The following is a 62,482-nucleotide window of genomic DNA, read 5'->3' as shown; positions in this document are numbered from 1 at the left end:
TCATTCTCCTTGTACTTTTTTCAAAAGTCTCTATGTAAATCTTTCTTTTGTTCATATTTTGCCCAACGTTTTGATAACGATTCTGTAGATTTGTTGGTATTTTATTGATGTTTTTCAATCCTTACCCAGGACAAGTTTGTATTTCTCAGAGAGATGAAATAACTGATAGCGTTGTGTTGTCGTAGTTGTGTCCTGTTGTAACACGATTTACCACAATTACTTCCGAATGATTAAGTACAAGATAGCTACCACCTTCTACAAGTTGATTCTCAAAATGACTTTTAACACGGGCGATAAACCCAGAAAAAACAAATACCACCCCCTCCCCCCAATTAAAAAAAGAAGTTTATCATATGAATTAAATGCTTTATATAGACATCTGAATAAATATGTATGTACAGTATTACTAAAGCAATGATTTAATAAACTGACATCTTGTGAATGTTGACAGTCGCGGATACTTAAAAAAATATACCAAATGTCGTGCGTGTACATGTAAATATACCTGAGTTGTATTGTTTTAAAGGTCTTTAGATCTAAATGTTCTTTAAGTAGAGAGGTAAGTGGAGAGAGCAAAGAGAGATAACTCTTTCATCTACTGTCGGGGTTGTGAAACCATACACGTACTGACAAAACATAATGTTTACATATTGATGTGACGCCTTCGTCACCATCAGGAGACATAATTTTTTTCTCACTATTTTCTTCATGCTTATGAAATATTTGCAGCAAGGAGCCTCTCTTATTGCGAAATATTTAGGAATTGGCATTGCTTTGTTTTCACTTGAAACAGACAGGTTTGCAAACCTCCCCTTGCCAAGGGTTACCATCCCCCCCAAATAATTAAAAAAACAACAAACAAACAAAAAACAAAAGGAGATGGCCGTTGTCGTGCACGCACAATGTCCCTCGTTGTCACTTAAAGTGATTTGACCTCTTAGGTAATAGAAACTTGCATACCGTTTGCGCATTCCAGCGTGCTGACGCGGGAGCTTTCGCTGTGAATCTTCAATCTTCTATACTATCAATATTTAATACATTTGAAATGTCACAGAGCTTGTTCTGTACAAATTGTCGGAAGTCTAATATGAACTTTGCTGATTTTAAATACTTACGTAGCTTCACTCTTAATAAATAGCAAGTGCCATTTTAAAATTTCATAGATATTTTCATGAAATAATAGTTTTAATTTATTTCTTTGACCTTAGAAACCATATTGGTTACAACATTAAATACAGGATAACATACATTATTTGGTCGCCCTATTCTTTGTGTTTTCTGTTCTGTTGATCTGCGGGCATCTTTGAGGTCTGTTCTATCCTTGAATATTGAATCTGTGTCTTCCTTCTCACGTGTAATTTTCTCTCTACATGCAAAGTAAAATCAATGTTAGGTATCATTTGAGGAACCAGATTCTTGTGTCTATCCAGTACTGTTTTTTGATTAGTAGGCCCCGCTTGTCACTCGGACACACCCATAATATGGAAATATGAATAACGGGATAGTATTTTGGACAACATGTTTCGATATTTCCGCCCTAAACCATCATTATACACCGTGGTAAACATTACAATATCACACTAACGCATCTTTACACGATGGTAGATGCCTGGTTTGGTTGTGGGCGGGTCCCATCTTACTTGCAAATGTGTTATGTGAATATGAAATGTAAAATTCACGCACAATCTAACCCTCTCCCTAAAATACAATATACATATCTTTGTTTAAAAACGATTTCTGTACCAATCGATGCAAGTATCGATTCCAGTGAATTAATGGGATATATGTCGAGCATATAGCAATTACGTCAAGTGTATATCATAAGTAAATACTGACGAATTACATTGTTTAATGATAAACCAAAGCATAGCCACAAAACCCAATTAATATATCTCCAGCTCAGTTTGGTAGCTGTCTATTGTATTTTACACATTCAATCAATGAATATTTCTATGATAACTGTTATTTTAGATATGTAAAATCTCTATGATTAACTTCAAACTACTAACGCTTCGTCCTGATGTTGAATATAATGTGTTTGGAGTTGAATTCTACCAGCCATTTTATGTTGTCTAAAATTATAAAGCCACCAAAACGGTTAGTAGATATAATCCTTATATTCTGAACGTCAAACTCTGTCTCTCTCTTCCAGTAAAACATAATCAGCAGTCTGCATTTATGAATCCATCATGTACGGATGACTGACAGTAAGTACCTGTTTTACCTGTTTCTAAAATGCTCCACCGCCGGCCATTGTGAGATTATACAACGGTCGGAACCAGCCTGGCTAGGTCATTCCGGTCAAAATCTGAATGCACGTGGCATCCTGTTGGATTTATTGATTATGTAAATGTGATATATAACGCTTTCACTCTTATGGATGATATTCAAATACTCTTTTCAATTCAAAATTGTCTTTTGATCCCAAATACAGGACATGTCTTCAAATCTGAGTTCTTTTAATTTGTATCAATGTACATGTATTTGTTTTAGAATATGTTTAGTATTTCAAAATTTATTGGCAATACGTAACATAACGAAAAGATAGTCGAATTGATCCCGTGTAATTTCAAATTTTTGAGAGTGAATGGAATAAAAAGTAGTTTTTTAAAACCTCATAATTCATGTACGAATGTTAATGATGAGAAGTCAATATAACCTTGTAGGTAAACATGCTGTCATGTTAGACACGCCGTTTTAAACGATATAAAGTCATAAACAAGGAAGGGGGGTAGGGTGATTACAGATTGTTGGCTGCCTGTAAATAAAATCTAAATACATATACATCCCAGAATTTTGTTACACCATAAGATCAATTGTCAGAAAACAATGTTAACTTAGATCCGAAATATCTGGAAGGTTTGTACGACGATTGGAACATTTCCTTTATTTGTCAGACCGGTATCCCAGGTCTCAATCACTCTCTGAAATCACTCATGTTTACCCCAATTTCGATTTTAACATAAGCATCAAATAGCAAAATCAATTAAGCTAAAATGATACCATTGTATGATACGGTCCTGATACTGTTTCCCCATTTAGATCACCGCTATTACAATTTTTTTTACAAGGTTTGATTTCATGTAGGGACTCTAAACGCAGGAAACACGTGCTGATTGGATGATTAATTTCGTGAGAACTGCTGTTGCTTACATAATATATTTATCACTAATCACTGATGCAATTCATGGGACATGAACGCTGAGCCACGGAAGTTCATTGCCGAATGACAAACAGAAAACTGCCGTTAAATCCTAGCATAAACACATTTTACTACACATTAATTACATGTGGTATTAAGTCTACCTCCCATTTAATGATTACTTTTTCAGTCGACAAAAGGAAACTTATGGTCGGTTAAAGCGTGTTTATTTCATTTCGATAAAAGCTTTTGTCCTCGTTATTTAATGTATTATCGCTGGTTTGGTGTTTCGCGTCTGTCTATATCACTGTAAAACTGTAATATGGTACCATGCAGTTCACAAAACTGCCAGCGCCATAGATCGCCCTTTAAAATGACTTGGTTTACATGCCAATATAATTTATATGTGTAAAACTGTTTCATAGCATGGTAAATGTCTCTGGTACAGAGAGACAAACAATGGCAGCCAATTGCTATATAGATCCCACAATGGTGTGACGTCATGACAGGAAAACTTTAACTGATTCAAAATATTATCATGGACTTATTACTAAAGGCATTGTCAGCTTTAGATAAAATGTAACCAGGACATATACATATTTATATTACATTGTATACCCAGTTATATCGATATACCATGTTTTTAAACAAGAGCGAACTTTTCGAATTTTCACAAATACTTACTATGATTAATAAATTCTGACGGGTATACACTATTTTCCTTCATATGAAGTTACTTTTGTTAAACTTGACTAGGGGCAAATGTGTTTCCGATGAATTAGCCAAAACTACCATGTTTAAATAGTATATGTATATTTGTTTAAATTATAACCAAGTCTCTATAAGTGTCCCAGATATTTAAGGACTGACAAGGTCAGCTATTCTGCTGCACTGTTCAATATTTTAACGTTAGTAATTACTTGTGAAATGAACGCAATGGCGTTGTAGATAGCTCTGTACACAATAGTATTGAATATACGGAGTCTTTTGTACCCATTCATCGGAATGTCTTTGACAAGCCTTATGTAGCCGTCACAAAGTTGAAGTCTACAAGACGTTTGTAAGCTCCGTGTCTTCAGAGGTTAGCGTGTATTGACTACACACAAGGTAAGTTAGTTTTCGTTCTAAATTTCATTGTATTATCGAACTTCTTCTTTTTTTTCTTTTTTTTTTACAAAAAAATTTAAAATGTATATGGGACATGTGATTGTAGACTTTATTTCAAATGTGAATTTGTACCTAATGAAAGCAAAGTTAAATTAAATATTCCTCAATCTTTCCGGTGTTGGTATAGCAAGTCCAATTTAAAGAAAATAAAAATAGAATTTTGCCCCTTTTCTTCGGCATTGTTGTTAAATTATCATACAGTTATAAAAATGCGCCATACGTTATACTGAAATATTTGTTGCATAATAAATCTAAAACTCAAGTTATATCATTACATTATTTTTATCCTTACGAAACCACTACAATATAGTGTTATAAACAGATAGAATACCAGATATGACGGCATGAGTTAAGCTATTCATGATATTAAGCATATTGTAATGCCATGATATTAAGCATATTGTAATGCCATGATATTAAACATATTGTAATGCCATGATATTAAACATATTGCAATGCCATGATATTAAACATATTGTAATGCTCACAAATATACAAATACGACAATATATACTTAATTATTATATAGATGTAAATAACAAAACCTGAAAAACAGCGAGAAAACATTATACATGTATGAAATAAAATATAAAAAAGTATAAATGATATATAGTTATACATGCTAACATACTGTCACATGTGACATTATACTAACAAATAGATGATAAAAATACATGAAAAGGATATCGGGACACTGACAGTATTACTGATATACTGCAGTAACATTACCTAACCTATTCAGTATTATCATTATCATGTGTGATTTCAAACACAGACAGTGATTAATGTACTAAAAATATCATATCTGATGGTTTGATTCAAAATAATGAATCTTATCCCGAACATGAATGCTACAAAATATTTTATTTAAATTTTAATCATTTTACAAATAATTTGCGAAACAAACATGATATAAATCTCCCTTGTTGGACCGGAAGGAAGCGCGCGATGGGTCTAAAATCGTAGTGGCCGGAGAAAAACCTTGTGACTCCGGACGTCTTGATAAAAAGGTGGGTGTGTTACCACTAAGCAACCTGACCACCATAGAAAATATAAAGTAAAACAGTGTTAAATACTTATTACTTTTTACAATAATACCTATTGTACATGTTGCCATACCTACTGATGTACTACCAAACAGTAAGTAATGTTGTCTTATATCCTGATACAGTGTTCATATCAAATAGCATGCAAAAACCTTCAACTATTAGTCAATAACACTACTGAAATAGCGTTCCAACATACAATAATTTATAATTTTCAAAAGTTGTAATATTTCAAGTCAGAAATACTTTAAAACAATTTTGAGGTTTTCAAACAAATACATTATGTAAATACTCGGTGTGTGTTTCTCTATCTATCCCCAAACACAAACGAATTAGATTAGTTAATTAATTACAATTATCTACGTTCTGTTATGTATCCTAAATATTCGTTTTTAAACACACCTTCCAACATGTTACTACACAACAGAGACTGTATATATGTCACAAATTGTACATGCTGACTTGGTATACATTGTCGTTGTTGTCAGACATCCTAGTATATTTTGCCCTCGTTAGATGATGTTACGGTATACATACGTTTTAATACTTTGTCCATGGGCGGAGAAAACATTGTACTTTGTCTAATGTTAGGTGATACTATGTATATTGTATTCCATACACATTGACTCCTTGTGAAATTGAGTTCCTGTACAATGTATATAGAGATGTTTTATGTTTTGTCCCTTAATATTGACACTGTGGCACATTTTGATGACATTTTGATATATTGTGTCCATTGTGTCATTTTGTGTTCTTGTTTGTTGACAGTGTGGCATATTGTGCCCTTGTGTGTTGACGCTGTGGCATATTGTGTCCTTGTTGTGTGCACACATTGTGGTAGATTGTGTCCTTGTTTGTTGACATGGTTGCATATTGTATCATTGACGTGTCTGTGGCATATTGTGCCCTTGTGTGTTGACGCTGTGGCATATTGTGTCCTTGTGTGTTGATGCTGTGGCATATTGTGTCCTTGTGTGTTGACGCTGTGGTAGATTGTGTCCTTGTGTTGACGCTGTGGTATATTGTATCCTTGTTTGTTGACATTGTGGTAGATTGTGTCCTTGTTTGTTGACATGGTTGCATATTGTATCATTGTTTGTTGACATTTTGGCATATTGTGTCCTTGTTTGTTGACGCTGTGGCATATTGTGTCCTTGTGTGTTGACGCTGTGGCATATTGTGTCCTTGTTTGTTGACATTGTGGCATATTGTGTCTTTGTTTGTTGACATTGTGGTAGATGGTGTCCTTGTTTGTTGACGCTGTGGCATATTGTGTCCTTGTTTGTTGACATTGTGGCATATTGTGTCTTTGTTTGTTGACATTTTGGCATATTGTGTCCTTGTTTGTTGACGCTGTGGCATATTGTGTCCTTGTTTGTTGACGCTGTGGCATATTGTGTCCTTGTGTGTTGACGCTGTGGCATATTGTGTCCTTGTTTGTTGACGCTGTGGCATATTGTGTCCTTGTTTGTTGACATTTTGGCATATTGTGTCCTTGTTTGTTGACGCTGTGGCATATTGTGTCCTTGTGTGTTGAAGCTTTGGTAGATGGTTTCCTTGTGTGTTGACGCTGTGGTAGATTGTGTCCTCGTTTGATGACAGTAGTTTATTGTGTTGTAACTTGATGTTGTATCAAACCTTTATGTTGACGCCGCCCTATTATATCCGACACTACGGAAATAATCTATTCCATCTACTTTATTAACCTTCGCCTTAAAAAGCATTTAATGGAAAAGGAATACATCAAATATTCCAACCTATTTTACGTATAAATCGTGATCCGCTCCAACTATTAGTCCTATGTAAACATCTAATACCGTACAATTGTCCAACCCTACTGATCGACGGTAGATATAAGACTGTCATTATTTCCACACCAGAGTATGGTTTCTGTCCAAATGTAAACCATAGACTCATACAGGACACACTTCACTACTACAAATAATTTAGATAAATATGTAGTGAACATTCATACCTGCAACATAGCGATAACGCTAAATCCGTCTGTCAATATATTTCAAGGCTTTGGAAATCGATCGTTCTACATAAATAAGTTGTTTGTTCCATTCTCTTTTGAATTGTTATACATGGCTTGAAGTGTTTGACCTAGACTTGTTTGGTGAAATTAAAAACCTATGTTGATCAATTACTCGATATTGGAACAGATGAAAACAGAACTTTGTACATTTATCGGAGAGAAAGAACATATTGAGTTATATCCGATATGTTAATATGGGTCTTAATGAGAAATGGTTATGCCCAATTATTTCTAATTGGTTTTGTTAATTACACGCTGTAAATACATCTTACACGAATGATACGTAAACACTATTTGTCCTGTTACTAGTAAACAGTAGCCGTATATGGATAACAAGTGTTTTAATGTTGAATATAGAGAGAATACTGAGTGAGTTCCCGTTTGAATTCATTCGAGTTTGACAGACTCTCTATATTTTTCACTCATTCTTCGCACTAGTGAAAATATGAAATATATTCTGTCCTTGGAGTGAATATTTATGATATTTAACGAGAAATTATAAAATTGTCTTTTTTTAGATTTTGATTTAAAAGGAAAAACAAATGAAAAAAGTTATCCAAACAAAAAAAAGCGGTGCTCGAAATTAAAAAAAATATATATTGACGGTTGCTTGGCCGTGAATAATACAACGTTACATTCAGTGGGCTGGTTATTTCTTTTTAATTCAACTGCCATAATGTAGAAAATGTTATATCACAACTAAATGGTGTTACAAAATTATGTGTGACCTTTTTCAGACATGTATTATAGTATACAGTGCACAACTTGGCAATTCATCTGTTCATCTGTGGTGAAATTTTATGTACACCAAGATAGAAAGTATTATGAGAAGATAACGATAAGGTTGAAGTAGACTCAGATTTATAGATATCATCTCATATTAAGATATTGTCTTTACCCGACACTTTTAAAAATGTCCAATACAAAAAAAAAAAAAATAAAAAAAAAAAAAAATCATCAATTGTTTTGAATTAAGATTTACTGCTCCATTTATTTATTTATTTATTTATTTTTGTTTGTTTGTTTGTTTGTTTTTTTTTTTTTTTTGCTTTTTTTTTTCCTAGAGCCCGACTTCTAAATCCCAACACTTCATGCCCTTAAGCATCACGTTTAAATCACAGAAGGACGAAATAACGGTATGATGCAGAGTAATTCATTATTTGGCATATACCGACATTAAACTTGTACTGGAATGTGTTATTCTCTAGCGTGTCTTTTGTACAATCCTGTGCCAGTACAATAAAAAGATATCGCATGTCAGAATAGTTCCTACTAGATACACACAAGTATCGTGTTTAGACGCTAAAAAAACACCTGGACCCGCACAGCAGAATTCATTATTGTCAAAAGTCAGACGCATACCTATTTTCTGAGAGCGTGATTTGACAAATTTAATTACAATGGCATCGTTTATCGAATAACATTTTTGTTTTTGTCATATTTTAAATTAGATTCTTTTCACACCTTGAAATGGGACCATGCCAAGCTTTTTGGTGACTAGATAAGTGTCATTCCATAACTGGATTTATAATCGACGTAAAGCTTTTGATTGATCAGATTTTTTTTAATTTTTGTGTGATCTGTCATGTTTATAAGAACTACAGTGTGTAGACGATAGATCGTGTTGAGATAGTGTCCTTTGTAGCCTAGTCAAATTACTGCTTCTTATATCGACTTGCTTAAGGAAATGATTTTATGAAGAGACAATAATATTACTTGAATACTCAAAAAAATACCACAAGCGATTTGTAGGTATTGTAAGCAAAAGGAGGCAATGCGTAATTTTGTTTTCAAATTTCCGAAGGTTCTTTTCTAATTACATTTTTGTGGCGTGTACATTTATATCAATACAAAGAAAAAAAACCAATTTGATATTTTCGCCAATTACTATTATCCCCCTGAGATTAACAAACAAATAAAAGCAACGATTCTATTAATAAGTTACACTACCACCGAATTGTGAAAAAAAAATTAATTAAAAAAACTCACAAGTGAGTAATATTCCAACAATACTTATCATAATTTTAATTCTTCCTTATCGTCTATACACATTTTATACGTTGTACAATGTACGTGGTATTGTATTAAATCGTTTTGCTATCAAGGGACATCACGTTAAAAACATTAGTGTTGCTAATGATTGTGTCTAAATATCTAGACATTCAATCGATTTCCGATGTCCAGTTTGACCACTTCTATGGTGCTGGAAACCTCTCACAAATTTAGCGTTGATAACGTCACGCGATAGCTTTGAAATTGAAAGTTCATTTTATAAACACGCACAAATGGTGGAGGGCAGAAATACCGGACAGTAGTGACACAGTAAGTAATAATCTGTTTTCCATCACTGGATGTTGTTATTGGTTTGACAAATGTTATTTGATAACTCAAAGTCAATTCAGAACTGCGAAATAAGTCAAATAAATCGCCGACCGATTCAGGCGGGAAGCCATTTTTGTTTACAGGCGACGGTATTTTGTGCGCATGCGTCATTATATATGACGCAAAAATTCAACTGTCATTTTTAAGAAGGTGATACACTTAATAAATACATGAAATAATAAAAAAAAATCAGAAAAAATCTTTTTACCGTGATGTCGATTTAAAATTTATACCATGATTTCGAAGCAGATATTTACTGACTATTTCATATGTAAATAAAATCTGAAGTATAAAAAAGGCATTTTCGAACATTTGACCCTTACTTTGCTAATGGCAAATACAGGAAAATTAAACTCTAAATCTATTAACGATACAGATAGGGTATAGAAACAGGAGATAACGTATGTCACATGACAATAACTGGTTAATGATGTAGACAATTCTATTGACTAGTATGCCTTCCCTATTGCTGTATGGACTTTCGGTTCCGGATTTTTTTAAAATATCGGTTTAATTTTGTCTTCTCGGTCTTAGTTACAGCTGCAGTTAAATCAGTCCTATTGTTAAAATGTAAATTGACTTCCATGCGTTAATTTGAAACGGTATTTGTTTGAGCAAATAAAAAAAAGATTAAAAACGTTACGCAGACGTCTTAATGATGACCGCACCTATGTCCTATTCAACAACACAACAGTAATGTAAAGAATCTATAAGGCGCGGAGGACAGTCTCTGGGGCGAAAGGAAGGTGTAAAATGTCTTACTTCCGGGACGCACATTCCTACAAAATTACGTGGTTCGGTAAAACGTTGGCAAAGACACAACTTAATCACGATAAAATAATCGTTATATGTTTTGAAATGCGTCGCCGACCGTATCAATTTAAACGTCGTAAACTTTTTACAACTACTGTAGAACATGTATGCCCGTTTGTCTCAAGTGCCCATTTCTGATGCTTTAAGCACAAATAGAACGATTACGTCAAGTGCCTATTTTGCTTTAAAATTCACGGAAATGTTACCTCTTTATACAAATTGCGATGTAATACTGCACTACAGATCAAGGAACATATAGAATTGGAAATGTTTTGAACTCTCTGGAATATCGACCAGAATACGGAGCATTACAATTAGCTTTTATGTAAATTTCATCATAAGATTGTACTTTGGAATTTGTAACTGGCAGTGTATTGCCGTTTTTTTCCCTTTCCTTCCATTGTTTAAAACGTACCAGTATCAGTATGGTATCATTATCAGCACCACAACGTTGGATATCAAACCGCTCCACAAACGAATCGGAAAGTCCTTTCCAATCACAGAGTATATTTGTTAGACGACAACATACAGAACATTTTATACAGATCCAGTCTTTGATGTCGAACAAACTGATCTCGTGTTCGTCTTTATTGCAAGTTTTCACTGAATCTTAATGAACTATCAGTTAATAGCCTTGAAATATTATTAAATGCGATATCATACATTCATTATTGCGTTAAAATTTTGCGAGAAATTCACATTATTTTATCAACGGTCAATTCCCGAGGTCAAAATTTCGCACGTAAATCATATTAATTTTGACCGATTGATTGACAACATGCACTTGTTCACATGTCCCTTTACAATTTTTCCATATTACACTTAACTTAATTAAGACTATTCTTAATTTATCTAATTGCTCGTCAAAGGATCGCTAATATGAAAAAAAAATCATAGATTCGCTTCACAAATTCACATATCTAATGGGAATTCATGTATAGTTGTATGCATTGATCAGGTTGGATCCTAATGAGTGTATTAGTACCTATGTTCTAAGCGCCATGACGTATGTATCGATTCGCCAATGTTCTATTGATTGGCGATATCAATGCGTGTGTGTTTGTGTGTTCGCGATTGTGCTATCTGATGAAACATATTCACACATCAATCATTGCCACATTTATTGGCAATAGACGGGAATCCTATCGTGCCAGGAAGTCCAAAAATACCACAGAGGTCTAAAATATTAATGACCTCGTGATATTGTCCTTAGATGTGCTTGTCACAGTATAAGGGGTTCGAGGGGAACTACAATGTTAATACATAACTATAAACTTTATCTAATCAGCTTATTTAATTCACTCTTATTGGCCTCGATGAAGTGCGCGAGGGAGGAAACAGGAAGGACCCGGCGAAAACCAACGTGATCGAACAGGCGACTCCATACCTTTTCACATCTGTTCCGGAAATCGAACCCCAGACGTCTAAGTGAAAGTCGAGTGCGTTACCACTGCGCCACACACCCATTCTCCCATCAGTGATAGTGTCCTTGTGTTTGTCACTGTATGAAGGGTTCCAGGGAAATCAAAGTGTTTAGTTTTGAGGAGGAAGGGAAGGGTAAAGACTGCATTAAGGCCCAAGTGGTAAATCATTTTAGTGCATAGTTTTTATGCCCCCAGATTGAAAGATCGGGGACATATTGTTTTTGTGCTGTCCGGTTGTTTTTGTTGTCAACTTTAGCCTGGCACATAACTATTGCACTGTCAGAGGCGGGGCTTTCTTATTTGGCACGTGTTTTCTTTGTGATAAGACCTTCTAGGTGGTACAAAAAAGTTTGACCATGTTGCCTTGACTGTCAAGTTTGACCTACATTTGAAAACAAAAAAAATATGTATATGATTACCACAATGAAGACATAAGTGTTTCACAAACTGTGCATGCAATTAGCACAGTACACAGTACAGTTTTAATGTCTTACTTCAGAATTTTGTTGCAGCCGTGGGATGAGGGTGTTGTTTAGATATGTTTTGAGATACATGTACGAAACAAATATCCTAACGTTGTACATGCAGCGTGATGAAATGTATAAAATATTTACTAAGAATATACTGAAATGGTAACAGAATCTTAATTTAGACTAAGATAGATTCCATTGATTTAGACAAATATCCCTGAAAAAGTACAAGGAGAGTAATGGGAGGTGTTCTAAAACCAGCTTTGTGGAGGATATGCCTCTAATACAAGCCATGTAGATGGTGTGGCACCAAAGATTAACCTCTATAGAGGACGTGTCACTGAATCTGGCCATTAAAACAAGTCATGTAAAGGATGTGCCACTAAAACAAGCCATGTAGAGGACTTGCCATTAAAACAAGCTCTGTAAAGGATGTGCCACTAAAACAAGCCATGTAGAGGACTTGCCACTAAAACAGGTATAGAAGAGGATGTGCTTCTAAAAAATCTCTTTAGAGGATGTGCCATTGTAGCAAGCTCTGAAAAGGATGTGCCGCTAAAACAAGCCATGTAGAGGACATGCCATTAAAACAAGCTCTGTAAAGCTTGGCACAGAGCTTGTGCCTCTAAAACAAGTTCTAAGCTCGTAGAACTTGTGCCACTGAAACAAGCTCTGTAGAGCTTGTGCCACTGAAACAAGATATGTAGAGCTTGTGCCACTGAAACAAGCTCTGTAGAGCTTGTGCCACTGAAACAAGATCTGTAGAGCTTGTGCCACCAAAGCAAGATCTGTAGAGGACGTGACACGAAAACAAGATGTGAAAATTACATTAACACATCTGTAGATAGCAGAAGAGATCTTCCCTGTTTAGATTTTTCAATTTGTCTGTGTCTACGTATTTGTCAACAAGATAATGGGTACCATTTCTATTCATGTATATATATATAATCACGGAATAAAGTACTTTCAGACGTTGTGCCGGTCGTGTATGTGTATAAACAGCATATTGAAAACATATATGGATGTAGTTTAAAACATTCACGCCAAAGAGACATTGAACTCCAGTCTTGGAAAAGACAATTAACCATTACATGCGATAACTGGAATATGATACAAACCGCTACTGCCCAGTACAGTAGCTTAATCGACCTTAACGTTATCTATTACGGGCCCAAAACACACACTAATTACATTATTTAATATACAAATACGTCACGGCCACTAAGACAAGGAAACAATTAACCTATGTTTTTCCTCTGAATTTAACCGGAACAAAACAAAACAGTCCCACCAATCAATGGTAGCTAGACATACACATCGTTTCTTAAATATTAAAAACCCAAGAGATAAACTGCAAGATAATTCCATTATCTGCAGGTTGTAACGATCGGCTTTCGTTAATGTTTATATACCACTCAGAGTTCCGAAATATATCAACATTTTAACATTGGCATATGTCTGAGTATATGACGTCATCAAAAGACATAAGGGGATTTAAGATATTTATCGGTCTAAAGGTTTCTATATATAACATACTTGGTGTTGTTTATAAATACATCTGTTGATTATATTTAGTAATAAACACATAAAATAGATGTTTTAATGAGATACACATAACAGTATCAGTATTCCGGATTAAAAAAAAAGTTCAGCAGGCATACGCGGTATTTGGATTGGGAGTGGAGCGATATTAAGATAAAACTCCTGTACATTCATAGATCGACCTGGGAAACTCCAGATTTAATTAATGGATTGACAGAGAAGGAATAAGGCGATAACGCTTGTTTTGTATCAATACATACGGTGTGGGATTCATAAAAATTTGATCAGCATTGGTGTAGCGTGTATGTTATGACCACAGGTCGGCGGTGAACTCCACACACAAACAACACGGGTCTTGTACGACCGAAGTATCACAGGTTAGTTGTTATAATTGTCTATTTCCATTGTTTATTTTTAAGATTTGGTATTTGTTTATTTTGTTCTCGATAACTAGAAATTGCTTTGGTAATTTTCTGATCTCTAAGTTAAACAGAAAACTCATAGCGGCAAAGACTATTGATAATGCGTTTTAAATTAATATTCGGGTTTCAGTTGTGTTATTGAAAGAAAAATATCTCCTGTTGAGAATAACATTTCCTATGTTAAGATATACTTTCCTGATACACAGCTGATATAAATGGCACGTTGATAATATTGTTAACGGAGCCAGAAAGTCACTTGTTAAATCAATCAGTGAAATTCAATGGAAGAATGGAGGCAGTTAGGCTGTAGAATTAACTTGGCCTGGGAATATTAACAAAAGTATAAATATCAATTTTTACATAGAAAAAAACATTTATCGAGATGGTTTGAAAGTTAGTTAGATCTAGCCACAAATCACTTAGTACCTAGATGACATGGTTTGACGGTGTTTTCAATGATTAAATATAAAGAAAGGATGTGAACGTATAACGTTGTTACAACACCAGCTGTATGTCGAGGCAGACATTTTTCTCAATATTTAAATCAATTTATGGTTTTTCACGCTACTGGTCCGTATCAGTGAAAGATGAAAGAGATGTTTAGGAGGATGCAAATGTCCCCCTATATTCGGCAGACATTGTAATTAGTTCTAAATCATTAATTAAAGAGATGCTATTTACTAGTATGACATGATTGGACAGTTAGCACAATTGTACTATAGGGCTTTCTACACTAACAATTAGGAACGTTTGATGGAGAGACCCACTAAGTAATTTGAATCAGGCCAGGTCACCCTATTTCAGCGTAATAATAGATGGGATTTAATTGACCAAAAGTTCATGTCTTGAAAGATTGTTCTACAACAACGAATATCGGTCTTAATGTTATATATTACTTTATGTGTTGTATCAGTGAAAACTGTCTGCCATCTTTATGTGTATGTATTACATTGTTCACATACCATCAATAAATTCCAATTCTATCGCATCAATTATTTAAAATAGGTACAATTTCAAACTATAGACGATGTATAATCAATAATGAATACATGTATATTTTAAAACTGAGGCACGCACATGTTTCCGAATTTAAAGTAAAAATATTATACCATACTAGGGAAACGGGTGGTTGGGTGACGCAGTGGTAACGCACTCGTCATTCACCAACGAGATGTCCGTGGTTAGATTCCCCGAACCGACGTGGAAAAAGCAAGGAGCCAACGGGAGTCACTTCAAACCGGGCCAACAAAGCGTGATAGGTGTAAGATGGAAAATCTTGTATCGGAATTGTTGTAAAATAAATGAGTATCTGAGCTGTTTTAATGAAACAATAAGGACAAAAAATATTCATTCGATAGAAAAAGTCTATTTCCGCTTGAAATATATACATGTCATCTATCCCCTTAATCACTCGTAATAAAACTCTGGTGACGTCATGAAAAAATGACGTCACATAATGGTTTAGTGATGGACCGTCCAAGATAACATTAAGTTGCCTTGTATGGAAATAAACTGGAAGGTTTCCAAATGGAAAAAAATCCGATAGTCCATCCAAGTCCTATTGATTTTATCAAACTCGTTTAATATCATATGGACGTTCATGTAAGGTCATCTCTGTTTACCTATGTACCTACAGATAGCACTGAAGAATCGTTCAGGTTCCGAGATCGATAACTGTTGAATGCGTATTGAAAAGATAAGTCGGTTTTCCTCAAAATCCATCGCTTTCCAGATCTCTAAGATAATTCATTGCCTCATAGCAAAAACAATTTAACATATCTTATATTGGAAACCACCGTCTTAATGTGTTTTAATCTGTGCTCGTAAAATGTCTGCACCTGATTCCAAACGTCAGCAATTCCTTCAAAGCTCCATTGACCACCCAATAAAAGTCTGGGATACACGGAATACGAGTGAAATATCTATAGCTCCTCGCGACTGAGGAGTTCGGCTCTTCCACCGCTAGGAACCAGTTCCACTTAATGTTTGATACGTGCTTGAGGCAGTTGTATCTTCAAATTTATGAGGTTGTAAAACTATTGACCAAAACATATTTCCAAATCGGCTTGTTATCCACGATAAGAATCTAGTAAATCATCGGAAGTTATGATACGATAATGATTTTGATATTGCGCCTTGTCTTATTGGCCGTTATTGTCGTCGTGTTTATTATTGAAATATATACTTTTTATCACATCAGAACACCTTCATTTTTGTCACGAGGGAAGACGTATATTTTCAAATGTTCATGTTGTAAAAAAATTACTTCATACTTTAAATTAATGAAAATAGTGCACAATTTTAAAGACAAATGATATACATGGAGATTCTTGAAAAAAGTAAAAGGAGAATACGACCAGGTGTTCCGGAAGACATCCGCCACGTAAATGTAAAAAGTCAACACCAGCAAAGCAACACTACATTCTCAAACGAGCGCAAAGTTAACTAAAACGGAACCAGTAGTTGAACTAACGAGCATCAAATACGTCCCACTTCATACCGTACAAGGAAATAAAATATACATATAATCTATGGCGGTTTGTGTTCAACAGGAAGCTAAGAAACGGGTCAGTCTGGGCTGATGTGATTGTGTCCTTGGGGAAACGCTTTGCTTTAATTGCTCTGGTTCCCATGAGACGGATCTCCCGTATTTTGTTTAATGATGTATTCACCAGTTACCACTTAAATGGAGACCCCGCCTCAACATACCGCGACTGTTGATTTGGCGATAAATCAAGTAGTAAGGCAATATGTTCCATTTCGAATATCTATTAGTTTATTAACAATTGGCACGTGTGAGTTTTTTTTTCAATATACAAGAGACTATACGAATGGAAATTACTTTCAATGAATAATTGTAATTTACCAGTATGATTTATAGGAATAGTAAATAGATAAATAAATGAATAAATAAGACGTTGAGATATGCGTAGGGGACAGGTTCGTTTCAAAACCAATCTACGATAGCAATTTCCTCTTATCTATCACAACGGTAAGCCAAATTTACTCACTACGCAATGAAATTTAAAGGGGGATGACGAACAACGGGATAAGATGTTCTTTGTTGACTCAGTGGGAACTTGACATTGGATTTACTTGGCCGTCAATGTAGCAGAAGACGCTTACCATTCCGTAACGACTAGTATTTTTCTCCTGGTGCTGTGTATGAGGCCTCTCTATAAATCTTCCTTCTGTTCATTTTCCTTTTTAGTCTCAATAGATTCAAATTTTGTAGACATGTTGGTATGTTGTTTGTTGTCTGACGCAGCTTTCGTCCATTGGGTTTACATAAACATTCACCGGTACTTCAGTATCGACCTCATCTTAAATCACAACATTTCTATATATACACACATATATATATATATATATGTAAATTTGTAATGAAGATTTATGTTGCTGATTAGCTGCAGACTAGTAAATCTTTAGATTATAATTTTCCCGTAATTTCACACTTGCATGCTATCTTTATTGGGCCTGATTAACAGTAGACCAGTATACGGGGACTGCCTAATTCATCAAGAGACTTGCATCTTTTCGTTAATAGTTGTCAGAGAACACCAATAAGTTTAGGTCACGACATCGAACTAGGAACTGCATACATATGCTCCCAGTACGGAACCATCAGACCGGGATAGCCTGACTTTGATTTCCCAACGGTCTCACTATCAGGAGTCGGCAAAAACCATGAAAATGAATGTGTCATTTTCGTTCTAATGCCCGCCATATCTTCATTAAGATTGCTATGATTATTTTAATGCTTTGTCGTCTAGAGTCTACCAAGTCTTAAAGACGCTTCAGCGACAGATCAATCTTTTTCTCATAGAGACGCTTGATAATTTCATAATAGTAAACACTCCACATCTTGCTATGTTTTTAAAAGTCTTTCGTATTGCTTTATGCTTAGACAAAAGTTGAAATAGACAACTGATTGTCTCCCAGACAAATTGTATTAAATCAAAATGTGATTATTGTTTACAGTCAATAAGTGTAAACCGGAAGTTATTTCGACCTTGCAGGACGCATTTTCTCCATGTATTGTTTTCTGAAATTAACCATATGAATGCACTCTCTTTCCACTGTCATAACATTGGCCAGACCAGTAATGTACTTTATCCCTTTCGATAATTCCTATTATTTCTTATAACAATTGAAAACAGGAATAGTTTGTTTTACTACATTACAAATAAGATTTCCTCAAATTGATATAATTTTTGTTCAATGTTGCGCTGTTGTAATCTATCTCCTTGTACGGTACGATACGCCTAGCGGTTCCGTTGTTGTTTACCTTGTTCTCATGGCAACATGACATTACTTACTTGGATAGGCCTTACATGACGGGTGTCGTCAATGAAGCAGAAAACGGTGACCCTTCCGACACAACTGGTCTTATTTTCTTATTACTCTTTAAGGAGTCCCCGAATAAATCTTTCTTATGACAATAGTTTCCCATTTTCATTGAATTTTTGTTTGAGTACAGATTTGTTTACAAGTTGGTATTTCCTTCGTTGTCCTTCATCCATTTAATAAAAAGTTAGCCTATCTGTTTGTGTTTTGTGATAAACATATTGCTTATGAAAAACTAGACTTATAAGTGTGTTATCTGTCATTGAATGAATACTGTTTACTGGGATACTACCGCCGCAGTATATTTTCGCCATTACACATGAATTCATTTCGCCCTCTGAGGATTATATGAAAGGGTTATATAAATGTGGAAAAATTTCGCCCATTCTTAAATTCGCCCTCTTTGTTCATGGTTGAAAATTAAACGAGGCCGAAAATTTCCCGGCATGCAGTAATTGATTTTCATATTCAAATCGGTATTTCCTATCTAAATAGTATCAGAATTATTTGGGTTTTATTATGTATAGAGCAGGTTATGTTGTTATAAAGCTGTAGGTGACTGTACAAAAACATACACAACTTGATATATAACCTTGTTACACAAATTTAGAATAAGATACAGTATTCTCAAAGTATGAATTGAATAAATCACTCCGTGTTTCATAAAAGAAGCCTTTCCATTAGTGTCCCCAGAAGGTTAGGAAATTGGTTTATTCCTATATCATCCGTTTATAGGCGATTCTAACTTCCAAAATGGGATTAAATTTCAGCCACGGAAAGAACGCACAGTATAACATTTATCTCAAGGACTCTTCCTGGTTAAACATAATTTTTATGTAAATGGCTTACGATACGTACATTTGTCTTACCTATATAGGTAACATCATTTACGTGTAGGTTGAGATCACCTTTTTAACAGAACGTGATTTTCAACAATATAAAGCTCTTTTTACATGGAGTAATTCTTATTGTAGTATTTTGACGCTAATATCTTTTTCTAATATTGCTTATTTCTTGTACTGTTATATTTGACCTCAACCTCAATTGATTAACTATGAATCTTTGAATTACCAGACTATGAAAATAAAGCATATAAATCCACAACATAATTTAAATGAACATCTGATAAGATATCTATTTTTTACACGTTTATCGTTCAATGTATAATCAGACCTCTCATAGCATCAATCCGCCCCCGTATATCAATTTTCCCGATATCACTGGTAGTATCCAGCTCATGCTATGGGCTCGGCTTCAGGCCAGCTAGCTATTCAGATTCCTGAAAACAAACGACAATTAGTGACGTGCTTTATTTTCCTGTTGAACAGAAACTTAATCTTTCTTTCTCATTAACGATAATTTGATTGTTATTTGACCTTGAAGGACGTTTTCTTTGACCTTCGTCATTGGTATGGTGGTCTTTTAATAGCTGTTCTCTAAAAACTTGACTGTCGATGCTCCGGGACAACCCGGATGACTTTTCCAATGGGATCACTGATAGCAACAGCGAGTGGCATGCCGATCATTTCCATTGGAACTCTCCGGGGAAAGGAAATGTAGTCAGGGGATAATTGGATCCGATTTCAACATTGCAGGATATTTACGAATTTGTCGAGCTGTTAATTTCACAGACCATTGCCCATACGCATGCGCATGAAACTAACAACATACAGACATCATCGATTTGGATGATAAAATCTCCAATATCCTTCAGTAAATCATTAGAACAATGAAAATGGAAGATATTTTGTGTTCTTTCTAAATAACGTTTAAATACTGCAGGGTGTTCTACAGTTTCATGGTCGATTTGCGTTCTTATCTGTAGATATGACGCCAACTGGAGCTGCAGGCGGCACTTGTTGGGTTGATGTTGTGTATGCACGGGACCAATAACCAGCTGTGACAGGAATGGTGAGTTTGTTACCCGAGCCTTGTCTTAAATTCATGTAACGTCATCTATTTGGTTGCTTCATCACAAACTAAATATATTGCAATTTATATACACGTTATCAGTTGGTATGTCTACTGTCAGCATTACCTGTATGGATTATTCCGGTTAACATTACTTTTAGATCTACTTTCATGTTCACTTTATCTGTATGAATTTTTCCTGTCAACAGTACTTGTATGTTTGCTTTCATGTTAACATTACCTGTATATTTACTTTCGTGTTTAAACAGTACCCGTATGTCTAGTTTCTGGTTCCCGTATGTCTAGTGTCTGGTACCCGTATGTCTAGTTTCTGGTACCCGTATGTCTAGTTTCTGGTACCCGTATGTCCAGTTTCTGGTACCCGTATGTCCAGTTTCTGGTACCCGTATGTCTGTCTAGTTTCTGGTACCTGTATGACTAGTTTCTAGTACACGTATGTCTAGTTTCTGGTACCCGTATGTCTAGTTTCTGGTACCCGTATGTCCAGTTTCTGGTACCCGTATGCCAGATTTCCGTTAGACAGTATGTGATAGTAAGGAAATGTTGATGTAGTGTCAATTTTTGTTGCACTTGTTCAACATATATCTAGTACATGTACCAGTTGGTTATGTAATGAAGTCATGATACAACTACATCAAATATATTTCTTTTCCATCGTCCTGGACTCATCAGTGATGGTACATATGGCATTAGAATAATTTGGAAAGAAAATCCAGATCTGCCTTAACGAACGATAGAGAACGAACATACCATAATAACTCGTTGTTATCAATGTTACTGTATTATGCATAATTAGCAAAATCACATCGTTATGTAATTACATTGATATGTTACATTCACTGACTAGAAATATGGAACAGTAAAAGACTAATCACTATAGCAAACTGGTAGCTAAAACCTTCAGGTCTGAAACCACCAAGATCCATATCAACAGTGTTTACTTTGAAAGAGCAGTTTTTGAAACAAAATAAAAATAAGTTAGAATTAACCACAGTAATTGGTAGTTACTGGTAAAACGTGATGTATATTTTCTAAGTTGAAATAGACTTATCTCGGCGCTGTATCACTGAACAATTGGATATATCTCGTGTCTAAAGCTTTTATGCACGCTATGGTAAATAGTCTAGCACTGCAAGCAACAGTTTGAGAACGACAACTAGTCAACAAACCGATTAGTATGGTTTTTTTCTGGATAAGCAAGTGATTCCTACTTACCGACAAAACAGAAGGAATTTTCTGCCATCGTTCTTTGAGATTATTTATCTTCTGTAGTGTTATGTGACTTGGCAATGGGGGCAATATATATATATCTGTATGTTAGATTAAGGCAGCCAAATGTTCGCTCCTACTTTAACGTCGTGTAAGCTATATTTTACAGTAATATGTAAAATTATCTTGTTTATATGTCAAAATAGGTCTTAACATTTACGGTAACGGTATATTGGTTAAAGGGGAACACGTTGATAAATGTTGTCATATGTAAGGGCCAAAATATGAGATCAGATCATATTTAACGTTATATTAACCAGGGCTTAATGTTCTTCTGAAATTATCTCAAATTTATTGAATAATTGGGCAACTGCACCTCCCCTTCTAGATTTTGGCATTTCTTTCGATCCCTCTAGATTTTCCTCGGCAGTTGAATTCATTGTTTGGTTCTACTGTATATTATCTAAATTTGTATTAAAGATGCTATTAAATTGCGCTTCGTTTGTTTTAATTTTCCGAATTGATATCGATAGTGAGCAACGAATACTTTTTTAACTCATAGCTTTATTGTCTTGTCGTAACGTCCATGCCATGTTTGAATTCTTTGGAATGGTGGCACGGTTCAGAATAAACACATGTACTTGACGCTGTTCTAAAATTATCTGGTACATGAAAATTATGAGGCTGCTGCACCTCCCGTCTAGATTTTTTTCCCTTTCGATCTCTTTGGATGTTCCTTAGTCTAGGCTTCAAAATTTAGACCCTTATTATCACTGACGCGCCCTAGAAGGCGAAACAGCTGTAAAGTGCAGTTTAATACGTTGTTTTGGCTCTACTCTATCTTATTTAAATTTACATTAAAGGTGCTCTGTTGACTTTAATGGCTTTTGAACAACCTTCTGATTTGATGTCGGTGGTGAGCAAGGCACATTATTTCTACTCATAGCTTTAACTGTTGACTAAAACCTATCCTGGCTTACATTACAGCTGGGTATTGTCAGGTAGAATTTTAAATTTTGAAAGCCCCTTCTTGTATAAAGCATCGATTTTTTTTCATCGATCAGGCTGACAACAATGAATTTGTTTTATGGCGGAGCAATTTGGCGATATAGATCGTGAATCCGACGTCTGGACGGGACACGAATCTAAATTATCTTATTCATCTTTCGTGTTTTACAGCCAAAATATCCCATTTACGACACAACGTATGTTAAACTTAACAGTATATCTATCCGAAGGTCGGATAGGTGATTTATTTGTTGTAAGATATGTGTAGATAGACTGTATTCAAGGTATCGATATCAACTGACGATTATCACTTATATTAAATATTGAACTGCTCGTTCGTACATGTAGAAAGCAATGTGACTTCAAGGATCTGGAGGATAAGGGTTTTGTAGATCGTGGATTTGTAGCAAGTGTAGCAAGCGAGTAAAACAATTGCCTTCTTCATATATGTAATTGTAGGTCTCCCTCACTGTCTGTCTGTCTGTCTGTCTGTCTGTCTGTCTGTCTGTCTGTCTGTCTGTCTGTCTGTCTGTCTCTCTCTCTCTCTCTCTCTGTCTTGGCTGTCTGTCTATCTCTCGCTGTCTCTGTCTGTCTCTGTCTGTCTGCCTCTGCCCGCCCCCCTCTCTCTCTCGTGCTCTCTCGTGCTCTCTCGTGCTCTCTCTCTCTCTCTCTCTCTCTCTCTCTCTCTCTCTCTCTCTCTCTCTCTCTCTCTCTCTCTCTCTCTCTCTCTCTCTCTCTCTCTCTCTCTCTCTCTCTCTCTCTCTCTCTCTCTCTCTCTCTCTCTCTCTCTCTCTCTCTCTCTCTCTCTCTCTCTCTCTCTCTCTCTCTCTCTCTCTCTCTCTCTCTCTCTCATTGTTATTTTCATTGAAGGTATAAGATACATCCAAGTCTGATTGATGTATGTCCGTACATTTCATTCTTTGATTAGTAAAAGCGTGTATTATCTTAATTAAAGGGACGAGCAAAATAAACCATATCATGGTAGTCTATCGATGATTATCTTTGTTTTTGTGTTTACAGGACATCTGAGTGACAACACCTGTAGCCATGGGCCAGCAATATAGTGTTGAGACTCTTACAGCTTCAGATGAAAGTGATGGTGGGAAGTACTGGTCCAGTTTTGAGCCATATCCAAGCAAAGTGGGTGGACGGAAATTAGCCTATCTTGGTCTGCTGAACGGAGGTGGGCCTAAAGCTGGTGAGAAATGTATTGTCAAGGTAATTAAAAATGGAATTGGTACTTATGCGGACTGGAACTGTGATCTCAAAAAAGCTCGGACATCACGAGATATGGCCAAAACTTTCGGCATAGAAATGAAAGATCGCGAGATCGATGTGCATTTTAACTTCGTTATGCCTATTTTAGCCGAGATAGATGAAGTTTCAATGTTCACATGCATGAACGTTGTCATGCGAAAACCTAAGAAAAAGTTTCATGAGTTCGAACTGGTATCAATAGAGCCATATTTGGACGGAAAATTTGAACTTTTTGAATTTGGTTCGTCGAGTCATTATAATGCCGTCATTGCGCATGCGTTTTCACATTACACATGGTTGAAGTCACATGGTGAGTTTGTGATAACTGGACTTAAAGGAGTACAACAGTTAAACAAATACAACCTGACAATTCCCACGATTCATTCTCGCTCCCAGAAGTTTGTGCATACTGACAAAGGATATAAAGGAATTGAGGATTTCTTTTCTACACACCGATGCAATGATTTATGTCGAGTATGGCCAAGGCCTGACAATGTGTTACAGCGACCAAAACTCAGCAACAGTGAAATAGATATGATGTCACTCCAGTTACAAAATATGGCAGATATACAACCGAAGGGTGCAGCACCCGCGGCTATGCGCATGTCTGTGAGTGATATGTACCTGATGCGAAACTATCCACTTAGAACCGGAAGTCAACAAGACGGTCATTTCTGCGCATGTTCTTATTTTGGATTACAGTGTTCACATAAAAATCACCCTGTATCAATGGTTATGTGTACCACTAATACGGCAATGGAAAATGATGTGTTTGTATGACAAAACTGTCAGTGAGAGATACGAGATGTACTATAATGAATATTGGCAAGATATTGTGTACGGGAACATTTCCGCCGCAGTGTTTCGAGGCCCGTTTCACCCTTTTCAACAGTAGGGCGAAAATCAAGTTACTCTTTTTTATAGTTGAAACGTGTATGTATTGTTTATTATTATTATTATTATTATTATTATTATTATTATTATTTTAGAGTAAATTCTTAGCTTTGGTAAAATCAGTTGTTTTATGTGATGTTGAAACGAAACCCTGCTGGAATGTTTCTTCGTAAACAAAAGTGTACAGTTGGTACCATGTTGAGGGGGTGATAATTGATGCGAGGACAAAGGTGTGTTAGCATAGATATTTTATTGATATTTCATGAAATACACAAATAAATAAAAGTGTACCAGTATAATTATCACAATTCATTATGATATTATCATCAACAGTAACATGTCTAAGCATTGTTAAAAACGAGCGTGATATCAAAATTATGTTTATTTCGATACCCAACAGTGATCAAGAAATACTTTTTTCTTTTCACTTTTATCTTTAATCTCTATTTGTTTTCCTATTCAGATAATGTACTGAATGATCTTGTTAAACCAAACGTTTAATTTACCTCCGACAAACACCTTAATGCCCCCCCCCCCCCCCCCCCCAACTTTTCAAATTCTCTTATCAATGTTTGTCCTTTCCTTCTTTTCTTCATCCATGAAAGTTTCCAGATTTTTTAATATTTATTTGACAAGTATGAAACATTACATAAATATTGACTGGCACCTCCAGATTTACTATCGATATTTCATGACAAAAATAAAAATTGTCACTATTATCTCGCCTTTGATTAGTTGAAAATAATGAAACCATATCGACTAAATTTTACTTGAAATTGTTTGATATATGACGAAAATTTTTTAAATTGTCACTATTATCTTACCTTTAATTGGTTGAAAAAAAATGAAACGATACCCGACTAAACTTTTCCTGTATTTACTTGATATGTATCAAATCTTCATGAAAAGGACGTATGTATTCTATTGTATAAAAATGGCGGTCAGAGTGAGGCGACCGATGTATCGAAATTAAAAAAGTAAACCACTAGAATCTGCAGAAATAATATCCGAACAAATGACGCATATTGGATAAGTTATCTACTGTCATTAAGTCATGACAATATTAAACATCATGTTTGTTTACTATGTATTGTATAAAGTATGACTTTTCCACCTTTTTATATCTCACTGCTTGTTGACGAAGACGACTAATTAATGTTATTTACGTTTTGTAGCGATAGCCGATATCTGTCATTTTTATCTAGATATTTACGTGGGTTAGAAACTAGGATAAAATACGATATTGCATGCGAACCTTTGTAGAATATTTCCCACATACAAAACTCGACAGTATGTTCACAACTGGTGCCATTTTAAAGGGTTAATAGATGTCGTGTAGTGAGGAATGAGGTTTGTTAGTGTTCTAATGTCGGTGTGTTATTAGAAACACAGTTAGGACAAAGTGTTCAATACTATCCCAGTATATTTTGATAACATAAGCAATAATGTAGTGAAGCATGATCAAAACCGAGCGTGATATTCACATTATCATATGTATAGTTCGAAGTCCAGCTGTTATCAAGAAACACTTATGTCTTTATCTCTCTTCAGTATCATAGTATACCGTGATATTATCTCCGTAACTTTGTTCTGAATTATTTTGTTCAACCAAATAACAAGTGTCACCTGAGGTTTAAACATTTATATACATTTACATGTCTTTTGGTGAGTAGGCCGTGGTAGCTGAATGGTAAGTTATTTTAAAAACTCAATTTTTTGTCACTGAAAAAATTAAAAAAAAAGACTGAGATATTTGACTTGTCTCAGTAACTATACAGCTGTGAAATGAAAAATACATACAATGTTCCAAACTCTTCACTAACCACTGGTTAACTTTAACAACCTTTGAAAAATTAAGGCCAGATTTCTATAAAATATGTACCATATAAAACTCTAGACATTTTGACACACGATGTATCAATTAGTAAAGAAATTCGTTATCGAATCATGACAATTCCGAAATTTAATAACATCATCATGTATTTACATAAAGTATTTTGCTAGGCTCTTCCATGCTGCCTAATTGGATATCGTAAAAAGACGACTGCCTGATAGTACGATGCGACTAAAATTGACTCCGTGTAGAATCGGGGTTTTCCTCTTTGTTTTCCACGGGGATACCGACAAGGCCAAAATAGATCTGCTATCCTGCTGTAACACTTGTAACCTTGGTAGTTGTTCTATCATCTTGAGCTTCCTGTATGATATTTTCTACTCTTGGTAACACTATTTGATACCCGTCTCCGTGTGGCTGTTGTGAGGATGTAAATTCCCGTTCCACAAACAAGAACTCTTCCAGACATTGAAGATCTTGTTTCAATATTTTCCTCTTTTTTCTCAGCTCAGTTCATGTCATATACTTAATATTTTCTTTTCATTCCAATGAAGGACATACATATCATACCAATGCTTATAACTAGGAACGAAAACGTAAATACATATCACTCTTTTACTTAGTGGTATAGAACACATTATATATATATATATATATCAATTGTAAAATTAGTTCTAATTAGTGAAATATATTTCATAACCATTCTTTTTGCTATAACACAATAATTCATATACTGGTATGTTTTACCAAAGCATTTTCGTTTAATTCTGTTTCTATTATGATGTGATTCGTTTTGAGATTTACGGCCGATTTGAAAATAAAGTATAATTTACTCATGTTGAATTTCGTCTTTTGTTAGTTTTTAACACATATCATGTTCCCATGATCGATCACAAAAGCCATTATTTCATATAACAGGAAAAAATCAGAAGGGTTTGTTTTATAACATAAATGTTAGACAATGGTCCCTTATGATACTTTTTAACATCAACTCTTTTCTCATTGTATTATATATCTTTCTTAGCACAACCTAACAAAGTCAGGGCAAAAAACAGATGAAAATAAAATAAAAAATACCAAAATAGATATAAAGAAGGAAGAAAAAACAAATAAAACAAAACAAAATTGTCCATTCCTTTTCGGAAACGGGTATTAAAATAAATATTTAAAAAAATAAAAAAATAAATATATTTATCACAAAACAGCAAAGAGATACATAACAGAATTAGGATAATTCTCCTTGTATTCAACAATTATCACCTCTGTTCTACACATAACAATGAAGTCATTCTTTAAATCAGTCAGATATTTCAGTATCGACTTTACAGTCAACACTGTCTCTAAATGTCAGTCAAGTGAAATGTTGGCTTTATACAACAGTGACCTTTATATAGGAGTGCAATTACCTTGATTTTTACTTTTACATAGGGAAACAAAAAGTGACCGTTGCATTTGTTAGTACTTAAATGTTTAGTAAATACATCTAATAACTGTTGAAGATCTATTGAATATAAGTTTCCGAATAGTTAATGCATAAATATTAATTAAAATCAACAGAAAATGTCAGCAACATACCAATATTTTACCAAGCAACACGAGGATTTTCAAAACGGAGTACATTAGATTTGATATGTTTTCTGAGTATTTACATCATAAAAAATCAATATATTTACTACATGTACTAAAATCATAACACCCTAGATATTTCCATTGAATGAGATCACTGTTTACTTTTATCTTGATGAAAGTTAAATGTTAAACAAAACATTAATCTCGATGAAAAAAAAAAGAAAGGAAAAATAACCAAAAAAATATATATATAAAAAAAAAAAAAAAAAAAAAAAAAAAAAAACATAAAAAAATACAAAAAACATGTGTACCAATCAAGTGGTGATATCACGTGTTCACGAATGTGACGAGTGGTGACATCACGTGTTCACGAATGTGATAAGTTGTGAGATCACTTGTTCACGAATGTGACGAGTGGTGACATCACTTGTTCACGAATGTGATAAGTTGTGAGATCACGTGTTCACGATTGTGACGAGTGGTAACATCACTTGTTCACGAATGTAACGAGGGGTTACATCACTTGTTCACGAAAGTGATAAGTTGTGACATCACGTGTTCAGGAATGTGATGAGTGGTGACATCACGTGTTCACGATGGTGATGAGTGGTGACATCACGTGTTCACGATTGTGACGAGTGGTAACATCACGTGTTCACGAATGTGACGAGTGGTGACATCACGTGTTCACGAATGTAACGAGGGATGACATCATGTGTTTACAAATGTAACGAGTGGTGACATCACTTGTTCACGAATGTGATGAGTGGTGACATCACGTGTTCACGAATGTCACGAGTGATGTCATGAGATTGTTCATGGATGAGACGAGAAATGACTCGAGAGTGTTCAGGAATGTAACAAGAAATTACGGATTTGACGAAAAACAACATGGGATAGTGCACCGCCATGACGAAAGATGTCTCCAATTGTTCATGGATGTGACGATTGATGAGGCGAGATTTTCACTAGTGTGACGAATGATGACATCAATTGTTCAAGGATGTGACGAGTGATGACGTTGATTGTTCACGAATGTCATGAGTGATGTCATGAGATTGTTCGCGAATGTCACGAGTGATGTCATGAGATTGTTCACTAATGTCACGGGTGATGTCATGAGATTCTTCACGAATGTCACGAGTGATGTCATGAGATTGTTCATGGATGTGACGAATGATGACGTAAATCTATTCGCTAACGTAATTATTGACGCGAGAGTATTCATTGATGTAGAACGTACTAGCCGGAGACAGTTCACTGGTGTTATGAGTTTGAAATGTTCTGTATGACAGCGTCACTGATGCAAAACTAGCAGGTACCGCTACTGATGAGACATTCTGTCCACTGCCCACTTCATTCATGCACGTGTTCAGCTAGGAATCGGAGATAAGCAAGTTAGTTTGGCTTGAGCAGGTAGACAAATGTTTTGATCCATTCTTCGTACTTTTCCGGGATCTTATCATCCAGATACCTGACATCTTCTAACGGAGGGGGTATTTGGATAAATGGTTTGGATTTTACAGCATCAGGAACATTGGACTTGTCGTCGGAAACAATGACAACTTTTGGGCCAGCTTTCCTTGAACTCATCTCAAGAGCCTGTTTGACAAACCTGTTATCATTTCCCTCCGCACTGTCATGGATTATGATTATGACACAGGACGCATCTGGAATGATTGGACACCTTGTCGATACCGGCCCTTGGCGTATTAAGTCATTTGTATTGATGGTGCAATGTAACCCGACAAAGTCTTCTAGAATCCCATAAATATTTTCTGGAAGTTTGCAAGCCATTTCCTCGGCACAAGAGTGCAGTATCAGTACATCTTTTTCTTGGTAAGCAGCGTTCTCAAACATTCCATATACTCTGAAGGCTTTTCTGAAACGGTTGTACGCAAGCTGTGTTTTGTCCGTTGTGTAAGCGTGGAATGCTCCATCTATATACACATCAAAGATTAAAGACGGAGGAAGTCTCGGAAATACTGCTGTACACTCCCATGAGCTTAGAAGAGTAACGCATTCTTCAATCTGCTTCTGTCTCAAGTAGCAATCAAGCATATTTGTACAGTCTTCCGGCTCCATTCTGTCTTTCTCTGTACGGAATATCTCCCTGTATATGTCAATTGCGTCCTTGTGATCCCCCATGAGCATGTGCAGAACGGCCAGTTGTTTTGGCATTCTATCACTATCACAACTCAAAAGTTCCTGAAGTGTTGCATAAGAGTTCCATACCTTTTTGAATTGCTGATCGTTTGCTACTATTTGTGATTGAAGTTGAAGAGCGTGTGAGAGATGACAATAACCATCTTTCTGGAGTTTTTCTTTAACGCTGGGGAGTACTTCGTCCGATTCACTCATTTCTAGCAGACAAAGTCCTAGCTGTTCATATACATTCGTGAATTGAGTCTCTGTAGAGAAAAAATTCTTTTTGCTGAGTAATCGTTTGAAAACCTTGACAGCTTCTTCGACCTGACCCAGCATTCTATATATGATTCCCTTATCGTATTGTATAGTCAGGGCATAAGGGTCAAGTTGTTCGGTTTTCTCCAGCAGATGTATTGCCTCAAGAAGCAGTTCATTTTCGGGGACAACTTGAACCTTCAACGGTGAATTGATCATTGCTCGAAGATTGTGTTCTTTCTTCTTTCCTTGAAATCGCCCTACCGTGCGAAACTTTCCTATGTAGATATATCTTGTGTCTTCTGTCTTCCTTTGTCTATCACCGTAACTACCCCGCCCTGTTTTAGAGGCTCCCAGTTTAAGGTTGTCTTTGCGGTGTCCACACTTTTCTACCTTCCTCTTCAGTGTCAGGGCAAGATGATGGTATCCTTGACAAGTCGGGTGGATTTGAATTGCAAGCCGAAGAAGTTCTTCAGACCTGTCTAATTCTCCACTGTAACGCGCATATTGGCCACATATTTGCAGCACCCACGGGTCTTCTGGAAATTCTTTTACTGCATTTTCAAGACATGTTTTATAGTTTAACAACTTTATGGTGTGTGGTATATTCTTGTACAAGCATTTTGAAATGTTAAATAGAATTTTACCAAGCATTGCATAGGCTTGAGCACGTAACAGAGGTTCGTCTGATTTTGTTGCAACGTCATGCAACAACTCGGCAGCATGTACCGTTAACGTTTCCTGTTGTTTTGAGTCAAACTTGTTGTCTGCCTGTGAAATAAATATGTGGGTTCGTCTCATCAAAGTCATACCAAATCCGAACTTCCAAGAGTATTCCGATGGGTACTGGTGTACAACTCGTTCGTATATCTCTATAGCCTTTTGTTGGTACCAAGGACCTATCCGCGAATATGCGTATGCAAGGTCCGCTTCAGCAGAACATTTCCTCCTATCGTAATCCTGTCTTTTTTCCAACGCATGAAGTTTCGTTAGAATATTTTCTACCTCAGAGATCTCCTCATGTTCCAGCAGGATTCTGGCTTTGTTTGTATATGCAATGATATTTTCAGGATCCTTTACCAGCGATTCTTCAACAAGGTCAAGGGCTTGTTGATCTTCTTTCAAAAGAAAATGCAAATATGATAGAAAGTTTGTAATGTTTATAGATTCAGCTTCCAGTTTTACGGTATTTTCTCTATCATCATTTAATTTTTGAATTGTACTACTAACACGGTCCTTGTTCAGATTTGTCGTATCAATGACAAATGTTGAAGGGAATTTATCTAGGTCCTGTTTAAGGTAGTCCATGGTCGTACTCCGATATTTTCGTGTCCTACAATAATGAGTATTGAATACAATATGAATAAGACGGCACACAGAAGACAATGTGTAAAAAAAACGTCATGCCAAAAAATAAAATCTAAAATAAATTTAATTCGGAATATTTTTTAGGATTTCTATTATCCATAGTACAAAGGTGTTTTTAGTGTGACGCTTCGATGATCACACGGTCACGTTCATCAGCCAAATGGCCAATGTGAAGCGTAAGGTCTGACTGTACTTTAAGTTAATACTGTACTTTGAAATCTGACGGCATTTTAAGGTCTGACTGTGCAATAAGGTTTGGCTGTACTATAAAGTCTGACTGTACTACAAAGCCTTACTATCCTATAACGTCTGACTGTACTCTAAGGACTGACTTCACTATAGCATCTGACTGTACAGACTCTGTTATAAGGTCTGAGTACAATGTAAGGTCTGACTATATTATAAGGTCTGACTGCTATGAGGTCTTATTGTACCATGAGGTCTGACTATACTATAAGGTTTGGCTGCACTATAAGGTCTGACTATACTATAAGGTCTGACTATACTATAAGGTTTGGCTGCACTATAAAGTCTGAGTGTACTATAAGGTCTGACTATACTATAAGGTCTGACTGTACTATAAGGTCTGACTGTACTGTAAGGTCTGACTGTACTATAAGGTCTGACTATACTATAAGGTCTGACTGTACTATAAGGTCTGACTATACTATAAGGTCTGACTGTACTATAAGGTCTGACTGTACTATAAGGTTTGGCTGCACTATAAGGTCTGACTGTACTATAAGGTTTGGCTGCACTAGAAGGTCTGACTGTACAGACTCTGTTATAAGGTCTGAGTACAATGTAAGGTCTGACTATATCATAAGGTCTGACTGCTATGAGGTCTTATTGTACCATGAGGTCTGACTATACTATAAGGTTTGACTGTACTGTATGGTCTGATTGTACAGTATGGTCTGACTGTACTGTGTGGTCTGACTATACTATAAGGTCTGACTGTACTGTAAGGTCTGACTGTACTATAAGGTCTGACTGTACTGTAAGGTCTGACTGTACTATAAGGTCTGACTGCACTGTAAGGTCTGACTATACTATAAGGTCTGACTATACTATAAGGTCTGACTGTACGGTAAGGTCTGACTATACTATAAGGTCTGACTGTACTACAAGGTCTGACTGTATTGTATGGTCTGACTATACTATAAGGTCTGACTGTACTGTGTGGTCTGACTATACTATAAGGTCTGACTGTACTATAAGGTCTGACTGTACTGTGTGGTCTGACTATACTATAAGGTCTGAGTGTACTATAAGGTCTGACTGTACTATAACGTCTTACTGTACTATAAGGTCTGACTGTACTGTATGGTCTGACTATACTATAAGGTCTGACTGTACTGTATGGTCTGACTATACTATAAGGTCTGACTGTACTATAAGGTCTGACTGTACTGTGAGGTCTGACTATACTCTTAGTTCTGATTTTACGTTTTGGTCTGAGTTTACTATAAGGTCTGACTGCACTGTAAGGTCTGACTATACTATAAGGTCTGACTATACTATAAGGTCTGACTGTACTGAATGGTCTGACTGTACTATAAGGTCTGACTATACTATAAGGTCTGACTGTACGGTAAGATCTGACTATACTATAAGGTCTGACTGTACTATAAGGTCTGACTGTACTGTAAGGTCTGACTGTATTGTATGGTCTGACTGTACGGTAAGGTCTGACTGTACTATAAGGTCTGACTGTACTGTGTGGTCTGACTGTACTATAAGGTCTGACTGTACTATAAGATTTGGCTGCACTATAAGGTCTGACTGTACTATAAGGTCTGACTAAGGTCTGACTGTACTATAAGGTCTGACTATATAAGGTCTGACTGTACTGTAAGGTCTGACTGTATGATAAGACTGTACTATAGGTCTGACTGTACTATGGTCTGACTGTACTATTACTGATAAGGTCTGGTCTGCACTATAAGGTCTGACTGTACTATAAGGTCTGACTGTACTATAAGGTCTGACTGTACTATACTGACTGTACTATAAGGTCTGACTTACTGTATGATCTGACTGTACTATAAGGTCTGACTGTACTAAGGTCTGACTTATTGTATGATAACTATAAGGTCTGACTATACTAGGTCTGACTGACTGACTGTACTATAAGGTCTGACTATACTATAAGGTCTGACTGTACTATAAGGTCTGACTGTACTGTAAGGTCTGACTGCTATGAGGTCTTATTGTACCATGAGGTCTGACTGTATTATAAGGTCTGACTGTACTATAAGGTCTGACTGTACTGTATGGTCTGACTGTACTATAAGGTCTGACTATACTATAAGGTCTGACTTATTGTATGATATGACTGTACTACTATACTGTACTATAAGGTCTGACTTATGTGTATGACTGTACTATAAGGTCTGACTTATTGTATGGTCTATGACTGTACTATAAGGTCTGACTTATTGTATGTGTGGTCTGACTGATACTGTATATAAGGTCTGACTTATTATGATATGTACTACTATATAAGGTCTGACTGTACTTATTGTATGATAAGACTGTACTATAAGGTCTGACTTATTGTATGATATGATACTGTACTATAAGGTCTGACTTATTGTATGATATGATTGTACTATAAGGTCTGACTGTACTATAAGGTCTGACTTATTGTATGATATGACTGTACTATAAGGTCTGACTTATTGTATGATATGACTGTACTATAAGGTCTGACTTATTGTATGATATGACTGTACTAAAAGGTCTGACTTATTGTATGACATGACTGTACTATAAGGTCTGACTGTACTATAAGGTCTGACTTATTGTATGATAAGACTGTACTATAAGGTCTGACTTATTGTATGATATGACTGTACTATAAGGTCTGACTTATTGTATGATATGACTGTACTATAAGGTCTGACTTATTATATGATAAGACTGTACTATAAGGTCTGACTTATTGTATGATATGACTGTACTATAAGGTCTGACTTATTGTATGATATGACTGTACTATAAGGTCTGACTTATTGTATGATAATAAGACTGTATATAAGGTCTGACTACTATAAGGTATGACTGTACTATAAGGTCTGTATTGTATATAGTACTATAAGGTCTGACTTATTGTATGATAACTGTACTTGTATATATGACTGTCTGACTTATTGTATGATATGACTGTACTAAAAGGTCTGACTTATTGTATGATATGACTGTACTATAAGGTTTGACTTATTGTATGATAAGATTGTACTATAAGGTCTGACTGTACTATAAGGTCTGACTTATTGTATGAAAGGTCTTACAAAATGAATGAAAAGACTCAACTATAAGAAATGACTTATTGTATGATATGACTGTACTATAAGGTCTGACTTATTGTATGATATAAGGTCTGACTGTACTGAATGGTCTGACTGTACTATAAGGTCTGACTGTACTATAAGGTCTGACTTATTGTATGTCTTATTGTACCATGAGGTCTGACTGTATTATAAGGTCTGACTTTATATGATAAGACTGTACTATAAGGTCTGACTTATTGTATGATATGACTGTACTATAAGGTCTGACTTATTGTATGATATGACTGTACTATAAGGTCTGACTTATTGTATGATATGACTGTACTATAAGGTCTGACTTATTAAGGGTCTGACTTATTGTATGATATGACTGTACTATAAGGTCTGACTTATTGTATGATAAGACTGTACTATAAGGTCTGACTTATTGTATGATAAGATTGTACTATAAGGTCTGACTTATTGTATGATAAGACTGTACTATAAGGTCTGACTGTACTATAAGGTCTGACTTATTGTATGATTATTAAGGTCTGACTTATTGTATGATATGACTGTACTATAAGGTCTGACTTATTGTATGATATGACTGTACTATAAGGTCTGACTTATATATGATATGACTGTACTGACTGTACTATAAGGTCTGACTTATTGTATGATATGACTGTACTATAAGGTCTGACTTATTGTATGATAAGATTGTACTATAAGATCTGACTGTACTATAAGGTCTGACTTATTGTATGATATGACTGTACTATAAGGTCTGACTTATTATATGATTAGACTGTACTATAAGGTCTGACTTATTGTATGATATGACTGTACTATAAGGTATGACTGTACTATAAGGTCTGACTTATTGTATGATAAGACTGTACTATAAGGTCTGACTATAAGGTCTGACTTATTGTATGTTATGACTGTACTATAAGGTCTGACTTATTGTATGATATGACTGTACTATAAGGTCTGACTTATTGTATGATAAGACTGTACTATAAGGTCTGACTTATTGTATGATATGACTGTACTATAAGGTCTGACTTATTGTATGATATGACTGTACTATAAGGTCTGACTTATTGTATGATATGACTGTACTAAAAGGTCTGACTTATTGTATGATATGACTGTACTATAAGGTCTGACTTATTGTATGATTAGACTGTACTATATGGTCTGACTTATTGTATGATATGACTGTACTATAAGGTCTAATTTATTGTATGATATGACTGTACTATAAGGTCTGACTTATTATATGATAAGACTGTACTATAAGGTCTGACTTATTGTATGATATGACTGTACTATAAGGTCTGACTTATTGTATGATATGACTGTACTATAAGGTCTGACTTATTGTATGATATGACTGTACTATAAGGTCTGTACTATGAAGTACTGGTCTGACTTATTGTATGATATGACTGTACTATAAGGTCTGACTTATTGTATGTATATAAGGTCTGATACTATAAGGTCTGACTTATTGTATGATATGACTGTACTATAAGGTCTGACTTATTATATGATAAGACTGTACTATAAGGTCTGACTTATTGTATGATATGACTGTACTATAAGGTCTGACTTATTGTATGATATGACTGTACTATAAGGTCTGACTTATTGTATGATAAGACTGTACTATAAGGTCTGACTTATTGTATGTTATGACTGTACTATAAGGTCTGACTTATTGTATGATAAGATTGTACTATAAGGTCTGACTGTACTATAAGGTCTGACTTATTGTATGATATGACTGTACTATAAGGTCTGACTTATTGTATGATATGACTGTACTATAAGGTCTGACTTATTGTATGATATGACTGTACTATAAGGTCTGACTGTACTATAAGGTCTGACTTATTGTATGATATGACTGTACTAAAAGGTCTGACTTATTGTATGATATGACTGTACTATAAGGTCTGACTTATTGTATGATAAGATTGTACTATAAGGTCTGACTTATTGTATGATATGGTCTGACTTATTGTATGATATGACTGTACTATAAGGTCTGACTTATTGTATGATAAGACTGTACTATAAGGTCTGACTTATTGTATGATATGACTGTACTATAAGGTCTGACTTATTGTATGATAAGACTGTACTATAAGGTCTGACTTATTGTATGACTTATATGACTGTGTACTATAAGGTCTGACTTATTGTATGATATGACTGTACTATAAGGTCTGACTTATTGTATGATAAGACTGTACTATAAGGTCTGACTTATTGTATGATATGATATGACTGACTGTACTATAAGGTCTGACTTATTGTATGATAAGATTGTACTATAAGGTCTGACTTATTGTATGATAAGACTGTACTATAAGGTCTGACTGTATATAAGGTATGACTGTACTATATTGGTCTGACTAAGACTGTACTATAAGGTCTGACTGTACTATAAGGTCTGACTTATTGTATGATATGACTGTACTATAAGGTCTGACTTATTGTATGATAAGACTGTACTATAAGGTCTAACTTATTATATGATAAGACTGTACTATAAGGTCTGACTTATTATATGATATGACTGTACTATAAGGTCTGACTTATTGTATGATAAGACTGTACTATAAGGTCTGACTTATTGTATGATAAGACTGTACTATAAGGTCTGACTTATTGTATGATATGACTGTACTATAAGGTCTGACTTATTGTATGATAAGACTGTACTATAAGGTCTGACTTATTGTATGATATGACTATATAAGGTCTGACTTATTATATGATATGACTGTACTATAAGGTCTGACTTATTTATTGATAAGGTAGTAATTAAAGTACTGACTGTACTATAAGGTCTGACTTACTATATTGTATGATATGACTGTACTATAAGGTCTGACTTATTGTGATATGATATGACTATAAAGGTCTGACTTATTGTATGATAAGATTGTACTATAAGGTCTGACTTATTGTATGATAAGACTGTACTATAAGGTCTGACTTATTGTATGATAAGACTGTACTATAAGGTCTAACTTATTATATGATAAGACTGTACTATAAGGTCTGACTTATTTTATGATATGACAGTACTACTATAAGGTCTGACTTATTGTATGATAAGACTGTATTATAAGTTCTGACTTATTGTATGATAAGACTGTACTATAAGGTCTGACTATGATAAGATTGTACTATAAGGTCTGACTTATTGTATGATAAGACTGTACTATAAGGTCTGACTTATTGTATGATATGACTGTACTATAAGGTCTGACTTATTATATGATAAGACTGTACTATAAGGTCTGACTTATTATATGATAAGACTGTACTATAAGGTCTGACTTATTATATGATAAGACTGTACTATAAGGTCTGACTTATTGTATGATATGACTGTACTATAAGGTCTGACTTATTGTATGATAAGAATGTACTATAAGGTCTGACTTATTGTATGTTATGACTGTACTATAAGGTCTGACTTATTGTATGATAAGATTGTACTATATATGATATGACTGTACTATAAGTTCTGACTTATTGTATGATAAGACTGTACTATAAGGTCTGACTTATTATATGATAAGACTGTACTATAAGGTCTGACTTATTGTATGATAAGACTGTACTATAAGGTCTGACTTATTATATGATAAGACTGTACTATAAGGTCTGACTTATTATATGATAAGACTGTACTATAAGGTCTGACTTATTGTATGATAAGATTGTACTATAAGGTCTGACTTATTGTATGATAAGACTGTACTATAAGGTCTGACTGTACTATAAGGTCTGACTTATTGTATGATAAGATTGTACTATAAGGTCTGACTTATTGTATGATATGACTGTACTATAAGGTTTGACTTATTGTATGATAAGATTGTACTATAAGGTCTGACTGTACTATAAGGTCTGACTTATTGTATGATATGACTGTACTATAAGGTCTGACTTATTGTATGATAAGACTGTACTATAAGGTCTGTCTTATTGTATGATATGACTGTACTATAAGGTCTGACTTATTGTATGATAAGATTGTACTATAAGGTCTGACTGTACTATAAGGTCTGACTTATTGTATGATATGACTGTACTATAAGGTCTGAGTGTACTATAAAGCCTTACTGTACATTACAATATTACTGAACCATAAGGTCTGACTTATTGTATGATATGACTGTACTATGAGGTCTGACTGTACTATAGGGTCTGGCTGTACTATAGAGTCTGGCTGTACTATAGAATCTGACAGTTCTGTAAGGTTTGCCAGTACTGTGAGATCTGGCTGTACTATAGTGTCTGACAGTTCTGTAAGGTTTGCCAGTACTATGAGGTCTGACTGTACTATAGGGTCTGACAGTTCTGTAAGGTTTGCCAGTACTGTGAGGTCTGACTGTACTATAGGGTCTGACAGTTCTGTAAGGTTTGCCAGTACTATGAGGTCTGACTGTACTATAGTGTCTGACAGTTCTGTAAGGTTTGCCATTACTGTGAGATCTGGCTGTACTATAGTGTCTGGCTGTACTGTAAGGTTTGCCAGTACTGTGAGATCTGGCTGTACTATAGTGTCTGGCTGTACTGTAAGGTTTGCCAGTACTGTGAGATCTGGCTGTACTATAGTGTCTGGCTGTACTGTAATGTTTGCCAGTACTGTGAGATCTGGCTGTACTATAGTGTCTGGCAGTTCTGTAAGGTTTGCCAGTACTGTGAGATCTGGCTGTACTATAGTGTCTGGCTGTACTGTAAGGTTTGCCAGTACTGTGAGATCTGGCTGTACTATAGTGTCTGGCTGTACTGTAAGGTTTGCCAGTACTGTGAGATCTGGCTGTACTATAGTGTCTGGCAGTTCTGTAAGGTTTGCCAGTACTATGAGGTCTGGCTGTACTATAGTGTCTGGCAGTTCTGTAAGGTTTGCCATTACTGTAAGATCTGGCTGTACTATAGTGTCTGGCTGTACTGTAAGGTTTGCCAGTACTGTGAGATCTGACTGTACTATAGTGTCTGGCTGTACTGTAAGGTTTGCCAGTACTGTGAGATCTGGCTGTACTATAGTGTCTGGCAGTTCTGTAAGGTTTGCCAGTACTATGAGGTCTGGCTGTACTATAGTGTCTGGCAGTTCTGTAAGGTTTGCCAGTACTGTGAGATCTGGCTGTACTATAGTGTCTGGCAGTTCTGTAAGGTTTGCCAGTACTGTGAGATCTGGCTGTACTATAGTGTCTGGCTGTACTGTAAGGTTTGCCAGTACTGTGAGATCTGGCTGTACTATAGTGTCTGGCAGTTCTGTAAGGTTTGCCAGTACTGTGAGATCTGGCTGTACTATAGTGTCTGGCAGTTCTGTAAGGTTTGCCAGTACTGTGAGATCTGGCTGTACTATAGTGTCTGGCAGTTCTGTAAGGTTTGCCAGTACTGTGAGATCTGGCTGTACTATAGTGTCTGGCTGTACTGTAATGTTTGCCAGTACTATGAGATCTGGCTGTACTATAGTGTCTGACAGTTCTGTCAGGTTTGCCAGTACTGTGAGATCTGGCTGTACTATAGTGTCTGGCTGTACTGTAAGGTTTGCCAGTACTGTGAGATCTGGCTGTACTATAGTGTCTGGCTGTACTGTAATGTTTGCCAGTACTATGAGATCTGGCTGTACTATAGTGTCTGACAGTTCTGTCAGGTTTGCCAGTACTATGAGATCTGACTGTCATACAAGTTGTGATTACACTATGAGGTCTGACTACACTACAAGGTCTGGCTGTATGTTAAGGTTTGACTGTACTGTTAAGCCTGACTCTCGTTATCTTACCAGGGAATACTGTCGAAACATTTTACGAATCACTTACGCACTCCAGAGTTGTGACATCAAAAAGGAACAGTCGTATGTTTACCAGAACTGCAGAGGTATCTGATCTGCTGACGAGATATACGTGCCTTGTTCTTCCGGGTAGTCTCTCCGCATGAATAGGTTTAGTTTCGATTTGAATTTTCAAGCGCGAAATTGACTTCTTTGGGTGTTTCAACCATAGAAAGAGATTATGTTATTTTGTTTGAAATGCGCGGCCAGACAGGAGGTCAAAACCGAAGTAAAGTTACAATAATATTGTAACAAATGTGGCAAGCGAAAGTTGTACAGAACCGAATGTTTCCAAAACTTGTAAATGCAAATGTATGTAGACATCGCAAGTTAAAACGGTAATTTCACATTAATCTTGCAACATAAACACTTTTGTAATAAACCTGCCGAAGACGCTATGTTGTGCTCAGCTATGTGTTTGTTTTCGGTTAATAATTAAATACGCATTTCTTCACTAAATCAAAATATCAACTTCAACGCCAATCAGCTACCTGTATATGTCAACATATTTTAACATTGTTGAAACATTTGTTGTTCAAGTATGACATTATGGACAAACTAAGTAATGTTGTCGCCGTGTACTTACCACTAGCTGATCTTTAGTTTACCATCTCTCATTTCAACATTATTTTAAAGTTCAAACGGCTTTAGTGGATCATAATAGACAACACTAATAATTGATATCGTGCCGAGGACGAAGGGAGGGAACTCTGGTAAAACTATGATATATATATGGGTATACATTCCAATTAATTCGTCATTGTCATTCCTATTTTGCTGTCGATATACCTTCACATAGTAATTAATTATGTTGTAACTTGTAATTGGGTCTGAATCTGTAAATGTGTTCATTTTCTGTGTTGTTCGCTTTTATTAACAGTTATATGTATACTTAATTTTGTAACAAGGGTTTGAACAAAACTAGGTCAAAGTGATCAAAAGGTCGTCTAGAAACAGACATGTATAACATACGGAAAAGGTAATGTTTGAAAACAAAGTGTGTATAAATAAATCCTGGAAAAACACAAAACTATGCAATACCCCGATGTCGTTTAGAAATATGTCGAGATAGAAGGACATTGTAAAGAAAAATTAACATGATATTGAATATTGATATTGATTTATTGATATTGATATATAGATATTATGGAATAGAATATTAAAAAAATAGAAATATTGATGTTACGGAGAAACAAATATATACCGACTGAAAAACTTGCATATAAACAGAGAGATCAATCAAGGATAGAGAAGTATATTTTTCCGACAACAACAAAATATATCAAAATGTAAACAGAGTCATAATCCAAACAACAAAGCTAGCATAAATAAGAATAAAAACAAAGATTTGCACGGATACTGCTAAAACAGTGCAAGGAGAATAAGACAAAATGTTCCGGAAGGACAAGCGTCTTGTGCTTCAAAGACGACACCAGTCAGATAATGTTCAATACAAGCCAGGGATGCCACATTCGTAAATGAGAACAAGGTCAACAATAACGAATCAAACATGCTAACTATAGCGAGCATCAAACACGTTCAGCTTCATAACGTACAAAGAAATAAAATATTTCTCGATGAGATCACTGTGATGACCATGAAAGCTCACCATAATTTTAATCAACCTGTATCTCCAGAAATCCGGTGCTACGAATGAGTTCGCCAGTTGACGGCTTTTTGCACGAAAATCGTGGTATTTAGAATCTGCCATTGAATATCGAATCAAATGCGACATGTTAAGACCTTAGGTTTGGGATGTAGGCATGTTGATATCCAAAAAGGGAAACTCACTATATGAGCAATGTCTTTGATTTTCAATGCTAGTCGGTATAAACCATAGACTTGGTGGCCAACAAACCAAATACCAGTGAGTGTTATAATGACGATTTAAAAAGTAAACGGAGAGAGGTAAACACAGGCTAGACCAGTAATTTGAAATCATACCATTTTATGAGTAAAATATAAACTTCACTAATGACTTATTAAACAAGACTGCAAAAAATGTACAAAAAGAGGACAAACGTGAAATGTGGCTCATCTGTTTTACATGCTATCACTATGTATATAAATGTGAGTTTCAAATCTAACTGTAAAATGGTTGGGTGAAGTATTTTCTTGCAGTGTTAGCTATTTATAGCACAGCTACAAATAAACACTTGGTAGTGTTGTGCGACCATAGAACTTAAGTACGGTACAGCAGCAGGACAGTTAATATCAAGTCCCAGTCTCCTGCTTAACAAATTGTCTGGAAAATTCTCTTGGACAACTTGTCGCCGAATGAAAAACAGTGCTACAGATCAAGTAAGCAAGTAATTAATGGAATGCATGTAAAAAACATCCTGTATCCAAGATGTTACAGAAAAACACACTCAAAGATAAGTAATATTACATATCTACATAACAACAGCTAGAGCTACAGGTCACCTGACATCGCATCAGCCAATCAGCAACTTTGTTTTTGTTAAAAACTGCAGTGGTTTACATTAGCAGCCGATCTGCCGAGGTAAGTAATTCACAGACATATTTTACTGCGTTTTACATGCATCGACACTAAACAGTGGTATAGTTATCGCATGTGCTGGATTTTTCTGATGCAACGATGTCGGGAGAAAGACACAACTTACAATAGGCATTCTAACCCAAACTTATTTTGTAACGAGCATGTGTGTATCTTAAATTGCCTCTTTTTATATATGTATTTACATTGTATACAGCTATTTTCACAAGAAATTCCATTCAAAGTGTCGACATGACTTTGTTGTAAAGTATAAACAACTTACCGTAATATTGTTTTATAACGTCTGAAAAGATATCAATGAAGGATATATATATGTAAGCATAAGAAGATAGAGCTAATGTACTGGTGATTGATGTGACTGTGTAAAACAAAGCCTAAATGAAATTCATCACTCACTTGTTTAAAGGGCAACGAACAGGTGTACAGGACGGAGATTACTTCAACGGTAACCCAATATCAAATATTGTATTTAATTTGTCAATTAGATCTTAATAATTAGAAATATTCCCATCCAGATGTTTATTATCGTCATGAATGTTATTGATAAGATACATACCTGAAGCATTGATTATAATTAAGGCACACATCGTCTAGTATTTTTGAGTACTTAGTACATGTATGACTATTGAACTTCTTACGTTAAATAGTAATTGTAATTAGGAGTTAGACACGGTGTTAATGAATGTGCATTTACATATAATTGACTAGTCATGTATTTTTCAGGCCTGTCAAGGCGATGGACTGAAATAGTTACTGGGACACCGTTAAGTGCTATACCTCTTTAATTGGCAATTTTTATATATTACTACATTCTTCATAGCAGGTAATTCATTCCTTATTTTCTAATTTTTGGTTTTCATATTTAATTACTTATTATTTATGGTTCGCTTGAACTACGTTTAGAAAATCAACTTAAAACCTATCATAAGCTTGCATATCTAAAAGTTATGTTTTTTTGTTTTGTTTTTTTGTTTGTTTTTGTTTTTTGTCCTTTCATCACCATGCTCTTGTGATATTTTGTTTATAAATACACACTTTGTGCGTCTTTTGTACAATCTTGTACTAATAGTACAAAATGTAGGTCAATGTTGTAATTTCATTTCGTGGTTTTCTGATAAAGTTTACATCATTTACAAATATTTCAGTGTAGGGTGTATGCCTACATTTTTGGTACATATACAAATATGCATGCTCTTTATATATTATCCTCTCAAATATTAGAAACATTTTTTTTTCTCGCACGAACGTCTGTTTACAATGTTTGTTACGACTAGACACATTATATCACATATTACTCGGTAACACTGCCAATTACACACAGCATATACTGGGGGACGGCGTTATATCAGTGTAACCAGCACAAACTGCCGAGACTCTGGGAACTTGTGTTCCAGGGAGCATTGACTCTGTTGAGTGTGCGTTGTACAAGTAGGTAATTATATCATACTTTGTGAATGTCTTTCCCAGATATAGACCAGTAAGTTTTTGTCCTTCGTCAGAATCTTTTAAATTTTTAGGATTTATATCTTTAATCCTAAACTTCAAATCAAACATCAAACATTGTATATATATATATATATATATACATAAATGTTTGTGTAAGTTAATCACGCAGCAGTTCTTGTACTATAATATATCATAATGTTTGTATCAATCAATAGCAATGTGCATGCTGGTCAACTTTGGGAGATGACAAACACAAACTACAAGCTTGCTCTCATATCTCTTCACAACTCTGTTTATTTTGTGTCTTCTTCTTGTATCTAATTAATCAATAAACTTATATTTAAACTAGTCCTACACTTACAGTGTGCATACATGTTTTACTGTCATGTCAGAGTGATAAACATTCTCAAGTTACAACTAGTTGTAGAAGAGAACATACTTTATTAATTTTAAACGCACGTGCTTAACATCAAGTATTCTGCGAGACTGTTTTGAAACGTTTGCAAAAAAAAACAAAAACAAAAAACAAAACAAAAAAAAAAAAAAAAAAAACAAAAAAACACCCGAAAAAACCGTAATATTTTATAACAACATATGTGTATCTATTCATAAACTTTTCACTCGCGATATCACCAAAACCACCATATCAATTCCGCCAGGCCAACATTAATCCTCACATACACGCTTAAATACGGTGAATAAAGCTATATGAATTTCGGCACTATTCCTTACAAAAACCAATACTTGCACATTCTTTAATGCCCTTTGATTGCAATATTCTGGACACAAATATTTCAACACATTGTAGCCCAGTTATTTTATGGCTTAACCTCAAACTAATAGCATCAGGATTTATATAGATGTACACAAAACTCGGGTACAATTACCACAGGCAATTAAAATCTATAACATGGTATATTGTGTTGATTTACTTTTATCTTGGACATTGTAACATTATTGATGAAGGAAGACAATTTTTTAATTTTGATATCAATAGGGACTATAACACCGAAAAACAAAGCACAATGAATATTGCTATAAAGCATTAGATTATCATCAGTTTTGTTCCATTGAACGCAATTTTTTGTTTTGTTTTTAAATCTTATTGTTAATTCGTTTGTCAGGAACACGATCATGATTACAGGGAATTAAGGTTAAACTTACACCTGATAATAAATTAATCAAAATGTTTCTTATAATGGAGAGATACGTGACTTTTATTGAAATGTTGAAGCTATACGATTGCAAAACTTCAAATCTATTTAATGAAAACATCCATTTTATATTTGTATTATTGGAAAAACATATGTTAGTTGGCCAACACCTGTTAAAAAATAAGGATTTCAGCATTTGTTCAACGTTGAGGCAAAATTGTATGAAATGATGTGCTTGGGCACAACTTTAAGCCCATCTTTCTATACGCACTGCACAGAAACAAATTGATGCAAAAGGCCTGTTAACATTTGCTTGTCCTTTAAAATGTTGCATAAATATGTAAATTGTTAAATTTGGACATAAATAACGCTAAATAGACAGAACTGGCAAAATTATACGTTTATTTTGTATGTGAACTTATCGTTTATGACATATGCGTAAAAGTTTAAATGTCATGTTTTAAGAAATCAAATGTAAACTCAAATTGTTACTGTTAGTAAATTGTAGTATATTCTGCATTTAAAAAGGAAACAAAAGGCAATACTACCACAAAAATATTGTCAAAAATTTAGAAAAATGAAAAAAAGAACAGTTTTCAAGCCATTGCAACTTTTAATGTTTTGCATTACGAAACCTCTGCTGTACGATTTTACAGTACAATATTACATTTGGTTTTCCTTTACAGATAATTTCATGTATCAAATATTGCACACAAAAGGTAGATATTACACTTAAATATTATCATATTTTTTCCCTTATCTTCTTGATCCTACAGCAGGCAAGAAACCTTTTTCTCCTAAGTTTGATTGCTGGATATTTTTATCGCTTAAATCTGTTGTAAATAGGTTAGGCTATAATTTAGGGTAAAATGACCGGACTAGTGATGATTATCAATATGTCTCAGTGTGCTTTTATGTATTCATAGACGACCAAATTTAAAACGATATCAAGCAAATATACCTGTATGCAAATGTAAAACAAGTTCATAGTGTAAATAGTAACGTGTTGGATTTCGCATTATGGAAAATGGTATAAAAAGTGTTTAAGTAGGACATTTGTGCACGTTTCCGAGCATTTAGAAAATAAAATTCAAAGAAAATACCGACACGTAAAAAGAATATTGTTTTCAAGAAAATGTTGAACTTACTAATTTCTTCACCTCTCAATAATCTTGTCTTTTAAGACATGATCGCCTATTTTTTATCGTATTTCATTTCCTCAAGTGTGCTGCTTATATGTATAACATAAGTATACTTTATTGTATACGAATATGAGATTCAGGGTACTACTTGCATTGAAAGGAACATCAGAAAGACGCGTATTCCCAAGAAAGGGGGAAAAATTACTAGATCAAAACGAACTCAATCTCAGCCCCAGATCAATAAATTGATACTTATTGATCAATCCATGCAGCAAAATCATATCATTTTCCGGAAAGATTAAAAAAATCAGGCTGCTGGCTAAGAAAGCCATCTTAGTAATCCGCAGCGAGTCAGAACTGAACAGGGACGAGGGGGGCACAGACTATCACACATCTATGACCAATTGCTTAATAAAGCGTAGCCGGATCGACTACAGAACATTATTACCATCTTCTTGTACTTTTTCGCTATAATCTCTTTATTATATCGTCATACACCGATGAAGGTGACGGTGTTGTCATCGAAACATCACACTTCAATCTTTTACTGACTGTGTTTTAAGAGCTTCATTCTTGTTCTATTAATTTTTTTCTCTACATGATTTAGAAAACTACTGGACGGTACAGTTAACATGCAAGAACTTCCACTTGACGCTGTTGGTGCTGCGGTACGAACCTCTGACGAAAAGGTAGCTCACAAATATACCGCACTTTAGTTGTAAATAAACATACATACATGATACAATTATATTTTTCTAATTACCAGTGAAGTCTACTGGTAACAATTTGCCATGGAAAACGTTACAGAAATACAGTTTTCTTACATAATGCATTACTCATGATAAGTGGTCGGATATTAAATATTTTCATCGTTTATATAATTCTGTTATAGAAATGTATTGATGTCTCTTATTTGTAAACATCTTTATTAAAAGGCGATGGAAATGTTTTGTTTCCCTTTTAGTTGAAGACAAACACGGTAGCATTCCGCATATCTATATGGCGTTTCCTCTTGTGCACCTTGCCACTTGTCCTTTGTGCAGTTGCTTCAATAACAACGGTAAGTATATCTTGTTTAATCGTGGACAATTATATTACTGAAGATGTCTGGACGTATGCCTAGTATCGTAGTAAATTCCTGTAAGTATCGGCAAGGGAGTAGGCGTTCGCCTTCCAGCTGGTAGAAATCTGGGGCTCACAAGTAGAGCTAGTATACTGTAGGTAGGTCTCACAAGCAATCTCCATTAAATTTTTGTAATATTTCCACACCTTGACAAATCTACAAATAGTATACAGAGATATAAAATACATATACAGTATAAGCGATACAGTGCGCATATGTGACTTGATAGATGGAAGAATGTATCACAGAATTCGAATTGAAGGCGAATAACTTTTTAATTTTTTTTTAAAGATGTTTTTTTTAAGATAACATGATATTTTATATATTAACACACTATCTCTTATAATCATTTTCGATAGTAAGCAAACTTTTTTCATTTTCTAAAGCCGAACATTCAAATATATAATGTTACTCGTCACCAATGTCTCTTTTATTATTATTATTTCGTACTGGCTATAGATAAATAGCATTATTTATATATCATCAAGCTTTTCCGCCGTCTGCTTTATCTTATTGTGTTACATATCAAATGTCTGTGTGTTTTCTGTTCCGGTTATCATAATGACAAAGCGAATACTGGAAAACGTGGTTAGAGCAGTATACATTTTGTAAATATTCGCAAAATGAAACATATTCATAAAGAGAAACAATTACGTAAAATACACCGATCAAGAGGATTGGACGCTCAGCTTCTCACACAATATTAATTATATTCATATTAATTGTGCCGACCCTCGTTTTAAAACATATTTCTGATTTTTTTTCTTCCTTTAGATTCATTACAGTATTGCATTTAAACTGTCTGGCTGTTTTAATCGTCCAGATTTTTTTTTCTTTTCTTTTTCTTATGCTTAGGTCCATGTCTGCAAGAATCAAGGTTTCGTTTACGGGGCTGCCATCGCTGCGATGTGGGCTGTGAGAATATACCTGTTTAATTTTTGTCTCGTCGTGGCGATGATTGTTTTGTTCCTAGTATTGCTTGCGCCGTTCTGTAGCGAGAGAGAAGAGACAAAGGCACTGATAGTGAGAACTATATTTAACGCTATCAACATTTTTAATGTTTTCTTGTCAATAATTTTGACCGTGGTTGTAATCTGTATTGTATCTCTTGAACGTAGAAAATATGATATTGGCAAAGATCTGTAGGTATCATTTGGTTATCTTTGTAAAGATAAAAGAAAACAGAAAATGGCAAGCATTTTATGGTTTTATAATAGAAATCAATTTTAAAATCAAGGTCATGATACAATGAATTCATCAAATCTTTGACGCATTAATCAGTGAATAGACTTGCTATATTTTTTCACAAGTTTTCTCCTGAGTCTCACCCATTGTGACGTCACAAAACTATAAGGAAAAACATTTTTCTATGAATTAAATGTAGACTACTATAAGATTTTGTATCTATATATTTACATACCTATATCTGTGTTATATATGTATATAAGTGCCTTATGTGAAAGTCTAAGAGTTTAATACAATAGCATATGTACATATTTAGTCATATTTCAATAACCCGCTACACCTGAACATATATATTTTTTACATTTATAAGTCCATACCTGTTAAGTCTGATGTACATGTTCACTGCTTTCCAAAAGTACCTCAAACTATTGAAAATGGTAAAAACCTTATTTTAAAGTTGACTTGCATTTAGAAAAATGCATAACCATGTTTCATCGTTCTTATAGATTCTTTTCCTTTCTATGGTGCACACTTGTATATGGGTAACTAGAAGATAGGAATCTGCAGAAATCTGCAGCAGTTTCAGCTTCCTATCACTTGTTACACGGTAAACATGAATTTGATGTCTTACCAATGACATTATTTGTATTGTATAACCAAATGTGCTTAATAACATTTGAGTGTGTCGGTTGTAAAATAATTTAAGTTACAATATTTTCGACTCCGACTCAAGTTTAGAATGGTCATACATGTATGTATAACTGTATAGGGAATTGACAGCAGCCGTCGAGGCACATTGTAGTATCTCATATATATAATTGTAAATATGAGTACAATATCGATGATGGTGAGGAATACTTTATCTAGAAAATAAATATCATCATTCACTTGTGTTACATTTTTCTGATTTCAGTTCTTTTTCTTTTCATTGTCGCAAAATTCAGAAGGTGAACTAGATTTTGTGTTTTCAAACACCAACCAGGGACACATCCCTTGATCCACTTTTCTGTATTTCTTTTATAGCTGAAATATCGTTAATCATTAATATCGGAGAAACAAATTATCATACTTTGAATAGGTGCAAAAATGCACAACAGAAAAGTAGAATGGCCTTTATCTACACGGTTACTATAGCGTTCCATGTGACCTATCTGATTACTAGCTTGAACACTGTAGTTGGAAATATTCGCGGGAGATTTAATGTCGCGACTCGTGGTCATCATAGATCAGATTTAATACCAAGTACACATTTCAACAGATAATTTCAGAAAATGTATATAAATATCAGACTGTTGTTTACCATGAATGGGTGGGGCGTTGGGGTGGGTGGGAAACAACCCACAATTTAACAAAACAACAACACTATACATTATGTTCTTTCTAATAATCTACTGAGTATTACTTGTATTAATCTCACACTGAGAATCGTTATTTCAAAATATTCACTTGTGCTATGAAATAATACGACTTTTAACCCCCCAGTCTTTGGTTTGTTTGTGAAAAAAACAAAGATATGCAAGAAAGTTACTCAACAGAATGAGACTTTGTTGGCATGTCTATAATATACAGACACCACTTCCTGTACACGAAACATCAAGAAAATACCAACATGGCAACATAATCACAATCCAAACTCAAATTTAATAAAACCACGTCAAAACATGTACCAAAAAAAGGTCAACACGGAGATTTCTAACAAAGTACAAGGAGATTAAGACCAGGTGTTTCGGAAAAGTAAGCGACTTCTCAGCTTCGTCGACGACACCCGCCATGTAAACCTTGGTCAATCCAAGTAAGTAATGTCATGTTCTCAAATGAGAACAATGTATACAACAAAACGGAACCAACAGGCAACGAGCATCAAACACGTCCAGATTCATATCTCACAAGAAATAGGATATTTCTCAATATGATCACTATGGCGACCATAAAACTACTGTAATGTAGATTGAATTTTTATGCCGTCATCGCTTTAATTTGTTTTGATAAAGTAACTCTACAATGTAAAAAAAAGTCTGTTATATGGTCCCTCACACCTCACGATATGTGAAACATGACGAAAATTACTATTTGCTACAATATTTGGTTCAAATTCACGTCTTGAAGTCGCAATGTGAAATTATTAATGGATAACACACGACGACAAATAAGGACGATAGAAATAGGACCTTATTACAGAAAAAAAATCCTTATATAACTGGTGCTCTTTCTGTGTCAGTGTTTTTCACGTTCTAATCCTCTAAAGTTACTTCCGTTCGTTCACTCTGAGAGACGGCATAGTGCTAAGATTAAAATGTCACATTAAATCTAAGAAATAAAGATCTCAGAAGGCCTCTTTCCTGCTCAATTTCAAAACTGCAAAAGGGCACTACATTTATATGTACTTAGGACAAAATGGAACTGAAAACTGAAATTTGAAAACGATCCATCCCTTACATCTCAAGAAATAACAATAATAATTTTCAATTATTAAAATCCAAGATGGCTGTTCAGTTCAGTTTTTTCTGAACAGTCCTAAAATAAGAGGGACATAATTATGGGGAAGGAAATCTAAATACATGATTTCAGAAAGCTGTACCAGGCATTTCTCAAGATATAGCGATAAGAAATGTTCAGTCAAAATCCAATATGGCGTCCTGTTTGTTTTTCTCTGTCAGTCTCAAAATCGAAGAGTCACCAATAGGAACCAAGGGAACCTCCATAAGAAATTGAGGAAGACCCATCTAGTACTATAATTCTCAGTAAACAGCGATGTCAGAAATGGTTTAAGGACTGATAACAGATCACAGCCCATGGAGCGATTTTAGCAGCCCACCGTCTGGTGACGGCAGGAAAAAGCAATATTTTCAAGATGGCGGAAGTGACATCTTGAAAAGAGGCAATGGTATAAATGATAGTTACAAGACCATTTGTGGACCATAAACAAATCATTACTAGATGTCCTGTTCTGATATAATTTTCATTCATGGAGATCACACAATTTTAAGACGACAAGCATGGTGGCAATCTTGAATGTACAGTAGTACAGGTCCAAATTTTATTCGAAAATATGAGTGGACCATGTACGCACATAAATGGAACTCCTGTCTCTAAATCTCCTTCTGTTCAGGAGAAGTAACATTAATATACTGGCAAGGTCTGGATATGACCACGTCCTCCTCAGTAGTGGAGATCATGTTATCATTTCATCATCCATTTTGAAGAAGTTTGAGGGACATGATGGTTTACAGATGGACTGACTGATGTGATGTCATGACAGAAGTAAATAAACGTGTCTGGTCTTTAATCCGTAGAATTAAAAACAATAATAAATGGTCAAGTATTTTGTCAATGAACACTTGAGATATGTATCGGTTAAAGGGACATAACTCTATGAAAACTTCAAACAAGTGCACATTCTTGGTACAGAGTTAGTGTTTATGCCATGTTAGTTTCTCATGTTATTGGGAACTTGAGGAGATGAGTTCATATTATACTCACATAAACTGAAATTGAATTTAAAGTCCAAAATGTGGCATGTCTCACATAAAACCATATACCGAAATTTAAAAACTAGGCTTAAAAAACTCTTTCACATTTAAATAAGGTTTATTTTCTTCATTTTCATGTTTTTTGTCATATAAACATTAGGAGTTGTGTTTACAAGGAAGGCAGTTAAAACATGATGAAGGCAATTATGATTCCTAACTTAAATTTTGAAAAGGAATTTAAAAGCAAGTAAAATCAATGGAAGACACCTAAATTACTATATGCACATAATCACTTCATCCAAGTAATTTTCAAAACAATTTCAATTGTTACAGTTCATCAATTTAAAAAGCATTTGCATTCAAAAGAAATTATATATGGTTCTAAGCCATAAAAAATCTAATACAACTAAATCTCAATATGCACACTTCATCAAAACTTACTTTTTACTAAGGTTTAATTTCTTGTTTTAGAACATCAAGTGTGACAGAACAAAATAATGTTCATGATCTACTCAGGTTGGACCAGTAGGGCACCAAAATTTGGAATATTGTTAAAAAAAAACTCAAACCCAATTATCTTGTCTGGCTCTGGCCATGATGAGGATCCATTTCTTTATCTTCAAACAATTACATATGGTTATATATATATATATACCTCTGGACTAATGATCACAAATAATTTTTGGGAATATTTACATAAATAATACTTTAAATAAGTTATCTCTTTTCATTAGTTGATTCCAAATTTTAATTACATGGGAATCTTAATTACCACTTGGTTCCAGAACAACCAATCGTTTTCATTTCTTCAAATCTATTAGTGATGAAGATTTTTGACCTTGTATCAGAATGGCTTCAGAATCTTCTGTAGAACAGATGTTTCCTACTTCACCAGATTTTAAATGTGTCTCATAAATATTTAATTTTGTCTCTGCTTGTGAAAAGAAATCAGCTTTCATAATTTTCATTTCTTCCCTCTCACCATCACAGAGGTACTTATAACTGACAACTAGCCATGACACAATGACACAACAATAGCTACCAAGTTAATTTTATTAACAGCTGATGTAACCATACCATGTAATGGCATCAGAGAGACTTCAAGCAGAATATCGTGCACTGAATCATAAAAATAAACAATCACATAATTTCCTGTAACTCCAATAACTGGAAAGAGAAAATTATCACTTTCTGGGTGTCTGTTCTTTTGTAGGAATGAAAATACAATATTTTGAGCTATAATTTGAAGATTTCTCATCAAGGGACTACAAAGTTTCACTTTCAAAGGGGATTTTCCTTCAGGAGATCAGTCCTCCTCTCCATTATTCTGGGACACAACAACAATTTTACTGTTGATCAATACATCCATATCACCATGCTACACCATCCTGTTTCCTGCAAAATACAACACAACAGAGAAATTAATGTAGTTATCAACACTCTTCAACCCAGACAAGCAGTTAAAAATTTTACATCAGATGATGATGTTGTCAAAGTTCAGAATTTCAGTACCAGTATATATACAAGTTCTTATTTCACTATCAATTTATAAAGTACTATTTATTGAACCAGTTGCTTCCTCAAGAAAACAAATTGCATAAATAAGTTTACCATATATAAACTCTAAAGTTATCATATTACAAAATATTATATTAGAGGAAAATGGGATGTTTCCTGGTAACTAGGTGCAGGCAGAACCTGATAAATAGTTATTTTGTAATGGTTGTGAGATAAACGTTAGATACAATGAAAACCCAAACCATTATCAGTTACTTTGGAATTCATGACAGCCATAGTTAACTCACAACTCTTAATTAAATATTTTATAGAAAGAATTCATTTACACATTAAGGATTGCAAAACATCTGTGCCTACTGGATAGATTATTCTCTTATCCTAGCCGAGTATCTCCATGTTTTGATCTTTGGGGATTCCTCCATGTTTTGATCTGTAGGTATTCCTCTTTCACAACAATGTGATCATCTCAATAGCATCAAGTTATGAGATAACAACATCACACACAAAAGGAAGACAGCAGGGCCAGAGAAAAAAATGATAATACATCCCCTTGTCAATGAGATTGGAGGAACTCAACCCTCGGGGAAAGATTATTAACTTGCAAACACTCAGCAAGCCTCATGTTTGCCCCTTCTCCCTTTGGTTGACATTTCCCTATCTCACCTCAATGGGGGAGAAAGATTCAGAAAAACATTGCAAGATCTGATGCAAATTTCATGTACAGCACACACACATATATATTACCTATACTTGTGTCTCCTACATCTCCAGACAGTACACAATCATTTTTTTCACAAGTTCGACTCCTTTTAGAGTATTCTCCTCAAAGTCCTTTGTATTCGTCTTTGCACTGCTTATCAATAACAAACAATGATGATGTAGAAAGCTTGCCAAAGAGATGATATGCCATTACTGTTGTCGGCTCTGCCTCTTTGTACATCACCATGTTTTCCAGGCCTTTGACATCTGAAATGAATAACAAGAAACACCATAAATGTCATGAGATCCATCCAGAAGATCCTAAGGTATAGCAGCCACAATATTTTAATGTAAAAATCCAAAATGGCTCCTGGCATCCATCTTGAATATTTTGGATCCTACTCAAACATTCCTATCCTTAAATATTTGCTGTAACAATTTTTTAATGTCAAAATCCAAAATGGCTCATGGCATCCATCTTTAATATTTCTGATCCAGCTCAATTTTACATGTTCCTAGACAGCTTTACCATTTGACTTACAAAGTTATACTAAGGGAATGGCTGTACTGAAACGTTATGACTCTTTCTTTTTACTGAAAAATGATTATCATATGATAATCTTTGTGTGCATGTAACCGATGGTGTTCACAACACAACCAGTTCATGTTCAGAAACCATCGATCGCAACAATCTAATACCATGCAAAAAATATAAATAAACAAAATTACACACTCATACTTCATCTCTCATATACATGTGGAAACAAGGGACATAACTCTTACTAATCTTGCATTACCAAATTAAACTTCCATTTAACACTACTAATAAATAATGTTATATTATTATTAAACACACCTGTAGCACATTTTAACAATATCATACCTGCATGTAGCGCAGAGCCGATCCCAAGTACTGCTCGTTGAAAACTTAGGCTCATAGGCCTACATGTAAACAGCTCACATCTAGGAATAAATAATACACACTTACATTCATGTTAAACAACAGATGTATGGATAATCACTTAAACATTACTTTAACGTCAAAGCTATAATTCATAAATCATTGGCATTTACAATGATATTCCGTACATAAAAAGATGAGATTTGGTATACATTTAGTGATAACAGAGACACACATATATATATATATACGTCTCTGGTGATAACTAAATGTAAAATACAAACAATAGTTAAAAAATACCACTTTTATAACAGAATAGAAGAAATAGTGAATTTAGCAAACAGACTGTTACAGCTACTTACATTCACGTCCAGTCTTTCAAAACGTCTGTCACCTGACCAACTCCCGCCAACCATCCATTAGATTACACAACCTATAACCAATCAGGACACAGGACAACTAAAATGACCGATATGACGTAACTAGACACTAACACAACTTAGATAAACTACATTAAGATACGGAGGGGCACACGAAATATGCACGAGCGCAACAGGAAAACAAACGCGTGAAGGAATATAATACTAATGAAATAAATCACATATGAAATAAGACATTAAATCCATCCCTTCTACGTGCATTTCCTGTATCCATGGTTTCAGGTAGGTAATGTAGATGTTTTACAGGAACAAATTTCTCCTACTTATTCTCTGGTATCGTCCGATGAAGCATGAACTCCATCAGTCTGGACAGGCCTTTCGTGAAAAAAAATCCAAACGAATACTGTACGGAATACTATTATGTATATAAATAGGCTTTGGAAAACAGACAATCAACAGATTTTGAGTTTAAATTTTTGAGAGGTGTTAGTGATAGATAACCCATCCAGTTCGTCTCGTCCATGAGACAGTCGAACCCAACGTTAAGTGTATTGACAAGTGATTTAGGGAAGTCCGCAAATATCCTATCAATTTCATAAGAAATGTTTTCTTGCCTAAAATATCAGTGATTGTGTCTGCATACCCATGTTCCGGTTCCCCAGTCGCCATATTTTTCTGAGCGATGCATACTAACATCCACAGAGAAAAGCTACCTAAACGAGCCGGAACGGACCGGACTAAAGTTGAAGAAAGAGAAGACTAAGACAACATTCGCGTAACCCGGTTTAAACAGTTCAGGTGGTCTGGAATTATTCCAATATACACGAACGCATGTACCGGATGTTGGACCTGATATATGTGAAGCTCAAAATGCACAGTTTCCGAATTTCCTGTCATGGATAAAAAAAACAACCTCTACCAGAGTTGTCGTTCATTAACAGTCACAATACACCTCTTGTAAACGGCTCAATGACTACAAATAGTTTAACTCGCGGTCAGGGTCAAAGTTTGACGTCGGGCAAAACTATGGCGACATCATTGACAACGCCAACGATGGACACAGCTAAAGACTGTATGTTGTACACAATAATTGCGCTTTTTGCCAATATCGTTACCAAATTACCACCCTTTATCACTGACATCAATGTATGAACTTATATCTCGAGAACACGTCGTTAGCCGAAAAATGAAATTACAAAATGTAAACACGGAGATTGGTGACTGTTTACTCGAAATGAATCTTTCATCCTCTTGTTTCAAAATATACTGAAGGTTTTACCGGGAAAATATGAGAATGTAGATGAGAAGTATAAGAGAATACCACTTTGTAATAGCTAGTGATCAACGAACAGAATATGGAGAGCAAATCCCTTGCTCTCTGGAATTATTTCTGTGTAAATTTCACGGGTACATATTGGTTGTGGTGGTATGTAACAGAATTCAATGAAAACCAAATGTGGCCAAAACCCTTTAAAAAGGAACGCCGAGACAATCAAAATCGATCCGATAAAGTCAAAATATAACTTAAGCGACACGTTAACAAAATATATAGGACTTTTCCGGTACCCCATAATTTATTTCGGCAGAAACTGTGCATTATCAGAAACCATACATGGCCAAACCCAGAACAAAGACAACATCTCGATATCCAAGGGCTGATTGATAAGTTGTGAACCTCATGTTTAAGGGTTTGACATTTGGAGGACATATTGAATTATTTTTCAACATAATTCATTTCAGTATCTTTACACTTTTGCCAGCGATGTTTAAGGGCCTCAATGCCAATTTTAAGGAGGTCCTTTTCTTGACCGTTAAGAAAGTAATTCACTGCATGTATGACATCATCGTTTGACCAAAAGTTGGTACAGGAAATAGCATTTTAATTTTTTTTGGTAGAGATGAAAGTCTGATAGAGCGAGATCAGTCGAATAAAGCTGACGCACGATCAATTCCAAGCCACAATCGATAACAGCAGCCATGACAGTGACAGACTTGTAAATAGGGGCATTGTCCTGTTCGAACAACACACATTTACCGAGTCTTCTGCGGCGCTTGAGTTTGATATTTTCTTTTAACTGCCGAAGGACGTATGTATAATATGTGCCATTGATTGTTTGTGTCTTTTGCAAACATTCTACCATCAAAATACAACTAGCATCCCAGAAAACCGAGGCTATACCCCTCCCAGCTGTTGGAACAGTCTTTGCCTTCTTTGGCGGAGGTGAACCAGGGTGATTCCATTGTTTATACTTTTCTATGGCCTTTGGGATGAAATGATGGACCCAGTTTTCACCCATAGTCACAAACCGCTGCAGAAAGTTAACAGGATCTGCCTCTAAATTATTCAGATCACCTCGCGACAAAGTCCGCCTGGTGTGCTTCTGATCAGCTGCCAGAAGTCTTGGTACCCAACGGGTTGAGATCTTCCGTAACAACGGAATGTACTCTCTCCTGTGAAATCCAAAATGTACAGCTATTACTCGCTTGTCAGCCATAACAATATTACGGATTGAGATCTTCCGTAACAACGGAATGTACTCTCTCCTGTGAAATCCAAAATGTACAGCTATTACTCGCTTGTCAGCCATAACAATATTACGGAATTTATTGACCATTTCTGGGATTACAAAAGTGACAAACCTTCAAGGACGAACGTCATCCCCAAGGCTCTGCATATGATATAGCTGCCACGCTTAAATCCGCCACCCATCTCATATGAAGGGACATCATTCCCGTGTTACGATCATATTAGTATGGATACCCTAATGTGCTGGACCTTTCTTATGCAAGTATTGAAACACTGCTTTTTCAGCGATTTTGTTCAAAAGTCACTTGCCTTGGTACTTTAGAGTGCTGCCTCTTTAAATGTAAAAATGTCACCAGTTTTCGGGTAAAGAGCCTTGAATAGTCAGGGAATACTGCTGCTGAAAAATGACGTCTTTGCTTATCTTTTCCAATACAAGGCTCACAACTTATCAATCAGCTCTCGTACCTATATATCTCTCTGTGATACATATCTTAATCCCTTTTTTCATTGTTGTATACTTTAGATATCAACGGATAAAAATCTTATCACATATATACACTGTAGACTATACTCGCTGCTGAAGGCTCATTGTTGTTTTAGCTTATACATACTACATTATATATACCTTACAAAGTCATTATTTTTATAGCCAACTCGCTACCTTTGACAAGGTTTCTCAAATTATACACGATGAAAAAAAAAGGAATTTTTCCACGACACTATTTTTGGGATGTTGATATTGCATAAAACTTTTACATACAAACGTAAACAACTTGCTTCCCCAACTAACTCTCTCATATATTGTTTCCGAGACCACAGTATCACAAACTCTTTATAATCTATACTGTACTATTTCACATGGTCACGTGGTATTGTCGCTCGCTTCTCGTGTGCAGTGAAGCAAGCAAGGAGGAAGTTTTTTTTGTTTTTATACTTCTCGTAGGTTGCTACTTTATAAAGGCAGCAGTCCTGCAAAGATTGTACAGGTAAATCTATACCTGCGACTTTGAATTCTTAGCTCCTAATATATATATATATATACTTATTATATATGTTATAGTATATATCAACATTGATACTGTATTTATCAGAAGTTGTGTACTTTTGCCATCCTTACGAGGTCAAATGTGAACGTATCGAATATCTTTGTATTGGCAATTGTGTTAGAACAGGTATTTTGATACTGTATTCAGAAGTTATGAGGTGCCCTCGGTGTCATCTCTGCAACACGTCCACAACAACTCCATCATGAGCCTGCAAATATACTAGCGGAATAAAGAATTTGACGATACTGATAGTTTAATTTCATCCACTGGTAAGTGTTGTACTAAATACATTGCCAGAAATTGCCAGAAACTTATCCAATGTTGACATAAAGCAAATGGCATAAAGTATGATAGTACATTACGTATATTGTACATAACAAAGTAGTCTAACACTTACTTTGATAATAATCAATATTATAATAATGGACAGTAATTCATATTATCATATTATAAATAATGGTAATGGACAATAATTCATATTATCATATTATTGTGATTGAATATTATCATATTATTGTGATTGACATATATATCATGTTATAGTGATAAATATTCATTCATATTATCATATTATAGGAATGGACAGTAATTCATATTATCATATTATGATAATGGGCAACGATTCATAGCATAGTGATGAATAATAATCCATATTATGGTAATGGACAATAATTCATATTATCATATTATAGGGATGAACAATAATTAATATTATCATATTATTGTGATAGACAATAATTCATATTATCATATTATTGTTTTTGACAATAATCCATATTATCATATTAAAGTGATTGACAATAATTAATATCATAGTAAAGGACAATAATTCATATTAAAGTGATTGACAATAATTCATATTAAAGTGATTGACAATAATTCATATTACAGTAATGCACAATAATATTCTATTTCAGATCAATGCATCAACATACAAAATACTGTTAAATATTGCTGTCAAAAACAATGATATAACACGTCACACGTTATTATCACACACCATAATTGCTGACTCATATGTAATGGCTCGCATAATAATGGTTTATGATATCAATGATCTCGTTATACAAGATCATCAACGTTTTACAATGTATTAAAGCAGCACAGTGAATTGTATTAATGAACAGTGTAATCTAGCAATAAAGTAGCACTTACATATATTGGTATCTTTAACAATTATGATGAGGATAATAGAAACAATGATGTATTGAGAAACATGACATTATGTACATACAAACATTATGGTACAGACTGTAGCATGCTATATGGCTCTATGATGCTGTTTTGCTATTTGGTAAAGTTTGCTCCAATCAGTTACATTTTGGACACTTCATAGCTGTAGTAATTTAAATAAACATGATCTTCTATAATCATATGGCTTAATATATGTACTTCGAAGATTGTTATAAGAATACACTTAAAAATAAAATGAAATTCTTCCTCGACGTTTGACATGATACACAGGTTCTTTGTTCTCTCTGCTGATTTCTATATCTTCCTTGTACCATGCTAAGATTGTGTGGGCTTAACCGAAGTCTGGCTTTTTTAATTTCTCCTCTGTTGGCTTACATAAGTAGAATTGTAAAGAAAAATATCAATAATATGTTGATATAGTTTACCTGTAGAAATATTCCTAGTGTAATATATAATGTCTAATTTATTTAGCATTCTTTGTTATTTATCTGACGAATCTGCAAATAGGACCATTTCGTCTGCATCAGTAGTTGAGTGACCAGGTCTAAAACCAAATTGATGGTCTCTCATTATACTTTTTTCGTCATCCCAATAATCTTGTATTTAATATAGAAGTAAATTGATTTGCTCATGCAACTAACCAAGGTCATGCTTCTGTTATCAATGTATATTGATGGTATTCGGGGAATCGAACCCCGGACGCCTGAGTTAAAGGCGAGTGCGTTACCATTGCGTCATCCAAACACTTGACAGGTGCTACTACTA

The 62,482-nt window shown here is 34.9% G+C and overlaps 3 protein-coding genes and 1 pseudogene across 3 annotated transcripts; 2 read left to right on the top strand and 2 right to left on the bottom strand.

The window, feature by feature from the left end:
- Positions 1-23,989: 23,989 nt before the first annotated feature.
- Positions 23,990-24,979, top strand: LOC132549434 (alpha-protein kinase vwkA-like). Its single transcript, XM_060213370.1, has one exon. The coding sequence runs from the start codon at positions 23,990-23,992 to the stop codon at positions 24,977-24,979; it is 990 nt and encodes a 329-aa protein (XP_060069353.1).
- Positions 24,980-29,894: 4,915 nt separating this feature from the next.
- Positions 29,895-32,207, bottom strand: LOC132549456 (uncharacterized). The gene has a single exon (XM_060213400.1). The coding sequence runs from the start codon at positions 32,205-32,207 to the stop codon at positions 29,895-29,897; it is 2,313 nt and encodes a 770-aa protein (XP_060069383.1).
- An 11,689-nt stretch (positions 32,208-43,896) lies between these two features.
- On the top strand, positions 43,897-50,869 carry LOC132549436 (uncharacterized). The gene is made up of 4 exons (XM_060213372.1): positions 43,897-43,917; positions 48,282-48,363; positions 48,639-48,734; positions 49,653-50,869. Exons 2-4 carry the CDS (start codon positions 48,307-48,309, stop codon positions 49,941-49,943), a joined length of 444 nt encoding a protein of 147 aa, XP_060069355.1. The 5' UTR covers positions 43,897-43,917; positions 48,282-48,306; the 3' UTR covers positions 49,944-50,869.
- A 2,707-nt stretch (positions 50,870-53,576) lies between these two features.
- Positions 53,577-57,752, bottom strand: LOC132549478 (uncharacterized; annotated as a pseudogene).
- Positions 57,753-62,482: the final 4,730 nt, after the last annotated feature.

Source organism: Ylistrum balloti, unplaced genomic scaffold, assembly GCF_031769215.1.
Source record: "Ylistrum balloti isolate Yb309-2 unplaced genomic scaffold, AGI_CSIRO_Ybal_v1 Utg370058, whole genome shotgun sequence".
NCBI classification, from domain to species: domain Eukaryota; kingdom Metazoa; phylum Mollusca; class Bivalvia; order Pectinida; family Pectinidae; genus Ylistrum; species Ylistrum balloti.
This window is presented reverse-complemented; position numbering and strand designations above follow the sequence as displayed.

Coding starts and splice junctions, on each gene's coding strand:
- LOC132549436 (XM_060213372.1), top strand. CDS start 48,307: ATGCAAGAACTTCCACTTGACGCTGTTGGTGCTGCGGTACGAACCTCT. Junction 48,364..48,638: donor TACGAACCTCTGACGAAAAG/GTAGCTCACAAA, acceptor TTTCCCTTTTAG/TTGAAGACAAACACGGTAGC. Junction 48,735..49,652: donor CAGTTGCTTCAATAACAACG/GTAAGTATATCT, acceptor TCTTATGCTTAG/GTCCATGTCTGCAAGAATCA.
- LOC132549434 (XM_060213370.1), top strand. CDS start 23,990: ATGGGCCAGCAATATAGTGTTGAGACTCTTACAGCTTCAGATGAAAGT.
- LOC132549456 (XM_060213400.1), bottom strand. CDS start 32,207: ATGGACTACCTTAAACAGGACCTAGATAAATTCCCTTCAACATTTGTC.